Source organism: Dipodomys merriami, unplaced genomic scaffold, assembly GCF_024711535.1.
Source record: "Dipodomys merriami isolate MVZ:Mamm:240054 unplaced genomic scaffold, mDipMer1.0.p SCAF_62, whole genome shotgun sequence".
In the NCBI taxonomy this organism is placed as follows: Eukaryota; Metazoa; Chordata; class Mammalia; order Rodentia; family Heteromyidae; genus Dipodomys; species Dipodomys merriami.
Genome location: NW_027206202.1, coordinates 4,308,518 through 4,379,675, shown reverse-complemented (window position 1 = coordinate 4,379,675; position 71,158 = coordinate 4,308,518). Strand labels below are relative to the sequence as shown.

General features: G+C 42.4%; 1 protein-coding gene across 5 annotated transcripts; it reads left to right on the top strand.

Moving 5' to 3' along the window:
• Positions 1-21,837: 21,837 nt before the first annotated feature.
• Positions 21,838-58,808, top strand: Rbbp6 (RB binding protein 6, ubiquitin ligase). Of its 5 annotated transcripts, none has more exons than XM_070004313.1 (19): positions 21,838-23,281; positions 28,828-28,927; positions 32,656-32,692; positions 37,825-37,869; positions 39,840-39,928; positions 40,044-40,140; positions 40,700-40,839; positions 43,539-43,711; positions 45,760-45,863; positions 45,974-46,308; positions 47,959-48,055; positions 48,151-48,229; positions 48,600-48,654; positions 49,922-49,969; positions 51,279-51,347; positions 53,078-53,440; positions 53,733-53,834; positions 54,633-56,393; positions 56,776-58,808. In XM_070004313.1, the coding sequence occupies exons 1-19, from the start codon at positions 23,116-23,118 to the stop codon at positions 58,391-58,393; spliced, it is 5,478 nt and encodes a 1,825-aa protein (XP_069860414.1). In that variant the 5' UTR covers positions 21,838-23,115; the 3' UTR covers positions 58,394-58,808. The 5 variants fall into 5 exon arrangements, with proteins under 5 accessions (XP_069860414.1, XP_069860418.1, XP_069860415.1 ...); XM_070004317.1 differs by lacking the exon at positions 49,922-49,969 and adding an exon at positions 42,589-42,702; XM_070004314.1 differs by lacking the exon at positions 49,922-49,969 and having other exon boundaries at positions 22,311-23,281.
• Positions 58,809-71,158: the final 12,350 nt, after the last annotated feature.

Sequence of the window (71,158 nt, the reverse complement as noted above, 5' to 3'; positions counted from 1 at the left end):
AAGTCCTGGGTTCGATTCCTCAGTACCACATGAACAGAAAAAGCCAGAAGTGGCGCTGTGGCTCAAATGATAAAGTGATATCCTTGAGCAAAAGAAACTCAGGGACAGTGCCCAGGCCCTGATTTCAAGCCCCAGGACTGGAAAACAACAAAAGAACAATGCATTTCGTGCACCCAGCCTGCTGAAACCTCAGCTCAGCCACAGAGCATGCGCAGCAGAGTTTGCTGTTTATCCTGAAATGGGCAGCTGAGGGGACCCAGAGCTTCCTTCTTGGAAGGAGAGAGTGTTGTATCCCCTACCGGGTCAGCCTGGGGTAACATACAAATCCATAATCTCAAGTAGTTTTCCAGGGAGTGTGTATGGTTTTTGCAGCATCCGTCAAGTTGAGAGATTGCAAGCTGAAGTGTTACAGGATGAGTCACCAGAGATGCTGCGGGGAGAAGACCCCAAAAGGAAGGAGAGAGCCAGGTCAGTAGCTCCCGCCTGTAAACCTAGCTGCTCAGGAGACTGAGATCTGAGGGTCCGTAGTTCAAAGCCAGTTCAGATAGGAAAACAGAAAATGGAGCTGTGGCTCAAAGAGGCGGAGCATTAGCCATGAGCAGAAAAGTTCAAGGGCAACGCCCAGGGCTTGAGTTCAAGCCCCACAACTGACCCCTCCCCCCAGAGGGGGGAGAGAGAGAGAGAGAGACAGACAGACAGAGAGACAGAGAGACAGAGAGACAGAGAGAGACAGAGAGAGAGAGAGAGAGAGAGACAGAGAGAGAAACAAAAGGTACTATAAAGGGTTCACAATTTACAATTTTACCTGTTCATCTAAGTGTCTAGTGCTTGTTAATCACCCCTTCTTTCATTCTCTCCAATCCTATCTGTTTCCTGTCCTCAAACTCATTTCATATTGCTCACTTTCTTTATCACTTATACATAGTGAGTATTCTTTTTTTTTTAATTTTTCTTGTGTCAGTATATACTCAAGGTCTGGATTCTTTTTTTTTGCTCAAGGCTGGTGCTCTACCACTTGAGCCACAATTCCATTTCCAACTTTTTGCTAGTTAATTGGAAATCAGAATCTCAAGGACTTTCTTTTTCTTTTCTTTTTTTTTTCCTTTGGTCAGTGTTGGGGCTTGAACTCTGGGCCTGAGCTCTTCAGTTGAAGGCTAGTGTTCTACCACTTGAGCCACAGTGCCACTTCAGGCTTTTTCTACTTATGTGGTGCTGAGGAATCCAACCCAGGGCCTCAAGCATGCAAGGCAAGCATTCTACCACTGAGCCATCTTCCCAGCCCCTCAAGGACTTTCTTTACTGGCTTTGACTTGTGATCCTCAGACCTCAGTCTCTTGAGTAGCTAAGATTACAGGCATGAACCACCAGCACTTGGCTTACTGAGTAGTCGTGCTGTATTTGTCTGTTGTTCCCTTTGTTACTTGATCATTCATTTACCCCTTCCTCTAAGTAGCCCCCCTTAAAATCTCATTTCAGCCAGGCACCAGTGGTGGCTGTAATCCCAACTACTTAGGATGCTGAGATGTGAGGATCACAGTTCAAAGCCAGCCCAGGCAGGAAAATCCGTGAGACTCTTATCTCCAATTAATCACAGGAAAAGCTGGAATGTGGCTCAAGCAGTAGAGCACTAGCCTTGAGCAAAAGTAGCTCAGGGACAGTGCCCAGGCCAAGAGTTCTAGCCCCGGGACTGATCAAAAACAAAGTCTAATTTCAGCTTTCTGATATTCATTTCGTTAAACTGTCTGTTGATTGTTCAGGGTTTGCACTAAGGGGTGGTGACATGGCTCAGTTGGTAGAGCGCCAGCCAGCCAATGAGCAAAAGCATCATATATGGAGTTCAAGTGCAGGTCTCAGATTAAAAAAAAAAAAAAAAAAGTTTGCTGAATTCAGATTCACTTATTTATATAGCATACTTTAGTCAATAAATTGTATATATAAGCTTATGCTGGGGCTAGGTTACAGGTGTGAGCCACTAGCACCCGGCTTTTTCCTGACTATTTCGATAATATCATTGGTTGAATCCCTGAAGTCAAAGAAGAGATAGGGTAGACAGTGTAGCTTTGACAAACTGCTCTCCAAGAGGAAAGAGGCCGAGGGGCCCAAGAGAGGTTCTTAAAAGCCAGGAGAGCAGTCTCAAGAGAGGCCACTAGAGGGCAGCCATCAACTGTTTTAATTTGGTTTTTAGCCAAATTAAAACAAAGGAAGACCTACTGTATGTCAGCTTGCTCTGTCAGCTTGCTCTCATGAGAAGTAGAAAGAAGCTGGGGGAAGAGAGGCACATGGGTTAAAATTCCTACGTTTTGAGCTGAGAATGTGGCTTGGTGGTAGAGTGCTTTCCTAGCATGCATGAAGCCCAAGGTTTGATTCCTCAGTGCCACATAAACAGAAAAGGCTGGAAGTGGCGCTGTGACTCAAGTGGTAGAGCATTAGCCTTGAGCAAAAGAAACTCAGGGAAAGTCCCTAGGCCCTGAGTTCAAACTCCAGGACAGGCACAAAAAAGAAATTCTTGGGTTTTTACTCACCCAGATTTGCTACACAGGTGCACAGAGAGAAAATAGACAGGTAGATGTCAACGTATTTGTATGACAGGTTATGTTTATTTGCCACTCACTTATTTGGGTTGCTCATTGTTGTTACTGAGTTTGGGGTTTTATTGATGTTGAACTCCGAACCTTATGCTTGCTGGACAAGTGTTCCGCCATTTGAGCTGCACACACCCACTCCTGACTCTCATCTTTGTGTTTTGTTTTGTTATTTGTGCCAGTCCTGGGGCTTGAATGCAGGGCTTAGGTACTGTCCCTGAGCATTTTTGCTCAAGTCTAGTACTCTATCACTTGACCCACAGCTCTACTTCTGGCTTTTTTGGTGGTCAATTAGAGATAAGAGATTCATAGACTTTCCTGCTTAGGCTGGCATTCAACCATGATCTTCAGATCTCAGCCTCCTGAGTAGCTAGGTTTACAGACATGAGCCATTGGTGCCCGGCTTCAACTTTGTTTGGTCCGTGAACTTCCTTACAGTTTTAAACTATTTAGTACTCCAAAGAACATTGGTTTGTGTGAGTTACAGCTCTGTATTCTTAATGTATGGGAAATTTAAAAGGAGAAAACTTTGATGCATTTATCATCTAAAAAAGCAAGACATCTATAACATGTTAACAAATACCATTACTATGAAAAAAATCACTTCATTTTCCAAAATAAAAGTCATGAGAAAAATGGCACCTGTAATCCTAGCTACTCAGGAGGCTGAGATCTGAGGATTTCAGTTCAAAGCCAGCCTGGGCAAGAAAGTCCATGAGACTCTTATCTCCAATTAACCACAGAAAACCAGAAGTGGTACTATGGCTCAAGTAGTAGAGTGCTAGTCTTGAGCTGAAGAGCTCAGGGACAGTGCCCAAGCCCAGAGTTCAAGCCCTACAACCAACAACAACAACAAACAAAGAGAAACTGGTGCTGTGGCTCAAGTGGTAGAGCACTAGCCTTGAGCTGAAGAGCTGAGGGACAGTGCCCAGGCCCAGAGTTCAAGCCCCACAACTGACAAAAAAAAAAAGAGGAAAAGAAAGAAAGAAAGAAAGAAAGAAAGAAAGAAAGAAAGAAAGAAAGAAAGAAAGAAAGAAAGGAGAAAGAAACAAAGAAAGGAAGGAAGGAAGGAAGGAAGGAAGGAAGGATGGCATTAGTGTACAATTTTGAAACTATTTAATCTCTGCTTTCCTAATGACAGGTGCATTCTTGTAGAGGTTTCAGGATTCACTTGGTGGGCTATCATATGGCCCATGGTTTCTGGAAAGTTTCAGAGAACACACATAGATAATAAAGATCAAGTGGCCAAAACCAGGCTGGAGGCATGGCTCAGCAGTAGAGCCCTGCCTTTACAAGCACTAGGCCCTGAACTCAAACCCCAATACCACAAAAATAAATTAATTAAATTAAAATATTAGCCCTTCTTAGTATTTCTACTGTGTCTAGATATTCAGTTCTATGAAAATAATTTTAACTGTCAAAGAAAGTATTGATGTTTTGAAGACACTGTTAAAGAAATTAAAAAGAGGGGCTGGGAAGGTGGCTCTGTGGTAGAGTGCTTGCCTTGCATGCATGAGGCCCTGGGTTCGATTCCTCAGCACCACATAAGCAGAAAAGGCCAGAAGTGGTGCTGTGGCTCAAGTGGTAGAGTGCTAGCCTTGAGCTAAAGAGCTGAGGGACAGCACCAGGCCCAGAGTTCAGGCCCCACGACCGACAAAAAAAAAGAAAAAGAAAAAAAGAGAAATTAAAAAGACGACCAAACACTGGTGGCTCATGTCTAGAATCCAGCTACTCAGGAGATTGAGCTCTGAGGATCCCAAGGTTCAAAGCTATCTCAGATAGAAAAGTCTATGAGACTCTTATCTCTAATTAACCAATTAACCAACAAAAGCCAGATATGGAGCTGTGGTTCAAGTGGTAGAGTAGTAGTAGCCTTGAACATAAAGCTTAGAGACAGGGTTGGAAATGTGGCTTAGTGATAAAGTGTTTGCCTAGCATGCATGAAGCCCTGGGTTCCGTTCCTCAGTACCACATACCACATAAACAGGAAAAGCTGGAAGTGGCGCTATGGCTCAAGGGGTATATTGCTAGCCTTGTGCAAAAGATGCTCAGGGACAGCAGCCAGGACCTGAATTCAAGCCCAGGACTGGCAAAAAAAAAAAAAAGCTGAGGGACAGCACCCAGGCCTTGAGTCCAAGCCTCAGGGCTGGCACATAAATACATAAAAGTAAATAAATAAATATAAAAGGAGGAAGAGGTATAGCAAGAAGAGGAGGAAGAGGCAACCTAACTAAATGAGAAGGCATTCCACGCTTATGGGTCAGCATAATTAATGCCATTACAATAGCAACATTCCTCTCTCTCTCTCTCTCTCTCTCTCTCTCTCTCTCTCTCTCTCTCTCTCTCTCTCTCAGTTGTGGGACCTGAACTCTGGGCCTGGGCACTGTCCCTCAGCTCTTCAGCTCAAGGCTAGTGTTCACAACACCACTTCCAGCTTTTTCTGCTCATGTGGTGCTGAGGAATCGAACCCAAGACCTCATGCATGCAAGGCAAGCACCCTACCACAGAGCCACCTTCCCAGCCCTGCAATCTCTTTTCAAACTTCCATCTGGCTCCTTGGGCAAAAATTGACAAGCAGATCTTAAAATTCACCTTGAAAATATGGTGACGTTAAGTCAGGCCCAGTGAGACAAAGAATCCTTGTTTTCCCTTCTACGTAGAAGCTAGATTTGGCTTACAAACTCACAAGTAAATACCTTGGGTAGAATGTAAATATATACTAGTGTTATTCACTGAAATAGAGGTAGATTGGAGGGAGATCTCAAATAGTGTCATTCCTTAGAAAGCTAAAAATCAAAGTTCAGCTAAATAAAACACCAGGAAGCGGGTACTTGAAATAGGTGAGGTGAGGTCAACCAACAGGAAAGGGATGGATAAATGAAGAGAAGAGGGGGAAATGCAGACAAGAACTCATGGGCTGGGAAGGTGGCTCAGTGGTAGAGCACTTGCCTTGCATGCCAGAGGCCCTGGGTTCGATTCCTCAGCACCACATAAGCAAAAAGAAAAAAGCCGGGAGAGGCGCTGTGGCTTGAGCTAGCCTTGAGCTGAAGAGCTGAGGGACAGCACCCAGGCCCAGAGTTCAGGCCCCACGACCGGACCCCCCCCCCCAAAAAAAAGAACTCAATGTATAACCTACAAAATTAGGAAGATTGTGGGAAGGGGTGGGTAGGGGAGGGATATGTAAGAATGTTAAGGGGTGACACTGATCAAGATGTCCTAGATTCAAAAACTGCCTTGTTAAATGGCAACACCTTTGTACAACTTCTTCTTTTTCTTTTTTTTCGGTCAGTCGTGGGGCTCTGGGCCTGAGCGCTTCCCTCAGCTCTTTAGCTCAAGTCTAGTGTTCTACCACTTGAGCCACAGTGCCACTTCCGGTTTTCTGAGTGGTTTATTGAAGATAAGAGTCTCACAGACTTTCCTGCCTGGGCTGGCTTTGAACTGAGATCCTCAGATCTCAGCCTCCTGAGTAGCTAGGATTATAGGCCTGGGCCACTGGTGCCTAGCTGGACAACTTCTTAAAGGATCATTTTGAAAGATTAAAAAAGAAAAGAAAAAGAAAAAGAAAATACAGAGCTCTAAGCAGCCAAAGCCACCTTGGAGATACCAAAAACAAAAAACAAAAAACCCAAAAACTGATTTTAAAACTTATACCTGCAATCCTAGCTACTCAGGAAGCTGAGATGTAAGGATTAAGAGTTTGAAGCCAAGCTGGGCACGGGTGCTCTTGTCCATAATCCTAGCTACTCAGGAGGCTGAGATCTGAAGATCACTGTTCAAGGCAGCCTGGGCAGGAAAGTCCATGAGACTCTTATCTCCAATTAACCACAGAAAACCAGAAGTGGTGCTATGGCTTAAGTGGTAGATTGTTAGTCTTGAGCTGAAGAGCTCATGGACAGCACCCAGGCCCAAATTTGAAGAGTTTAAAGACAGCCTGGATGGGAAAGTCCATGAGACTCATTTCCCATTAACCAACCAAAACAAAAGCTCGATGTAGAGCTGTAGCTCCAGTGATAGAGCAGCAGCCTTGAGAGAAAAAAGCCAAGAGAGATTGAGCTCCAGCTGCAGCACAGCTATGGCCAGAGTGTTCAGGCTCCCACTGCAATGATGGCTGTCCAGATTCTCTTCCTCCCACACCTGATGAGTAGGTGATGTTATCTGCTCGGGTTGACCTGAGGCCATCATGGGTTTGTGCAGTTTTGCTCAGTGGCCTTCTCGGGGCTACTGTGAAGTTTTCAACCCAGCTTTCTGATGCCTGCCTGAATCTACTGTGTACATTCTACAGTGTGGTGTTTGGGGAAAGGAGTTGGGGGGATTTTTTTTTTTTTTGCCAGTCATGGGGCTTGAGCTCAGGCCCTAGCGCTGACCCTGAGCTCTTCAGCTCAAAGCTAGTGTTCTACCTCCTTGAGCTACAGCACCACTTCCAGTATTTCTGGGGGCTAATTGGAGATAAGACTTTACTGCCTGGGCTGGCTTCAAACCATGATCCTCAGATATCAGCCTCCTGAGTAGCTAGGATTACAAGTATGAGTCACCAGTGCCTGGGTCTTTCTTTCTTTCTTCCTTTCTTTCTTTCTTTTCTTTCTTTCTTTCTTTCTTTCTTTCTTTCTTTCTTTCTTTCTTTCTTTTTCTTTCTTTCTCTCCCTCCCTCCTTCCCTTATTCCTATCTTCCTCCTTCCCTCCCTCCCTTCCTTCCTCTCTCTCTTTCTTTCTTATTCTTTTTCTTTTGGTGCTGGTACTGGGGCTTGAACTCAGGCCTGGACACTGTCCCTGAGCTTCTTTTGCTCAAGGCTAGTGATCTACCACTTGAGCCATAGCACCACTTCTGGTTTTCTGGTGGTTCATTGGAGATAATCTCACAGACTTTTCTGCCCAGGCTGGCTTTGAACCTTGAGCCTCAGATCTCAGCCTCCTGAGTTCTAGGATTACAGATGTGAGCCACTGGCACCTGGCCTTTTTTTTTTTTTAATACTGGTTATTTGGAGATAAGAGTATCATAGATTTGCCTTATGGGACTAGCTTTGAACCTTGATCTTCAGATCTCCACCTCAGGGATAGCTAGGATTATAGGCATGAGCCACTGGTGCCAGGCTTGGAGTTGACGTTTGAATACAAAGATTTAGCATGTGAAGTTCTAGGAAGAACATTTTAGATAGGTTGAATGGCATGATCACAGAAATGCAAACAGGCCTGTGTGACTCAAGTGTGGTTAATTCAGGAAGTGACAGAGAACTTAGACTTGAGAAATAAGCAGGAATCAGATCTATAGGTCCATGAAAGCCACACAAACCATTTAGATGTGAAAGTCTTGGAAGGCCTTCAATCATAGCTACTGAAAAGACTGAGATCTGATGATTGCAGTTCAAAGCAAGCCCCGGTAAGAAAGTATGTGAGACTTTCCTTTTTTTTGTTTTTTGGTCAATCATGGGGCTTGAAGTTGGCCTGGGCACTGTCCTGAGCTCTTCAGCTCAAGGCTAGTGCTCTACCTCCTGAGCCACAGCACCACTTCCGGTTTTCTGAGTGCTTTATTGGAGATAGGAATCTCACGGACTTTCCTGCCCAGGCTGACTTTGAACCCTGATCCTCAGATCTCAGCCTCTTGAGTAGCTGGGATTATAGGCTTGAGCCACCAGTGCCCAGCTAGGTGAAACTCTTCTCTCCAATGAACCACCAAAAAGCCGGAAGTGCAGCTATGGCTCAAGTGGTAGCCCAGATCTTGACTTCAAGCCTCAGGCCTGGTACAACAACAACAATAAACCCCAAAGCAAAACAAAACATGTTAGGAACATCCCTGTTTTAATATCCAGGGGCTTGTAGGTTTGGCTGGGTCTGTGGGATCCCCATACTTTCCAGGGGGTGCTCCAGGAACTCTCAGGAGCCTAGAGAGCACAGATGGCCAGGTGGGGTGGTTTACGAGGCAGAGAGGAGGGGAGGCGCGGGCCAGGGCTCCCGGTGTCTTGACAACAGGCACATGATGGAGGAATGGCTTCAGCTGGAGAGTGAGGATGAGCCAAAGGACTGCACAGCTGTGGCTTCCTGCAGCCCCTAGAGCCGGCTCCACCTGTTCTACAGGCTGGTGACACCGCTCTATCAGGAATGGGTCAGAGGCAACCTTACTAAATCTCAGCCTGGGACTTGGCCCGGGGCCCAGGGGACTGGAAAGAAGCAAGCCTTCCCGGTGAGTCAGGATAAGGGACATTGGGAGGGGAGAGGAAGACTCCTGTTTCAGCCCTGACTCTTGCCTGATTCAAACACAGAGCTTTCCCCCTCTGAACAGGTCTTTGTGGGATACCCAGGGATTCTGATGCACAGCCAGGATGGAAAACCCTCATGTCAGCAAGCATGATAGCGCAGGCCTGTAATCCCAGCTCCTTTGGAAGCAGAGGCCGGAGAATGAGGAGTTTGATGACAGGCTAGAGTTACAGAGTGAGACTCTGACTCACAAATCCCAAACCAACCAATCCATCAAGCAAGCAAAATTCCGCCCTCCCCCAAGGAGGGCACTGGCGGCTTGTGCCTCTAATCCTAGCTACTCAGGAGGCTGAGATATAAGATATGATTATACTTCAAAGCCAGCCTGAACAGGAAAGTCTGTGAGACTCTTATCTCCAATGAACCACCGGAAAACCAGAAGTGGCATTGTGGCTCAAGTGGTAGAGCGTTGGCCTTGAGCTGAAGAACTCAGGGACAGTGCCCAGACCCAGAGTTTCCCACCCATGACCGACAAAAGGAAAGAAAGGAAAAAAGAAAGAGAGAGAGAGAGAGAGAGAGAGACAGAGACAGAGACAGAGACAGAGACAGAGACAGAGGAAGGGAGGGAGGGAGGGAGGGAGGGAGGGAGGGAGGGAGGGAGGGAGGTGGATAAGAAAGAAGGAAGGGAAAGAAAAGGAAGCACAGAACTGATGAGGCAGCCCCAGGTCCACAGGCCCAGCAATCTGGGATCTGGGTTGGGGAGGTGTGTGGCATTATGGGAGCATCACGTCATGCCCAAAGCCTGAGCTGGCTCAGGTCAGCACAGCTTCCTGGGGGCCCAGCCTTCAGGGAGGCTCCAGGCCACGCTTGGCTTTAATTTCCCAAGCTTGTCTTCGTGCTGGAGAAGCTAAACCAGAACCACTTATCAAAGAGTCATTTGGGGAATCCACAATTACTCAACTCCTGTCCAGTGCCTAGAGGGGAAAACATAGCTGAGAAAAACATCTGTGTCCTCTGAGAACTTCATGTGGAAGCAGAGAGGTTTAGTTTTTGCTTTTTGCTTTTGATCAGTCATGGGGCTTGAACTCAGGGCCTGGGTGCTGTGAACTCTTTTGCTCAAGACTAACACTCTACCACTTTGAGCCACAGCTCCACTTCCCATTTTCTGGTGGTTCATTGGAGATAAGAGTTTCACAGACTTTCCTGTCTGCCCTGGCTTTGAACCACGATCCTCAGATCTCAGCCTCCTGAGTAGCTAGGATCCTAGGCGTGAACTACTGGTGCCCATTTAAATATTTATTTTCACTTTTTACTTTATTTGTGCCAGTATTAGGACTTGAACTCAAGGCTTAGGCGCCGTCCCTGAGCATTTTTGCTCAAGGCTAGTGCTCTACCACTTGAGCTACAGCCTCCCTTATAGGAATTTTTTTTTTTTTAAGAAAAAAAGAAGTGAAGCGCTTCACCACTAGACAATAGTGGCTCACACCTATAATCCTAACTACACAACAGACTGAAATCTGAGGATTGAAGTTCAAAGCCAGCCCAGGCAGAAAAGTCCATGAGACTCTTATCTTCAACTAACCATCATTGAGCTGTGTCTCAAGTGGCAGAGCACCAGCCTTGAGTGAAAAAGCTCAGGGATAGGGCTGGGATATAGCTTAGTGGCAAAGTGCTTGCCTAGCAAGTGCAGCGTCCTGGGTTCGATCCCCAGTACCAGAAAAGAAAAGAAGAGGAAAAAAAAAAAAAAAAGGATCAGGGACAGTGCCCATGCCCTGAGTTCAAGCTCCACACACACCACACACCAGAACAAAAGTAACCAAGGATGGGCTGGCAAGACTGATCTTTTGTGGTGCAGGACCAGCCTGCTGCTGATTAAATTCCCAGGCATGGGGCATTCCTTCCCAGGGCCTCTCCACAGGATGCCTCTGATGCTGGAGAGATTGCCCTTCCCAGTATCACGCAGCCTGTTTAAAATTGTGGCTGCTGTGTGACCTCACCTCTCTGAACTTTATTGTCTCGTGATGATGTTGGGAACAACCAACAGGGTTGTTGAGACAATTTAAGGAGCAAATTTTTTGGTATACTAGGGGTGAACTCAGGACATTGCTCATGGAAGACAATGCCCTCTACTCTTCCTCTACACTCAAGTTACACCACCAGCTCTTTTCGGATTGGATGTTATTTTTCTTTTTGTCGATTGTGGGGCTTGAACTCAGGGCCTGGACACTTTCCCTGAGTTTCTTTTGCTCAAGGCCATCATTCTACCAGTTGAGCCACAGTGCCACTTCCAGCTTTTTCTGTTTATGTGGTACTGAGGAATCGAACATAGGGCTTCATGCATGCTAGGCAAGCCATTCTACCATTAAGCCACATTCCCAGCTCAATATTTCTGGGGTTTTTTTTTCGGTGGTTAATTGGAGATAAGAGTCTCACAGGGACTTTTCTGCCCTGGCTGGCTTTGAACCAAGATCCTCAGAGTGCAGCCTCCTGAGTAGCTAGAATTATAGACATGAACCACAGGCATCCAGCTCTGTATGTTATCTTTCTGATAGAGTCTCCAATTTTTGCTCCCTCTGGCCTCAGACCTCAATCTTCCTACCTCTGCCTCCCACAGAATTGGGATTACAGATGTACATTGCCAGGCCTGGCCCAAAGGAGCAAATCTGATTGGAGCGCTTGTTATAAGATGTGAGTAATACAGTGTTCAGGGCAAAGAAAAAGAACTGAGGCTGCTTTCATATTTTATCCAGGTTGGAACCACTTAAAAAAAAAAACACCTGTAAGCTGGTCACCAGTAGCTCACACCTGTAATCCTAGGTACTCAGGAGGCTGAGACCTGAGGATCATGGTTCAAAGCCAACCTGGGCAGGAAAGTCCAGGAGACTCTTATCTCCAATTAACCACAGAAAACCAAAAGTGGAGCTGTGGCTCAAGTGGTAGAGCACTAGCCTTGAGCTAAAGAACTCAGAGACAGCATCCAGGCCCAGAGTTCAAGCCCCACAGCTGACAAAACAAAAACAAAACAAAACACCTGTAGCATTGGCAACTTGAATTTCCTAAACAATAAATATTTACATGATTCTGTATATAACTATTACAACCCACTGAATAGTGGTACAGGTTCATTTGTTTGTTTGTTTGGGGGGGGGGACTTATCAATTGGTTGTTGTTTATTCATCCCCCTAAGCCCCCTTTCTGGTAGTGGTGGTTGAACTCAGGGCCTTGACTTGACTCAGCTTGCTCAGCTGGCACTCTACCACTTGAGCCACACTTCCAGCCCAGTTTTTTTTTTTACCAGTCCTGAAGCTTGAGCACTGTTCTTTGAGCCTCTCTGTGCTCACGCCAAGCACTCTACCACTTGAGCCACAGCACCACTTGCAGCTTTTTCTGTTTTTGTGGTACTGAAGAAGCAAACCCAGGGTTTCATGCATGTAAGGCAAGCACTCTACCACTAAGCCATATTCCCAGCCCCCAGTGCTTGCTTGCTTGTTTTTTTTTTTTTTTTGTTTTTTTTGTTTTTTTGCTAATTGTTTTGGAGATAAGAGTCTTAAGGACTTTTCTGCCCAGGATGGCTTTGAATCACAGTCCTCCAAACCTCAGCCTCTTGAAGTAAGGATTGTAGGCATAAACCACCAGTTCCCAGCTTTTGTTGTTATGGTGCGTGGATGTTTTATTTTGCAATACAGGAGAGAATCAATACTTGGGACTTATGTCTGCCAGGCAAGTGCTCTACCTCTCAGCTAGAGCCCCAACCCTGTCTTTTGTTGTAAACACATTTATTTATTTAGTTAGTTAGTGCTAGTCCTGGAGCTTAAACTCAAGGTATGGGCGCTGACCTTGAGCTTTTTTTGCTTAAGACTTCTCAAGGCTAGGACTCTACAACTTGAGCCACAGCACCACTTCTGGCTTTTTCTGATTATGTGGTACTGAAGCCCCTGGGTTCACTCCAAGGAAGAAAGAAAGAGAAAGTAAGAAAGCAAGAAAGCAAGGAAGGAAGGAAGGAAGGAAGGAAGGAAGGAAGGACAGACAGAAAGAAAGAAAGAAAGAAAGAAAGAAAGAAAGAAAGAAAGAAAGAGAGAAAGAAAGAAAGAAAGAGACAAAGAAAGAAAGAAAGAAAGAAAGAGAGAAAGAAAGAAAGAAAAGAGAGAAAGAAAGAGAGAAAGAAAGAAAGAGAGAAAGAAAGAAAGAGAGAAAGAAAGAAAGAGCCAGTGCTGGTTGCTCACGCCTGTAATCGTAGCTACTCAGGATGCTGAGATCTGAGGAGCACAGTTCAAAGCCAGCCTGGGAAGGAAAGGCCATGAGACTTTTATCTCCAATAAACCACTCAGAAAACCGGAAGTGGTGCTGTGGCTCAAGTGGTAGAGTACTTGCCGTGAGCTGAAGAGCTGAGGGACAGCGCCCAGGCCCAGACAACAAAAAATTAAAAACTAAAAATTATAAACTCTCTGCATTCATGAGATCTGATTTGATCACCACAAATTGCCCAGCACATACCAGCACTCATCAGTTTTTTTCTGTATCAAGGGAATGGCTAAGTCGCTCCTGTCACTTACAAACTTCTTGTTGGTGGTGGTGGTTGTGGGGCTTGAACTCTGGGCCCAGGCTCTGTCCCTGAGCTTCTCTCCCCCCACCCCCAAGCTAGCACTCTACCACTTAGAGCCTCAGCACCACCGCCGGTTCCCTGGTGGTTTATTGGAGATGGAGCTAAGAATCTCACAGACTTTCCTGCCTGGCAAGCAGGCTTTGAACTACAATCCTCAGGTCTCAGCCTCCTGAGTAGCTCGGATTACAGGTGTGAGTTACCAGAAGCCTTGCTAAGAAAACAAACTCTTACACAAAGGCACAATGCCCATATGTCTCTGATCTAATAAAATAATATTTACCTAAATGAATTCCAGGAAATGTAAACAAGAAGTTTTTTTTCTTGTTTTTGTTTTCTTTTTGTCTTATTTTGTTCATTTATCTGCCTTTGACAGAAATGGAGGAACAAAGAGTAAACAAATGCAGCAGTCCTCACAAGAAACTATGTTGGTAATGAACTACACAACTTGTAGGTGGGAAATGAGGGGGAAAACTGGGAGAGAGCGAGGGAAGGAGAGACATTGTCCAAAAAGAAATGTCCTCTTAACCTACCTGACATGTAATTATAACCCCTCTGTGTATCACCTTTATTATATTTCTAATATATCACCTTTATTTATTTCTAAAAAATAGAAATAAAAAGATATGAAACTAACAAACAACCACAAAAAACAAACTGAGGGCTGAGCATGTGGCTCAGTAGTAGAGTGCTTGCCTTAGCATGCATGAAGCCCTGGGTTCGATTCCTCAGAAAAAGCCAGAAGTGGCTCTGTGGCTCAAGTGGTAGAGTGAGCAAAAGAGGCTCAGGGACAGTGCCCAGGCCCTGAGTTCAAGCCCCAAGACTGGCCAAAAAAAAAAGGAAGAAAACCAACTCCTTCAAGGTGCATGGCTTATGGGCTTCGATGTAGCTCAGTGGCAAAGCATTTGCCTAGCAAGTACAATGTCCTGGGTTTGATCCGAGTAGCAAAAAATACCAAATATCAATAATAATAATAATAATAATAATACATGTATGATATATATATGGTTTAAAAAAATTTAAGCTACATGGCTTGGCCTCAGCCCTCTATAAATAGCATTGTAATTTTTTGTTTTTCATTCCTGTTTACCTGGAGTTCTTGAATCTCCAGGGAAGGCAGGTAAGCAGGAAGTATGGAATGTGGCATGGCTCTGTCTACCCATACCTCCCACAGACCTGGAACTTTCTTCCCTGAGGCCTTCCCAGGATCATCCCTGTGCTCTGAGCCTCACTTATTCCAGCTGCGGGGGGGGGGGGGGGGGGGGGGGGAGATAAAAACACGGCACAGCCTGAAGCCACAGGTGGCCCCTTTTCCGTCTGGGTCCCCAGGGTCTCCAAACTAGGAGGGCCAGTTGTCCCCTCTCTATATTGACACAAGACAGACAGAATCACTTTACAAAAGGTGAATTATGCGAGTCACTGGTGACTCACTATAATCCTAGCAACTCAAGGAGACCGAGATCTGAGGATCACAGTTCAAAGCCAGCCAGGACAGGAAAGTCCCTGAGACTTCTTTTCTTTCTTTCTTTCTTTCTTTCTTTCTTTCTTTCTTTCTTTCTTTCTTTCTTTCTTCTTCCTTCCTTCCTTCCTTCCTTCCTTTCTTTCTTTCTTCCTTTCTTTCTTTCTTTCTTTCTTTCTTTCTTTCTTTCTTTCTTTCTTTCTTTCTTTCTTTCTTTCTTTCTTTCTTTCTTTCTTTTTTTGGTTGGTCATAGGACTTGTACTCTGGGATTGGGCACTGTCCCTCAGCTCTTCAGCTCAAGGCAAGCGCTCTACCACTTGAGCCACAGCACCACTTCCAGTTTTCTGGTGATTTATTGGAGATAAAAGTCTCATAGACTTTCCTGCCCAGGCTGGCTTTGAACCTCAATCCTCAATCTCTGTAGCTAAGATTACAGGCAATGTGCCACTAGCACCTGGTGCTGAGACTCTAGTCTCTAATAAACTACTCAGAAAAAAAGCCAGAAATGGCTCTGTGACTCAAAAGTGATATAACACTAGCCCTGAGCAAAGAAGCTCAGGAACAATACCCAGGCCCAGAGTTCAAGCCCCAGGACAGGCAAAAAAAAAAAAATAGGATTATGACATTAATGCAAAATCAATGTCTAACGACATTCATTTCAATTAGGCCAATCTAATTAGACTAACCTAATCTTAATTAGATTGAGAAACTGGCTTGATTCCTCTGTGTGTGTATGTGTGCATATGCACCCATGAGCCTGAGGTCTTCTGGGGCTTAAACACAGGGCCTTGTGCTCTTTGGCTTCTTCTTCTTCTTCTTTCTTCCTCTTCTTTCTTCTTCTTCTTCTTCTTCTTCTTCTTCTTCTTCTTCTTCTTCTTCTTCTTCTTCTTCTTCCTTCTTCTTCCTTCTTCTTCTTCTTCCTTCTTCTTCTTCTTCTTCTTCTCCCTTCTCCCTTCTCCCTTCTCCCTTCTCCCTCCTCCTCCTCCTCCTCCTCCTCCTCCTCTTCCTCCTCCTCCCCCTCCTCCTCCTCCTCCCCCTCCTCCTCCTCCCCCCCCCCCTCCTCCTCCTCCTCCTCCTCCTTTGCCAGTCCTGGGGCTTAAACTCAAGACCTGGGCACTGTCCCTAAGCTCTTTTGCTCAAAGCTAGCACTCTACCACTTGAGCCACAGCACCACTTCCGGCTTTTTCTGTGTATGTGGTACTGAGGAATGGAACCCAGAGCTTCATGAATGCTAGGCAGGCACTCTACCACTAAGCCACATTCCCAGTCCCCACATTTATTTTTTGAGACAGGATCTCACTGTGTAACCTAGGCTGACTTCCAACTGGAGATACTCCTGAAGTGGTCACCAAATGCCAGGATTCCTGGAGTGTGGTACCATGCCGAGCACAATATGGATAAACCAGAAGAGATTTGTTCACTCTTCTAGTAATGGGTATTGGAGTTATTTCAGAATTTTCCTAACAAAAAGAGAGCTTCTGGGAAATTCTCAAGCAAGAAGTCTAGTTCAATTTCACCTTGACTGTGCCACCAAGAATAGAATGACTGAATTATAGGGTTTAATGATGCTCACACTTGCTAAAAAGAAATCACTCCAAAGCAAACCTCACCAGCAACGTGTAGGCAATTCTGCCAAGCTCCTTTGCTGATACATGGCATTGTCAAACTCTATAACTTTTTTTTTGCTAATGAGTGTTGAATTAATAAATGAATGGTGAGGAAAGTGGATGGTTTCCATCAATTTCTAGAAAAAAATCTGTTCATATGACGATTTAGTATGATAGCTTTCAACAAATTGAACATTCTTTCACATGCTTCTAAGAAGGCAAAACAAAAGGCAGTCTAGTATCATTGTGAAAATATTCTGCAAGCTAAATTTATCTTATGTGATATAAATTACCAAAACAAAAGATAAATATATGCAAGTGCTGGTGGCGCATGCCTGTAATCCTAGCTAGCTCAGAAGGCTGAGCCAGGATACTAGTTTGAAGCCAGACTGGGCACAAAAGTCTATGAGACTCTTATCTCCAATGAACCACCACAAAGCCAGTGGAGTGATGTTTCAAGTGGTAAAGCATCAGCCTTTAGAGAAAAAGCTAAGGAACAGTGTCCATGCCCTGAGTTCAAATCTCAGTACCAGCACACTACACACACACACACACACACACACACACACACACACACACACACACACACAGCCCTACTTGAAAAAAAAAGAACTAAAGCAGAAAAGGTTTAAGAGTATGGATCAATAGCCGGGCGCTGGTGGCTCATGCTTGTAATCCTAGCAACTCAGGAGGCTGAGATAGTTCAAAGCCAGCAGGAAAATCCATGAAATTCTTATCTCCAATAAACCACTCAGAAAACTGGAAATGGCTCTTGTAGCAAAAGTGGTAGAGTGCTAGCCTTGAGCTGAAGAGCTGAGGGACAGCGCCCAGGCCCAGAGTTCGAGCCTCACCACACACACACACACACACACACACAGAGTATGGCTTAAGTCATGAAATATTTGCCTAGCAAATGCAAGCCCTGGTTGCAAATCTCTATACCATCAAAGAATAAAAACTAAAAAATAGTAAAAGCTGGATATTGAAGGATACCGGAAACTCATACCTGTAATCTTAGCTACTTAGGAGGCTGAGATCTGAGGGTCAAGGTTCAAAGCCAGCCCCAGCAGACAACCAAAGAAACTCTTACATCCAACTAGCCATCAAAAAGCCAGAGATGGAGGTGTGGCTCAAGTAGTAAAGCTCTAGCTCTTGAACAAAAAAAGCTCTGAGACAGCACCCAGGTCCTGAGTTCAAGCCCCAGCACTGGCACAGAAAAACCAATAAAAAAAAAACAGCAAAAAAAACCAGCAAAAATTTAAAAAATAAGTAAAATAAAAAAAAATTAGGGCTGGGAATGTGGCTTAGTGGTAGAGTGCTTGCCTTGCATGCATGAAGCCCTGGGTTCAATTCTTCAGTACCACATAAATAAAAAAAGCTGGAACTGGTGCTATGACTCTAGTGGTAGAGTGCTAGTCTTGAGCAAAAGAAGCTCAGGGACAGTGACCAGGCTCAAAGTTCAAGCCCCAGGACTGGCAAAAAAATAAATAAATAAATAAAGGCTTTCTGAGTGCTTATAAAATTTTGATAGGAATGAAAGTGGCCAGATAAACAATTCTGTACTGCTGAATGAAAACTACAAAACTGAGATTAGAACAGGAATGTAAAGAAATGGACCAAGTGTAGAATTGCATCGATTATCTGGAAGAGATTGGGGATATAGCTCAGTGCTTGCCTGCTTATTTAGCATGTGTAAGTTTCCATCCCTAGCAGAAAAAAATTTACCCAATCTATTCAATGTATTTACTGTGCTTGTGAGTGCATTTTATCATGATTCATAAGATAGTGGTGTCTACATAAGAGTAGCAGGGTAGCTGGACCTAGTGGCCCATGCCTGTGATCCCAGAGGAACATGACAGGGACCAGGACAGGCTGGACTATACCAAAAACTTGAGGCCAACCTGAGTTATATTATGAGACCCTGTCTTTAAAAAAGAATGAGAGAAGAGTATGCAGGTGGGAACCACTATCTTACCCCTGGAACCCTGGCTACCTGTAAGTCTGAGAACTGGAGAATCAAGGTTCAAAGCTAATCCAGGCAGAAAAGTCCAAGACACTCCATCTCCAATGAACCAGTAAAGAGCCAGATGGGCAACACGGCTGGAATGGCAGAGTGCCAGCTGTGAGGCCAGCAAGCCAGCATGAAGCCCTGACTTGAAGCCCAGATATCGCCCCTCACCACCACCACCTCCCCAAAACAGTGTAGTCATGATGAGCAAGGTTTAGGAAAGGCTTTGACTGAGAAAAAGTAGGCCAAAGTATGCTGTTGATTTCATTCTGCCCAAGGGTACACATCCATCCAAATGGATCCTAGCTGATTGGTTTAGGCCTTTCCTGAATAAAGGAGTTAGCTAAAGACAATGGAGTGTGGGCTGAGAATGTGGCTTACTGGTTGAGTGCTTGCCTTGCATGTATGAAGCCCTGGGTTTGATTCCTCAGTACCACATAAACAGAAAAACTTGGAAGTGGCATTGTGGCTTGAGTGATAGAGTGCTAGCCTTGAGCAAAGCAGCTCAAGAGCAGTGCCCAAGCCCAGAGTTCAAGCCCTAGGACTGGCACAAACAAACAAAAACTATGGAGTAAAAGGATTTAGACTCTCCAGCTGTCTATCCTCGGGTCTCTGCCTCCTGAGTATTGGAGTTACCAGTATGTAACACAATACCAACTCATTTACCTTTTATTCACACTGATTATTTTCTTCTGGTTGGGGGGCTTGAACTCAGGGCCTGGACACTGTCCTTGAGTTCCTTTTGCTCAAGGCTAGCACTCATCACTTGAGCCACAACTTCACTTCTGATTTTTTTTTGTAATTTATTGGAGGGAAGAGTCACAGACCTTCCTGCCCAGGCTGGCTTAGAACCATGATCCTCAGCTCTCTAGGGTTACAAGTGTGAGCCACTGGTGTTTGGATTCACATAGATTTTTATTAATTTGTATTTTTTTGTCGGTTGTGGTGCTTGAAGTTGGAGCTGTCCCTGAGCCTCTTTGTGCCCAAGTCTAGGGCTCTACTACTTGAGCCACAGTGCCATTTCTGTTCAGATTTTTAAAGAAAAGTAATTGCTGGTAAAGTAGACCAGACAGCAAGAAAACTTCAGAGAACCACCAATGTGGAAGAAAATCATTATATATGAAAATTACATACAGGATTCAATGAAGGCATTTTAAAATCTTGGAATGGGTGGAATGTGGCTTAGTGGTAGAATGCTTGCTTAGCATGCATGAAGCCCTGGGTTCAACCCCTCTGTACCACATAAAAAAAAAACAACCCAGGGCTGGGGAGGTGGCTCAGTGGTAGAGCACTTGGCTTGCATGCCTGAGGCCCTGGGTTCGATTCCTCAGCACCACATAAGCAAAAAGAAAAAAGCCGGAAGTGGCGCTGTGGCTCAAGTGGTAGAGCGCTAGCCTTGAGCTGAAGAGCTGAGGGACAGCGCCCAGGCCCAGAGTTCAGGCCCCATGACCGGACCCAAAAAACAAAACAAAACAAAACAAAAAAACCCAGAAGTGGTTCTGTGGCTCAAGGGGTTGAGTGCTAGCTCAGGAACAGTGCCTAGGCCTTGAGTTCAAGCCCCAGTACTGGCAATAAAATAAAATAAATACATACATACATAAAATAAATACATAAATTCTTGGAAGATGTCTCTAATAAAGAGCCATAGTTAAGGGCAGAGAAAAGGAGATTTCTCCTGTGCCACAGGCAGCTACAGGAAGACAGTACTTCAGTTCATCTCCAGCTATTTGCAGGGTACCCACATGAGCTATGGGTTTAAATAGACAAAGAATTCGGGGCAGGGAGCAAATATGTATTGTGAAGCAGTTGAAGACACAAGCAGTGTACAGAGTGGGTGAGAGGTGGTGAGACAGGCCGTGTTTCAGGATTGGTCAGCTGGGGCTCCATCTTGCCTGGCTGTAAAGTGACTGCAGGATGGAATAGTTCAGGCAAGGAATGCATATAGAAAATGGAGGCCAGGAGGATCAGCTTTTTTTTTTTTTTCTTCTTCTAGTTTTTAATTAATTCATAGGCTTAAGTAGTAAGTGCTTTTCAGCTTTTCATCAGCGGTGAGAGACACACAATTAAAAAGTAAACCTATGCCATGTCCTTTATTGAAGTGTTAAGAAATAACGCTAAAGGGGTAAAAATGATAGCCATCAGTTGGAGGTCTGTGGCTCATGCCTGTATGCTAGCTACTCAGGGAGGCTGAGATCTGAGGATTGGCGGTTCAAACCCAGCTTAGGCAGCAAAGTCCATGAGACACATCTCTATTTAATCACCAAAATGCTGGAAGTAGAACTCAAGTGGCTCAAGGAGTGGAGCCAAAAAGCTTAGAGAGAGAGGGTCCGGGCTCTGAGTTCAAGCCCCAATATGGGCAAGGAAAAAAAAAAAAAAAGACCTCCTATTTAAATCGTGATCAGAGGATGGCTTTTCTGAGGTGGTGACTGATTCCATCTCAATCCAGTTAGAATTCACGGTCTGCGACCTCTTGGTTGCATGATCCTTTTCCTCAGCTGACCCACTTCTGTGAGCTCCCTCTGGAGAAGCTGGAGAGGATGAGGAGCTTGTTCTTCTTGTTTTTAAATGATCACGATCAGTAATGAGCCTTGACTTCAAAAACTCTACCACTTGAGCCGCGGCTCCTATTCTGACTTTTTGTGGGTTTAACTGGAGATCATCAACAGCAGGTTCCTGTCCAGCGCTGGCTTCGAACCGCGATCCTCCAATCTCAGCCTCCTCAAGGATTTCAGGTGTGAGCCACGAGCACCTGGACTTACTGTTATTTTGGGAGTCTGAGGACTGAGCTCAGGGCAAGCCTGATTGTTCACGGCAGTTGACAGTCACGGACATTCAGCAACAGGGGGAGTGAATATCCGGGGTCCAGGACTAGGGTGGGTTCCCAGCCGGCCTAGAGCGACAGATGGGGCAATGGCTATCAATTCTCAGCAGCCGCAGCTCCAGAATTTCCACGTAAAGGAGAGTTTTCGGGCTGCAGCCAGTTCGTTGCAACGTGAAGCGCTTCTTGCCTAGCAACCGCAGTTTTCAGCGCCATCGCCGCCGTGCGGATCACTGAACCTGAAGGTGGTTTAGGGCCGGCGAAGCCCGACGGTGGGAAAAGGGGAGTTACCCGGCCCACCCTCGGCCACGCCCCTTCGCCGCGGAAACTGCCACGTGAACTCCCCTCCCGGCATCGCCCAGTGAGCCGGCTCCCCTCGGAGCCTCCCCCTCTCTCTCTGTAAGCAAATGGTATCTCCCGGTTCGTTCGGGTTCCGCCCTCCAAGTCACAAAGCTGGGAGGGGGCGGGGGCGGTCACGTGGGCCGGCCGGTGCGCTTTGTGACGTCGAGGCCCCGCCCCTCGGCCCGCCTCTCCGCGCACGCCCGGCCCCGCCTGGTGCGCGCGCTGCCCGTGCAGTTCCTGCTTAAGAGACCCCGGAGTGGGGCGCTCGCTCGGAGCCAGGCCGCGGCCGCCATAGTGGCTGGCTTGAAGGTGTCGCCGTCGCTCGGTGAGGGCCCGGAGAGCGGCCAAGGAGAGCGGGGAGGGGGTGGAAAACCAAACAAACAAACAAAAAACCCGGCAGCCGAGCGGAAGCCCCTCACCACCGGCCCGCGGCGTGCGGGTTTCCCGAGTCCGCGGTTCAAAGGAAGTGAAGGGAAGGAAGGCACAGGCGAGAGGAGCGCGGAGGACCCAGCGAGCAGGAAGAGCGTCCGGGAGTCTCGGCGGTGTCGGCTGAAGCCACCCGGCCGCGCGGGCTTGGGGCCCGGGGTGGTGAGGAAGGGCGGCGAGGCCTAGTCGCGGCCCGGCGGCGGCTTTGTGTCGGCGGCGTGGGGAGGGAGAGGCGGGAAGGCCGGAGAGGCGACAGGAAGGCCTCGCCGCGCGCCGCCCGCCCGCCCGCTCCGTCCGCCCGCCCGCCCGCCCGCTCCGTCCGCCCGCCGCGCGGCCCGGCCTAGGCCGCGGGCGCCCGCTGCCTCCCCCCCCCCCGGGGGGAGCAGGCGGCCGGGGTGCGTGCGTGTGTGTGGCGGGGGCCGGGGGGCCGCCGACGCCGGTCGTCCGGAAGCCGGGAGGAGGCGAGAAGGCCGCTCGTGGACTCGGGGGGCCTAGTGCCCTCTCCCTGCGGCCTTCTCCGGGGCCCGGGTCACTCCCCCCCCCCCCAATCCACGGAAAAGAGAGAGAGAGAGAGAAAGCGATCCGCCGGGAGGTGCGGCCGCGCTATGGACCCCTGACCCCCGCGGGGGTCATTCGGACTCTTTTAACGTGTGGACTGGCCGCTACTGACTGCACCGCCTTGCCCCCCCAGCCTCCCCCACCCGTCTCCTGCGGCTTTTAGCATGAGCGAGCGGGATCCAGCCGGGTGACATTGTGCCGGTTGGCGGATTCTCGATTTCTTCTTCCACACTCCCTTCTCTTTCCCTGTTCCCACTCCCGACCCCCCCCCCCGTACCCCAAACCCTCTTCCAACCCCTCTATGAAGCGCTTCTGAGTCTCCGAGGGCGGGGGTTGTCCTGGATTATTGTTCTTACGAACCCCCTGCTTGTGGTTGGGGAGGGGTATTTAATCTGGAGGCCTTAGGGTCCTTCGGTGTCTGTTTTTTTTTCGTGTGTGTACATATTTTGCTCTGAAAGTTGATAAATATACGTATATTGAGAGTGTCCACGTCTCCTCGCTGAACCGTAGGAGTCCTTTTGGCACAATGTCTTGTGTACATTATAAATTCTCCTCTAAACTCAACTATGATACCGTCACTTTTGATGGACTCCACATCTCCCTCTGCGACTTAAAGAAGCAGATTATGGGGAGAGAGAAGCTGAAAGCTGCCGATTGCGACCTGCAGATCACCAACGCGCAGACGAAAGAAGGTAAGCCCACCCCCACCCCGGGCTCCTGCCAAGGCTGGGGTGGTGGAGGGTGATTGCTAAGTTAGAAGAAGGTGCCTGACTCTTAACCGCCGTTCTGGTTCGTTCTAACACTGTGGATACAACTTTTCATTGATAGCCGACCTTGGAGTTGAAACTGACATGTTTGATTTCTGGAGCCAGGGTAATCGGAAAACGTGGTAGTCTGACCTCGAGTTTTTTTTTTTTTAAAGTGTGGGTGGGGGTGGTGAATAAAAGGGGGTTGATAGTCGAGTTCTTTGAGGCGTTTGCCTTGTGGCGTTTTTCTGATTTGTTTTTCATCAGAACATGCAAGGATTGGTCTGTGTTAATGCAGTGATAGACATAACTTCTAATGTTGTAACCTAACCATGCTGTGGAAGTTAATAGCAAGTTGTTTGTCCTCTTTCCTCCCCCTCCCCCCAGGTATTTACTTATTTGGAGCTGCCTGCGTTGTGGAGAAAAGAGCCCCTAGTTTTCGTATTCTTTGAGGATTTAATGTGGAAATTGTTTTTTGGAACTTGAAATATTCTTGGCTCGTGTAAATTGCACAGTTAACAGTAATTCGGTCGTTGGACTCTTTAAGGTTCATCACATTACTCTTAAATTTAGCAGTTCAGGAAAGTTTAAAAGCCTGATACTTGTTTCTTAAAGTAGTGATTGCTAGACTGTCCCTCACAATACCAAGAAACTTAAAATTTTGCTAGGCTACTGCCATGTGAGTGTTAGTAAACCAGGATTAGAATCTTTTTAAGTTCTTTTTCCCGTGTTTAAAATATTTTATAATGGGAATTCAAAAGTAGATGTGATGTGGCAGTCTTTTCCAACACTGATTTTTGTTTGTTTCTTTTTCTCAGAATAGCAGTGTTGATGTGTTTACTAGATTGGTTTAATGAGATTTATTGTTGGGATGTGAAGAAATAGTGAAGTTCTGACTTTTAAGATGGATTGAAATTTATCGCTAAATGTGGCATAAAATTTGGCCTGGTGGTTGTTGAAAAGGGTGGCCCCCTGCCTTTAATCTGTAGTTTTAAGACTTATTGTTCGGGTGTGAAGAAATGGTGATCGTTTTAGGGTAATTTTATACTAATTGCTAACTGGCATAATACGTGATGGAGTGGTTGTTGAAAAGGATGATCCCCTGCCTTTAATCTGTAGTTTAAATTCTGTCATGGCTGCTGTCGTTTACAGTGCAGACATAAGTATAATTGTATTAGGCTGAGGACCAGCATTATTGGCATGTGGGGACTTCAAAGTATTAATTAAGCCAGAATTTATATGACAATAGATTTGAAATAATATTGTTTGCTTCCTCTTACTAAAAATAAATGTGTGCCAGTTCCTTTGGTAACTGGAATCATCTGTATGTCTCCCTCTACTTAGGGAGAGGAAGATTGTTGGTGGTCAAGGACAGTTCAGGAAGAGCTTTAAGTATACTGAAAGCCTCTCGATATTTATTGTAGACACTGTTCATAAAGACAGATTTTAAAGAATTGTAAGCCATCTTGCTATATTGAGTATTTATGAATGAGAGGAAAGATAAATGAAACTAGAGGATATTAGGCAATTTTAAACACTATGCGGGATTCATTTTCACTGAAATAGTAACACAATTGAATCATTTGGGGCTAAGCTTTGTTCATCTTATCTACCTAGTGATCAAATAAAACTTTGAGATGAGTAAATTGTGGTTGAAGGAATCTTGTACTTAAAATTGAAGAGATTTCTTTCTGACCGTATGTTTTTCCTAGACTAGTAAATATTAATACATGATCCAGACCCTGAAATCCAGGGAGGAGCTTTATATAGTGTATGAGCTTTTTTTATGGAAGAAGAGCTGTGGGAGACAACTGCTTTTTATTTCATCAAAATAGGGGAAAAAGTAGTACACAGAAGATAGTACCCCACTTACCAAGGCAGTTAAATGAGAATGCCACTTGGCTTTATTTAGCATTATTAGGTGAATTAATATAAATGTAAATTAGTGTTGCAAAGAAAATGCTAAAAGCCTGAGGGGAGTTTACAAGGAGAGAATGTTGAACTGGATTTTTGGTTTGAATTAATGTTGAAATTATCTAATATTAATGTTGCTACAAAGCTTTTCTTATAATATGAAGATCTATGTTTAGGGCCTAGTTTTGAAAAGACTAAAATGCTTTGATCAGAATTCTGTGTTTTTGGACTTAATACTGCTTATCTCTAGGCTATATTTCACAGTGATCCCGTTAACTTTATTATTTCCGAAAAACTTTGTACTAACCCCCCTCTTCCCACCCCAAGCCACACAACAGCCTTCCTTCTGAACTTAGTGTGAGTTGGAAGTCCAGTGTGAAGTATTTTTTAAAGACTTGATGTCTTGCTGCAAATTCAGCTTGTCCTCCAACCAGGCCTTTCATATTTTAAGACTGCCATGTCTTAGAAATAAACTGACTACTCATTAAGGATTGTGTTAAATGTAAGACACTTTTTGGGCTTGGAAATCATTGTAAATTCAGGTAGTTAACCTGATCAGAACTTCTGAAGGGTGTTGGAATATTGACTTTAGTGTTGCTTTAGTTAACTGTAGTATGCTGATCAAGTTAATATTTCTTTGAGAGCTAGTGTGAATTCCCTTGACATTGTTAAAAATAAGAAACTTCCTTGCTGGGTGTAGTGGTGCATGCCTGTAATCCCAGCAGTGGTCAGCCTGGCTACGTAGCATAACGCTGCCTCAGAAAAGGAAAGAAACTTCTTGTCTGATGTTTGACACTTAAGTTTTAGCTGTAGAATTAACTTTTAAGCTGATTAAAAATCTTGCTCTTTCCTGTGACTCAGCTACTCAGGAGATTTAAGATCAAGGACCAAGGTTGGGAAGCCAGCCCAGGGAGGAAAGTATAAGAGATACTTACCTGTAGGTAGAGTGCTAGCCTGCTCAGGGACAGCATCCAGGCCCTGAGTTCAAGCCCCAGGACCAGCAAAAAACAACAAATATCTTCTATCCTGACAGACATTATTGGCTTATACCTATAATTCCTAGCTTCTACTCAGAAGGCTGAGATCTGAGGGTTGCAGTTCAAAGTGAGCCCAGGCAGGAGTCCCCTATGAGACTTATCACCAATTAATCTCCACCCCCCCCCAAAAAAAAAAGTGGGAAATGGAGGTGGGCTGAAGTGGTAGAGTGCCAGCCTTGAGCAAAAAACTCAGGGACAGTGCTCAGGTCCTGAGTTAATAAGCACACAACAACAAAAAGTCTTCCATCCTCCCTTCTGATTTTTTTCTCTTTAGTTTGCTTGGAAGTTGAGAAAGTTGAGACTGTTGTGAATTGTACACGAAAATGATAATAGTCTTTCATTAGCATGCCTAAATCTAGGAAACTGCATCACTTTATTGGATGTAGCCAGCCATGTAGAACATATTAAAAACAACCCTGCATGAGCAATTTAGTGGGCTTTTTTTTTTTTTTTTTGGATGGTCATGGGGCTTGAGCTCTGGGGCCTGGGCACTGGCCCTCAGCTCAAGGCTCAAGGCTAGTGCTCTACCACTTGAGCCACAGCGCCACTTCTGGTTTTCTGGTGGTTTATTGGAGATGAGTTTCACAGATTTTCCTGCCTGGGCTAACTTTGAACTGTGATCCTCAGATCTCAGCCTTCTGAGTAGCTAGGATTACAGGCGTGAGCCACTGGCACCCAGCCCAATTTAGTTTTAATAGGGAATGCTAATAGCATTTTGAGTAAACAAAATAATAAAGTTGATATACAGTTTCAGCATTTTGGGAATATTAGGATTTGAACTCAGGGCTTTCTGCTTGAGAGTCAGGTATACTTCCACTGAGCCATACCTTCAGCTCTGAAGACATTAAAAGCCCAAAATTTCTAGATTTGTAGTAAACTTGAAATAATACAAGGAGCAAATAAAGTCAGATGCTTTGTGCTAATAAGTGAAGCAAAAGTGGACCCACTATCTGGTTTGTGATTAAAGAAGATGATACATCTTCCTTCCTTTAGTAAAGCCCAATTTCCTTTTAGGTTTTCTTCTTACGGAAGTATTATAGAAAGGCCATCTAATAGAAAATAACGTCCACTCATCTTTCTTGTTGGTCTTCTTAAAAAAGTGATGTCACTGTTTATACATTTGCTAAAGCTGAGAACTCATAAATTGATGCTGATTCTTTCTTCATATTCTCAATATCCAGTGCAAGAACAAGACTTTACACTCTAACCCCATAACATTTGACTCCATTTCTCTGCCTGCCACATCCTACCATGAGCCATAATTTCTACAGTCTCAGCCATGCCTCCAACCCCCCGCCCCCACCCCCACACCATCACTTCTGTCTGGATTAGATAGTGTTAAGTAGTCACCTTATTGGGGGGGGGGGGATTCTTGAACTCTGGGCCTGGGTGTTGTCCCTGAGTTCTTTAGCTCAAGGCAAGTGCTCTACCACTTGAGCCACAATGCACTTCCGGTTTTCTGGTGGTTAATTGGAGATGAGTCTCACAGATGTTCCTGCCTGGGCTGGCTATGAACCCCGATCTTCAGATCTCAGCCTACTAAATAGCTAGGATTACAGGCACGAGCCACCAGCACCCAGCATGGTATGGTTTATTCTTAACATAGATGCCAGAACAATCCTTTTATCACAGTTGTCAACATTTCATGAAGATCAACCAATGAGTTCCTATTGTTTAGAAATGAAACAATATTTGCTTTGTATAACCTTTGTACCTGTATTTTGTGTTACTCTTTTTCAATCTCTTTATCCCTGTAGTTCTTTCTGTCTCATTTTTTTTCCTCTGCCTAAAATACACTTGAGCTTTTTCGTGTATCTGGCTGACTTCTGAGTTTTAAGTTGCTAGTGTAGGTTCTTCAGAGGGGCTTTCTTTGAATTATCATTCTATTCAAAGTGACATTCGCTATTTAGTCCTTATTAGAAAACCCTTTTCTGAGCCAGTTGCCAGTGGCTCAAGCCTATAATCCTAGCTACTCAGGAAGCTAAGGTCTGAGGATTGTGGTTCAAAGCTATCCTGGCAGGAAAATTCATGAGACTCTTAAGTTCTAATTAAGCACCAGAAAACCGGAAGTGGAGCTGTGGCTCAAAGTGGTAGAACCCAAGCGTTGAGCAAAAAAAAGCTCAAGGACAATGCCCAGACCCTGAGTACAAGAAGCGCCAGACCTTCATGCACATACACAAAAACTCCTGTCATAACATAATGCAGTCTGTCTGCTCTAGTAATAAATTCTGTGAGAGTGAGGAACATAATAGTCAACTCCTGTTTAAGGCAGAGGGAAGACAGACTAAGACTGTCTCCATTCTAATATTTCCATAGTTTGCATATTGAACATTTCTGCTGAATAAACTAGAGATTTGGAATTTGAGAAGTAGAGTTACTAGAGTTCAGTAACCTAGCCGAAAATTACTAGTAATTTAGGTGAAAGGACTAGGTAGTTATTCTCTTCTGTGTCTTAGGTTCATCTCCTATAAAAATTTGTATTCCCATTCAGGTCTTATTCTGCAGAATTTAAATCCCTGACTTTATTGTTTTTATTTACAGAATATACTGATGATAATGCTCTGATTCCTAAGAACTCATCTGTAATTGTTAGAAGAATTCCTATTGGAGGTGTTAAATCCACAAGCAAGACATATGTTATGTAAGTACAAAAATCTAATAAGTTTATGTTCTCAATTCTTGAAACTATGAGGGAAAGGGGTTTGTTTTTCCTGATTTCTTCTCTGCTTAAATAGTCTTGGCCTATAGTTCTTTTAAGAACTATTATTAGGACACAAGTTTACTCAGTATGGCCTGTTAACAAAAATGTATATGTCACTGGGGACAGGTGACTCTTGCCTGTAATCCTAGCTTACTCAGGGGGCTGAGATCTGAGGGTCAAGGTTCAAAGCCAGCCTGGGCAGGAAAGGCTGTGAAACTCTTTCCAATAAACCACTCAGAAAACCAGAAGTGGCCCTGTGGCTTAAGTGGTAGAACACTAGCCTTGAGCTGAAGAGCTGAAGGACACTGCCCAAGCGAAAGAGTTCAAGCCCCATAACTGACCAAAAAATGTATATGTTGTAAAGATCTATCTTGCATATATGCCAGCATCTAGTAATGCTACTAAGATGTGCTTCTTCCCAGTAAGGGTTTTGGTTAAGAGGTCATATACTGTATTATGAGTATAACTCTGGAATTGGGCTTAGATTTGACTCCGTTTACTGTTTTTTTGTTTTACCAATTATGTGACTAAATAAGTAACCTAAAGTCTCTGGCTCAGATTTCCCTAAGGTGAGGATCTAGATGCAGTTGGCATGCCCATATCCTTGGTTTCTGGGTCTGCAGTAACTGCAGATTGGAAAGATTATGGAGGTTGTTGCTGATATTTACTCTGTATAGCTTAGCCTGTGGTGATTGAGTCTATACTGAACATAAATAAACTTCCTTGTTATTGTCTCCTAAGCAAAATATAATGTGACTATTTAGATAGCATTTAGATTGTACTCTAGGTATAAATAGGAAAATTGCACAAGTTTCATGAAAACATATGCCATTTGATATAAGGAATTGGAGCATTGCATATTGCAATATCTACAGTGTTGTCAGTGAGAGTCCCATAGGTACCTGCTCAGGTGCTTGGCAGAGGGTCATTATTGGAACAAGAACAATCTCTGTAAAGTAGAATAGAACTTATATACACTAAAAAAGCATAATTATAAATTATTTGTAAACTTTCCACTTTGAAATTTTATTTTATTTACTTTTTTGTTTTTGTTTTTTTTGGGGGGGGGGGTGGTCCGGTCGTGGGCCTGAACTCTAGGCCTGGGCGCTGTCCCTCAGCTCTTCAGCTCAAGGCTAGCACTCTACCACTTGAGCCACAATGCCACTTCCGGCTTTTTTTTCTGCTTATGTAGTGCTGAGGAATCGAGCCCAGGGCCTCATGCATGTAAGGCAAGCGCTCTACCACTGAGCCACCTTCCCAGCCCCTCCACTTTGAAATTTTAATAGTGACAACAGAGTTGAATATGTGACTAGGGTATCAACTTGGACTATTTTAAAGGGTAGTGATTTCTACCAAGAAATTAGATGGTTTTGTTTGAAATTTTGACATTTTTTGAGTCAGTGAAAACTTCTAGAGTATGCCAGACCTATTAAATGGAATGTATTTTAGAATTAAGGTTAAATTAGACATTTCTTGGAACTTTGCCTCTTGTAGGCCATGTATTGTAACTTTTTTTGTTTGTTTTTAGTTTGTACTAAGGTTGTATTGTATATCTTAACATTAAGAGAGTCTTGTATAATACCATTTCGATCCTAACCTAAAATGCTGAATATTTTATTCATTATTGTAGCTACCGAGTGATTGATCTCAGTGGTCTGTGCTTTTAGCTTTAAGTGATTTTAAGAATCAAAATATCAAATACTATGCCATGTGCCTTTTAAAAAAGATTAAATATTAGCCAGGCATAGTGTCACATTCCCATAATTCCAGCACTTAGGAGGCAGAGCCAAGGGGTGGTTCATGATTTTTCCAGCCAGCCTGGGCTCTCTAGTGAGACTCTGTCCATAGAACAAAACAAATTATATAATATACATACATAATAGTATTTCTGGGGACGTTTGGATATTCCAAAGTAAGTGTGTGTGTGTGTGTGTGTGTGTGTGTGTGTGTGTGTGTGTGTGTGTGTGTGTGTGTGTGTCGTGGGGCTTGAACTCTGGGCCTGAAAGTGTGTGTGTGTGTGTGAACTCTGGGCCTGAAAGTAAAAGAGAGAGAGAGAGAGAGAGAGTGTGTGTGTGTGTGTTGTGTGTGTGTCTCGTGGGGCTTGAACTCTGGGCCTGAAAGTGTGTGTGTGAGAACCCTGGGCCTGAAAGTAAGTGTGTGTGTGTGTGTGTGTGTGTGTGTGTGTGTGTGTGTGTGTGTGTGTGTGTGTGTGTGTCGTGGGGCTTGAACTCTGGGCCTGAAAGTGTGTGTGTGTGTGTGTGAACTCTGGGCCTGAAAGTAAGAGAGAGAGAGAGAGAGAGAGAGAGAGTGTGTGTGTGTGTGTGTGTGTGTGTGTGTGTGTGTGTGTCTCGTGGGGCTTGAACTCTGGGCCTGAAAGTGTGTGTGTGAGAACTCTGGGCCTGAAAGTAAGTGTGTGTGTGTGTGTGTGTGTGTGTGTGTGTGTGTGTGTGTGTGTGTGTGTGTGTGTGTGTGTGTGTGTGTGTGTGTGTGTGTGTGTGTGTGTCGTGGGGCTTGAACTCTGGGCCTGAAAGTGTGTGTGTGTGTCAGTCGTGGGGCTTGAACTCTGGGCCTGAGCGCTGCTCTTCAGCTCAAGGCGAGCACTCTACCACTTGATCCACAGCGCCACTTGATCCACAGCGTCACTTCCAGTTTTCTGGTGGTTAATTGGAGATAAGAGTCTCATGGCCTTTCCTGCCCTGGCTGGCTTTGAACCGTGATCCTCAGATCTCAGCAGCTGGGATTACAGGCGTGAGCCACCAGCGCCCAGCTCCAAAATTCTTGAGAATGGAATTACTTGAAGTACCTGGCAAAATTAATTGCTTCCTGTACAAAGTTATGTTAATTCAAACATAATTTATTTCCTAAAATGTCTCAAGAATTTGTTGAGCAAATTCATGAAAATAAAAATCACAAAGCATTTGAAGGCTATTTAGGTCTCATTTCTTGTGTAAAAAAATTCTTTTTGGGTTATTTGTATATTCTTTTAAACATCAGATTGTCCATTTCTATTATAAACATTTTTAATTCAAATACAGTCCATTTCTACCTTTCAGAAAACGTTCACTGCCCCTGAATTTTTTGCTCAAGGCTAGTATTAAAGCACTTGAGGAGGAATGGCTCCATTTTAGAGTCTGAGAAGAAGTCAGATTGGATCTTTAAACATGGAACACAAATACCTAACTATAATGCCTTGTTTCATAAATGAGTACCAACTATTGTATATCCTTTAAAAGTAGGAACTTGAACGATCATTCTAGACATTATGCAAGTCTTGTTTCTACCTTCTCTGCATTGCTGAACAATGCTTTTTTTACATGATGGGACAGCCAGGAAGAAAATTCTTCAACTTTCCTGCCCTTTGAACCACAATCAGATCTTAACCACCTTCGTAGCTAGGATCTCAGGAATGAGCCAGTTGTACCCCATTGGCAGTGTGATTTTTTTTTTTTTAACCACAAATGTGTACCATAAGGTAATAAAAATCCAAGTTGTTTATTATTTCTGAAATGACTTATTTAAAGCTTTGTACTACAGGAAAGTTAAATTCCTAAGATGTGTACTACAGGAAAGTTAAATTCCTAAGATGTGTGATTAAAGATAACAATATTGAGATTTCTCGTACAAAAATTTATAAATTACTAATGTTAGTTTCTGTTCTATTTTTTTAGAAGTCGAACTGAGCCAGTGATGGGAACTACAAAAGCAGTATGTAAAAACACAATCTCCCACTTTTTTCTACACAATGCTTTAACCTTTATAATGTTTTTCAGTGAAGTAAATCATTTTAGAACTTAATAACCAACTGATTTATAGTACATATTGTAAATAAAATGTATTTTGGTGACAGTTCAGTTGAACATGAATATATGTGGCATAATTTGCAGTTATTTTGTAGAAGTGGGTAATTTGTGCCCATTGCACTGTTTCATATTAAAGATGAGAGCATTCTCCCTGTATGACACTGTGTTGTACAGTACTGTATGATTCTTCTTAGATCATGTAGGTTCTACACTGATGAACATGATAACATGTTCTACATCTGTCTGTCTATAGTTAGTATTTTGTATGTATGTACAGGCTGTTGTGTGCTTTTTGTTTCTTGCAATAAAAAATGTTTGGAGTGTATATTTTGCCATTTTCACGTTGTATCACTTAGTTTGTTAGCTCTTTTCCCCCTTCCCCCCAGCCTTAATGATGGCTTGTAAAAATGCAGTAGCAAGCCGGGCGCTGGTGGCTCACGCCTGTAATCCTAGCTAATCAGGAGGCTGAGATCTGAGGATCACGGTTGAAAGCCAGCCCGGGCAGGATAGTCCGAGAGACTCTCATCTCCAGTTATCTTGTCTACCTAAAAAGCCAGAAGTGGAACCAGTGACTCAAGTGGTAGAGCGCTAGCCCTAAGCAAAAAAGCTCAAGGACAGCGCCCAGGCCCTGAGTTCAAGCCCCAGGACCAGCACACACAAAAAAACCATTAGCAACATGCAGAGCTTATGTTAGAATTTGATGCTTTCACCAAGTTGCAACACATCTGACCATTTGAAACACCAGCTGACCACTGGTACAGCTTTATTAATCTTGCTTTATTTGGCAGTTTGACCTTCTACCCTCTTTATACCTGCACTATAAAGTGAAAACAAAATTGTTCCCTTCAGCAAGTCCCTCAGTGTCTCATTGATTTTGATAATTTGTACAGTTGGGTGTCTTGGTTTCAAAACAATGCAAGATCACTTCTACCCAATCTGTTCAGATGTCCAAATTAAACATTTTTTCTTCTTGTATTAAAATATACTAAATTATAGGCTACTGAAAGCTGAAACTTACCAAAAGTAACTTATTCCTTTTAACCAGGAAGGAACCAGTATAACATCTTATTTTTTAATTATAACACTATTTTCACTGTGAGTTTCAAAATTGTGAGGTACAATGTGTTTCAGAACACACAGGTCTATCTAATTGGGTTCTGCAAACTTGATGGTTCTCTAAACATTTTACTGCTCAGGCTTGCTATTGTATACAATGTAAGATATCTGAAATTTTCCTTTAGAATTCAAGGGTATTGGCTATACTTTTTAAGCTGAGCTTTGTGTATGAGGCATTTCACTAACCCTGGATCATTGGATTTAAACATGAAAACGTAGACTATCTCAACTCTGAAATGGTTCTTTAAAGTATATGGCCTTAGTTCTGGTGGAACTAAACAGTGATTCAAAGATGAAAAGCCTTTAGTGTTTTGGGATTTCCACCCCCCCCCCCCTTTTTGGGTATATAAGGTTTTTGGTTTTTTTTTTTTTTTCCTTTTTTTTTTTTTTTAAAGCATAATGCTGTAAAAACTGTCCAAGTTTCTGTTTTGCTGGTCATTGGTTTAAAGCTTATTTTTATGTATCCAAATGCTAGCACAAATTTAGATCAACAATCCTGGTGAATGTGGTAGTGACTGTAACACATTTTGTATAAAGTACATTTTTATATAGTATTTGAAGTATGCAGATGCAGTTTTATTTCTTGAAAGCAATTATTTCCCTTTTGTTTATTAGCATGTGTATAAACACAAATCACATGTTCATAAATAAAGTTAACATTCTTTTAGCCTTGTGTGTTCCCTGGCATGTCTGTATTACATTTATAAGAAGCAGTTTTATTTTAAGCTTGCTTAGGTTTCTCTTTTCTTTCTTCTCCTTTTTTTTTTTTTTAATGCTTTCAAAAAGTAGCCTTATTTTTTATGTAGAATTAAGGGAAATGGAGCTGTTAGAAACTGGTGATGTTAGATAACTTGTTATCCCCTTTTATTTGTATGGGGTACATTTGCTGACATTTAGGGTGAGAATAATTAGTATACCTCTTAAACAAAAAAGTGATGTGGTTGTACACATTCACAAAACATGAAATAGAGCCTTTGAACCAAATTTTTAATTCTGATTAGTAAGAGTATGAATATTTTTGGTGAGGCCAAATCCAATCAAAGATGGCTATTTCTATATTCCCCAGCCTTGTTTGGTTTATGTCATCTTCCCATGCCTGGTTGTTATACTAAAGCTGAAAGCTGTATTTGCTGACTAAGGGTCTGAAATTTCGTAGATTTTTTTTTTTTTTATTCCACTCAGCTATAAGCATAAAAGGTTTGAGGTCCTTACTTCCAGAAACAAGACCTCCTATTTAGATATAGGGAGGTGTGTTATTTTTTGAAAACAGTATTTTACTGTTTCACTAAGAAATTTTTATGTTTTGGTATATATAAATATTTTATTTTTAAACCTTTGTGAACATTTTCCATCATTTTTCACATCTTGTTATATGTAGGAAACAAGTTGATGCCTTTCTAAACTAATTTGACTTACCAGATGGGGTGCACTATAGTGGTGATTTGGTAAGGGAACATAATTAGATTCAGTTACATATCTGAAGTCACTTTGAATTCATTGAGTAAATGATACAATGGGAGTAAAAACCTAAAATGAGAGGATAAGAAAGTTCAGCACAAAGACAAGGACAATAATATTAGGAGTAGGAAGATTTTTGTGTTGCTTTTCTAGTTCCAGTGTTAAGAAAATTAATACAATGGGTTTGTTTTTTTCTTTTTCTCTTTTGGTCGGTTGTAGGGCTTGAGCTCTAGGCCTGGGCTCTGCCCCTGAGCTCTTTAGCGCAAGAAGAGCACTCTACCACTTGAGCCACAGTGCCACTTCCAGTTTTTTGGTGGTTAATTGGAGAGAGGAGTCTCACAGACTTTTCCTGCCTGGGCTGGCTTTGAACCTCAATCCTCAGATCTCAGCCTCCTGATTAGCTAGGATTACAGGCGTGAACAACTGGCACCTGGCCTGGATTTCTTTTTTCTAAGAACACATTTAAAGCTATTATTTTGTTGGTTAGGATCCTACCATACGTGATTGAATTGATGGTCTATTAAATTCAGGCTATTTCTGGCCCGTATAAAATAAAATAGGTTACAATATATTTTAGATAAAAGTTGAATATGTATTTTTTTTATTTCTTAATATTTGTTCTTAGATGAAAAACTACTTCAAGAACGATTGGTAGATTTTGCTGGATGAGTGCATATGAACTTTTTTTTTTTTTTTTTTTTTGCCAGTGCCAGAGTTTGAACTCAGGACCTCATGCTCCCATTGCTTTCTTGTTCATAGCTGGCACTTTACTACTGCATTTTACTGGTAATTTTGGGGAGGAAGTCTCTTGAGGACTTCTGAACATGCTGGCCTCAAACAGCCATCATCCTCCAAATCTTACACTCCTGAGTGGGATTGCAGACATGAGCCATTGGTACCCTGCTCTCATGAATTGTTTATAGTCCTTCAATGTGGAATAAAAAACCTTTTGTCTAAGCATCCCAGTAATAATTTCAGTCCAATTAACTTGAAAACCCTATTTGTAAGACTTTTGTTTGTTTGGGGGGAGTTTTTTGTTTTGTTTTGTTTTTTGAGAAGTCTGGCTGGCTTCAACTTGCCAACCCATGTTAGTCCAGGATGCTTCAAACTCCGTACCTCCTGCCTCGACCTCTGAGTGCTGGGATTGGAGAAGTGTGTCACCATGCCCAGCCAAGATATGTCTTAAATTTAGCTAACACAGTTTATATTTATTGAATCATTTCTGGACTGGATAATGGCTATGGACTTCATATTAAAACTGATTCCATTTCTCTTTAAGGTCTAAATTCATACTACTTTTACTATTCAGCTGTTTTTCTTTGATCCAGTTATCTTGTTAATATTTTCTCCATTATAAACAAGAATTAAGAAACTTATGGCATAAGAATAAACAACCTACTTATGAAGTAGGAAGTTATATGTCTTCAAAGTTATTTCCTAAAGTTATGTATATATGATACACGGAGGTAGACTTTTTTTTTGGGGGGGGGTCCAGTCATGGGGCCTGAACTCTGGACCTGGGCACTGTCCTTCAGCTCAAGGCTAGCGCTCTACCACTTGAGCCGCAGCGCCACTCCCGGCTTTTTTCTTTTTGCTTATGTGGTGCTGAGGAATCGAACCCAGGGCCTCAGGCATGCAAGGCAAGCGCTCTACCACTGAGCCACCTTCCCAGCCCCGGAGGTAGACTTTTTTAAAAACATTGTTATAGAGGACGAAATTTATTTTTTATTTTTTTAATGGATTTTTTGTTTTAAAGCTCTCTCTTCCATATATCCTTGCTGTGTTTGGTTATATTAACTTCCTTTTTTCGCAAGTATTAGAATCCATCATCACATATGGTAACTCAATCCTTTCCCCTAGGCACCTTTATCTACCCCTCATTTTTTGTTCTTTAGGGTTTATTTTTGGCTAAACATCTTTGCCTTGATAAAGCTGTTGTTTCTTAAACAAGAAGCTATTGTTATTTATTCTTTGTGTAGGAGGATACACAATTCTCAAAAAATAATGTAGCAATTATGTGGGTGCTCTTGTTTATTAAAATAATTATGAGCCATTACAAAGCTGCTCTTTTTTACAGTGTTGATGGGGAAAATTAGAAAGATCGCTTATTCTCTCGACCAGGGTAATTGTCTTGAGCAATATCAGATTTCGAGACCATTGAGAGACAGAGTTCTTACTGAGTTTCTAGCCACCAATTTCCTGTGTGGTACACTTTCTTTACCCTGTTTTTGAATTGCAATTATGCAGTCTCCCAGAACTGACAACCTTTATAACTGGGTGTCAAGTAGTATAAGGAAGATAAAGTAGGTTGAGCTACATTTCAGACTTAAAACAAAATGCTATTCTCTAGAAAACTAAGAAAATGCCCAATATTTGAGCATTAAATGACATTAGGGCTAAAATGATCATTATCAGCTGTTTTCAGTGTGGAACTTGAATGTGTGTTTAATTTTTTATGAACAGATTGATGACTCTTCTGCATCTATTACTCTGGCCCAGCTTACAAAGGTATATATATATATATTCTTGAAAATATAAGTGTTTTTCTAACATTCTTTTCATATCAACCAACTTTTTTTTAAGCTGGGTTGGGGGAGGATGGGTCTTGCAAGAGCATTGTACATATTATTACTCTATAAAGGGTAGTTGCTGTTTTGAGAAGATAGGGGAATACTTGGTCAGCCTCAGCATAATGTTGGCGTATTATCATCTTCAAGACAGAAGAAACATGAAGCTACACTTAATCATTTTCCCCCCTCATACTTTTTTTTATTACACATTGGAAACTAACAAAGTTCTGGAGGAATTCCTGGTTTTGGCTGTAAATTATGTGGACTTTAAGCGGCCAAAACTGAAGATTTCCTTCACCCGGACGATTGCTTGGCTATTTCTTGAATATTTGAATTGAGCCCCATGAAGGTCAATATACTAAATGTGATACAGTTGTTTCTTATGCTATATCTATAGACTTGTAGTCTGTCTGCCTTAGAAAAAGTTTTTAAACAACCTAATTTGTTTGAACACAGACTACAGGAATTGTGTAAGTGTATAAAGCTGTTTACAGAAGTATACCAATTTGTATGTTTGGCAGAGAGGCAAGTTGTTAACCTCCTGAAACCATTGTATGTGCCATGTTCTGCGATAAGATTGCGTGCATTTTCTACTCTACAATGTGTATTGTTTGTTTGGGAAAGCACTAGTGATGGATTGCTTTTTAAAATAATACATTTAGCTTATAAATTGTGCCTTATAATAAAAGAACAGGCAGACTTTTTGAGAGACAAGAAGGAAACTGTCCATTATTCCAGAAACCCTTTTTTCTCCCCACTGTCAGATACATAAAGGATGGTTTTCCGTTAAGGTTGTCCCTCCCTGTCTTGTCCTTGCTCTATTATACATAGGCTGTGTCCTTTTCTCCTATACCATAACCCCAAAGTGCCCTAGAAGATAGTTCTTCAGCTCTTGTACTAGGAAAACTGAACATTAAAACTGAGACAAGTATACTAAAATCATCCTATTTTATGGTTTTTCTAAAGCAGAGTGGTTTAGCAAGAGTTAACCTAACATCTTTACCAGTTTATATATAGTATACTGTTTTTATGTACTGTTAAGGACCATATTTGAGTCTATTCCTACCATTGTTTCTTTGCTGGGAAGAATTGGGGAGTTTTGGAGGTTTGGGGGATTCTTTTTATTATTTTTAAAAGCTTATTTGTAAAATAATTTTTGGGTTCAAACAAATTAGTTGTTAAACATCTGTAATCCAGTTTTCTGTAAACGTTGCTGTTCTAAGCTCTGTTAATGTTAAGCATTCTTTTGTATATGAAATTACAATAAAATGTTAAAACTGGTTGCTTGTTTTGTGGATGAATGCAAAGATAAAACCCAGTGAGTGGATGATGTGAGTGCTAGATGCTTGAGGATTCAAGTTATTAGAAGTCACTCTCTTAGACTCTGCTTATATCTACATTGTGTTTTATATTTTATAGATGAAGTTCATAAAATTTAGAGAATAGAATCTGATGAATGCTTAATGCACATCCCTTATACTTAGCCTGAAATTGACCCTACAACTTAGAGACTTCTGACTGCATAATATGCTCAGTTGTTTGCCCCTTTCCTTGCCCTCAAGGTTGTAAGTGTAAATGAACAATCTCCATGTTGTGACACTTGAAATATTTTTTAAGATTTAAGAACATCAAGTGTTTCCCTCTGAACTTAGTGTTTAAATCTTAGAGCAAGTGTGCAAATTCTAATGTATAAGCAGGGTCTAAGGCTAGAGTGCCCTCAGAATGGTTCTTCAGCCTCCCACATTCCCCCCAGACATCATGTAACCACCTAAAGAATTCCCAGTGCCTCTTCCAAGTTTACAAGGCTAGTCTAGAAACTGCTCTTTGCAGGATGAGTGGTGTTGTCTTTCACTGTGTGGTCTTAAATGTGTTTCTAATGTGTGTGTCAAATAATTACCTGTTAAACAGACCGCCAATCTGGCTGAAGCCAATGCTTCTGAAGAAGATAAAATTAAAGCAATGATGTCGCAATCTGGCCATGAATACGACCCAATCAAGTAAGTTCAGAAATAGTTTATACTTACAGGAATTTTAGGGGTGGATTCCCTCCCCCCCCCAATCAAAAGCATTGTTTTAAGTTTTTGTTTACATGTAATTTTTTTCTTCTTCCAGTTACATGAAGAAACCTCTAGGTCCACCACCTCCATCTTATACCTGTTTTCGTTGTGGTAAACCTGGCCATTATATTAAGAATTGCCCGACAAATGGGGTAAGTCCAAAGGAAAAATTATGCTGTAATTTCTTAGGAATATTTTTATTTTTATTTTTGTGCTTGTCCTGAGGCAGTTGAACTTAGGCTTGGGCACTGTCCCTGGGCACTGTGCTTAAAGGACTAGTGATCTACCACTTGAACCACAGCTCCACTTTCTGCTTTTTTTGTGGGAAGAGGAGGTTAGTTGAAGAGGGAGAGTCTCATAGACTTTCCTGCTGGGGTTAGCTTTGAACCTTAATCCTCAGATCTCAGCCTCTTGAGTAGTTAGGAATACAGGCATGAGCCACCAAAGCCCAGCTAGGATTATTTAAAAACAGCATAACCTCTGGAGCCAAATTTTTGCCAGGTTTCATGTCTGGGTTTTTCATTTACTAGAGTAACTTAGGCGAGGTATTTCGTCTCTCCAAATTTGCTTTTTTTTTTTTCTTTTTTGAACTGGAGATGTAAGGATTAAGTGAGGGCATATATAGTAAACATTATAACTAAGTAGTAAATGCTATACAAAATTAATAATAAATGAAGCTAATTGCTTTTCTGTATTTTTCCATCCACACAGGATAAGAACTTTGAATCTGGTCCTCGGATTAAAAAGAGCACTGGTATTCCTAGAAGTTTTATGATGGAGGTGAAAGATCCTAACATGAAAGGTGCAATGCTTACCAACACTGGAAAATATGCAATACCAACAATAGATGCGTAAGTATACAAATTAGTTATCACTTGTGCAGACCACCATCAGTGCCAGGATGTAGTGATTTATCTTGGGCTTACAACTTGGCTCTGTGGATTCCTTGGGAACTTTGTACACCAGAATGAGTCTGCCCATGCTGCATTTCTTATCAAGATTAGAGGCTACAGTCAGCTACATTTAAGCAGATTCCTAAATGGATTTGGGGGTTTGTCATCACTGAGTGCCACTTCCCTTGTAGTCTTCTAAACTCTTCTTTTCTGTCATTTTCTGCTTTCTTTCTCATTCACATACATGCTCCCACATTATCTTATATGTTATTTCCATTTCCCAAGTGGACAAAACAGACAAATAATTTTTAAGAATAAAAGCTCTGCAAACTGGGCATGGTTGTACATACCTATAATTACAAATTACTCAGGAAGCAAAGACAATGATTTAAGTTCAAATTAGCTCTAGTGCAAAAATAGCTAGGAGACCTTTCTCAAAAAAACTCTAGATAAGCAAATTTACATACAAAACATAAATGAAATACTAATTAGTATTGAGACTTTTTTTTTTTTTTGTACCAGTACTGGGGCTTTGAACTACTCCAAGGCCTTCTGCTCACATTTTCACTCAGGGCTGACACTGTGAGCCACCAGTGCCCTGTTCCCATGGAGTCTTAATATTTTGAAGTTGACTTTATTTTTCATGCAGGCTATAGAGCTATAAAACACTTTAGTGCATATCTTTAATATGTTCTCAATTTCTGTGAGCCATTGTTTTATCAAAGGATTAAGACATACATGAAAGTCGAGTGGCATGGTTCAACATAACTTCCCACTTTTATCTTCTCTTACTAATTATTATGATTAATTATCTTTTTGACTGCCTTCAAGTCTGAATTCACAGTATAGATATAAATGTTATTAAATGTTTCTTCAGTCTGTGCTTCTAAGTTCTTAGCCATGAGCTCCTAGTTTTTTTTATTTAGAGGTGTACAATCCTGATTCTGCATTTTAAAGAAGCCTTCTAGGAAATTGTGAAGTTGAGACCTTCAGGATGTACTTTGAGAAACATCCAGTTGGAGAATAGGTATCCGTGTTTTTAATGATGAGAAAAAAGAAAACTGTAAGACCATAGTTTCCTTCAGCTTCAGGCATAATTGTTGGCCTAGTAACTAGGTGAGGGTGGTAAATATTGGCTATGCTATGGAGTGATACTGAAAAAAATACCCTGTATTTGGAAGTGTACATTTCTGTATGTAGTGTTCAAGTCCATAAATGAGACTTTTCCTGAACTTCTAGTCCTCACCTCCGCTTCACCCCATCTGTTTACTATCAGTCACTTTCCTGTCTCTGTGAATCATCTTAGAGGAGTCTGTTAATGCTGTTTGTAACTCACACATTTCGTAGACCCTTCCAAACATTGTCAGGTTGAAATTGATGACTTTTGCAGTGAGTAAGAGCAGACCATCTTATCTATACTATGTAAATTTTTTAATAATAGAAGTTTGTATTGGAAAAGTTAACATCACCCATGAACCCTAACAATAATTAACTTCATTGCTTTAGAGTGATGAAATACAGAAAGCCCATTTGTGTCAACCATACAAATGGCAAGTACTGGGGAGAGATGGGAGCCCAGATATTTTAAATGAAACTCACCCTCTCCACTAACACCACTGATAAGCAACTTAGACTCTTCTGTTTCTTTTTCTATCCTGTTCTCCTTTTTTTTTTCCCCCCTTCTTTTCTTTTCTCTCTTTTGGGCAGTGGGAGACTCCTCTTTCACAAATTGGGAACAGTGGGGCATAAGCAAATTGATACTTATTTCTGGAATCGTGGTGATGTCTATGGAGCAACTGCAACACAAATAACACACCTAAGGTACCCTACTCTGTATAGCTGAGATTCTTTCATTTTCAGCATTGAGATAAACACATGAAATAGAAAGGATTTCTCTAGAAATTCTTTGGCTTACAAATTTGAGTACAGAGAAGTTGGAAATATGTAAGCAGGGTTGACAAGTCTGAGATAGTTTTTTTTTATTTTTAATATATTCTCAACATTTTTGCAAAAATCCTAATGAGGTGTTACTCCATACTTTGCTAACACGTATTCAATCACTTTTTGTAATATGTATTCAACTATTAAATCACATTTCTTAGCCGAATAGTAATTACAGGTAGATAGAGGTTTTTAGAGTCTCATTCTATTGCATGTAGCAATGGTTTCCTTTGAGCTAGTTCTTAATTACATAATGTCAATCATATTTTTCACCTTGCAACATTTAGTCTAATACCTTTACTGGTTTTAGAAACTATGGCAATATGGAGGAGGAATTTTTTTGTTAGTTGCTTTTCAAGAAATATGGTGTAGGGTAGGTAAAAATTGTGATTAGCATATTCTCTAAGTTAAACTCCATGCCAACTAAGTAGAACATGATGGCATTGAGTGTTGCTTTACCTCTCTGGCCTCAGTTCTTAGAGTTAGGATTCCAAGAACCTTTTAACTACTTTTATAGTATTTCTTTTGGTTATATTTGTTTAGAGTTATGTTCTGTGTCTCATTTGTGTAGGAGGTTGTATACAGCTGCCCCCTTTGGGGAATTATGTTTATTTACACTAATTGTACTGAATTGTGTTCTTATGATATAGTAGAACACGGAGTATGAATGCTTTGCCACTGTAGCTGTCTTACAACACTGAAACCTTCTTTTACAGAGAGGCGTATGCAATCGGGAAGAAAGAGAAACCACCCTTCCTACCAGAGGAGCCATCCTCTTCGTCAGAAGAGGATGATCCCATCCCAGATGAATTGCTGTGCCTCATCTGCAAAGACATCATGACTGATGCCGTTGTCATTCCCTGCTGTGGAAACAGTTACTGTGATGAGTGTAAGAGAGGCTGAACCCTTGAAGACACTATTAGGAGCATTTATATTTGCTTGGAAAGGCTCTGAACCAACACTGTGTATTTTAATAATAAAATACAAAATGTTGATAATAAGTGTTGATCTATGAGCGTTAATAGTGAGAGGGTTGGGATTTTCTTTCTCTTTCTGTCTTTTTAAATAGATAATGTTTTCTACATGTTTTACAAAGTATATAAAATTCTAACCTTTTGTGGGGCTTAGTTCCTCACTGGAATTCTTTTTAAATCCCTTTTCTGCATTGTGAACAGTAGCTTATTCTGAACTTCATAAGGATATGATAATTTCCTGTAAACAGACTAGATCACTTACATTAGCTTTTAGTTCTTTTCTGCCATTTACTTTAGATGTTTCTTCTTACTCAGAAGAAAAAAATGCTCTTACCCGAAAACTTCACTGTTCTAACCTGCTTGGTTTTTGTTTTACTTCTGAAGGTAGTTTTGGGACCGTTGTATAGAGACCTCTTCAAGGATAAGAGTTTTTTAAGCTATGGTTTGAAAGTATGGCTTAGATTTATTCATTGGAGCATGAACAGTGACTCTTAGCTTAGTATTTCTCTTAACTGTGTTATGGGCAATTCACTTCCCTGATTCATGCTTTCATGCTTTCCCCACCCCCTTCTTTTTTTCCTCCCTTCTTCCCCCTCCCCTCCCCCACCCCAGTATTGGGGTGTTAACTCAGGGTTTTGTGCTTGAAATGTGTGTGAGCTACCATTTGAGCCACACCTCTGGCCCTCTTTAGCTCTGGATTTTTTGTTGTTGTTGTTTGTTTTTTTGTTTTTTGTCAGTCATGGGGCTTGAACTCTGGGCCTGAGCGCTCTCAACTCTTGAGCTCATGGCCTAGCACTTTACCACTTGAGCCACAGTGCCACTTGTGGTTTTGTGGTGGTTTATTGGAGATTACTGTCTCATGGACTTTCCTGCCTAGGCTGGCTTTGAACAGCAATCCTCAGATCTAAGCCTCCTGAGTAGCTAGGATTACAGGCATGTGCCACCAGTGCCCAGTGTTGCTCTGGTTATTTTTGCAAGAGTGTCCAGCTGGTCTGGACCTTGTTCTTTACTGTTAATGTTCCCCTTCTCCCCATCTCCTGTTAGAATGACAGGTTCATTCCATTGTACGCAGTTATTTTTGTGTTCAGATGGGGTTTTTGCCCCATCCAGCTCCTGATCTCAGCCTCCTACTAGCATTACAGGCATGAGCCACCATATCTGGCTTAACACTTTTCACACTTGGCTTTAACACTTTATTTTTTATACCCTATTCTTTATGCTTTTTCAAAAACTGCTCCATGTAAAGTTTTTGTCACTCTTTGTACACTACCTCTTGTTTTTTTCTGCAGTATCTTACTACACAAAGACTAACACTTCAGAGAGAGAGTTTTTGTTTCAGTGTGTCTGAAGAATACCAGGGATTGAACTCAGGTCTTCAATACTTGCTTGGCTCGCCTTGGGTGGTGTCTATCACTGATCATGCCTGTAGCCAAACTGACTTTTTGCTGCTAATATTTTGGGAATGGAGTCTTGAGATTAGTTTCAAACCACCATCCACTGCATCACAGCTTCCTGAGCTATAATTACAGACAGGAACCACCAGCACCTAGCCAGTATTTCTCTTTGATTTAATAGCTTGGATCATAGAGAAAAATTAAAGCTGGGTTTGGGGAGAACAACAAGGGGACTATCTTATGTGTGTTAAGTTTCTCTTTTTAAGTTTTAAGGGCTTATTTTAGTGTAACATTAAAATAAGGAGAAATAGAAAAAAGGAAACATTTCCACTTCTCGTGCAGGAAGTGAATGTTAAAGGCTCAAAATGGCAGTTTCTGTCCATAGTTGGGGGAATACATACAGTCATGTCATATATTGAGTCCTAATCCTTAGATGGATATATCTTAAGTTCCTTAATCTAAGGAGTACTTTATGTACTTGGGAAACTGAATAGGTATAGGGTGTCCTTTTCACTCATTCTATAAACACTGAGTTCCTATTATTAATATTTAAAAATCTTATTACCTAGGTATAAGAACAGCACTCTTGGAATCAGATGAACATACATGTCCAACATGTCATCAAAATGATGTATCTCCTGATGCTTTAATTGCCAATAAATTTTTACGACAGGTAGCTATGTTTGTATTCCTATTATGAAAAAAAAAGCCTCTTCACCAATTTAACTGTTATTTAAGTGAATACTGCATTACACATTTTGCATTTCTGTTTGGTACTTGTAGGCTGTTAATAACTTCAAAAATGAAACTGGTTATACAAAAAGACTACGAAAACAATTACCTCCACCACCACCCCCAATACCACCTCCAAGACCTCTCATTCAGCGGAACCTGCAGCCTCTCATGAGGTCTCCAATATCACGACAACAAGATCCTCTGATGATTCCAGTGACGTCTTCATCGGCTCACCCCGCTCCCTCAATATCTTCATTAACTTCCAACCAATCCTTGGCCCCTCCTGTACCTGGAAGTGCATCTAATGCCCCAGCTCCTGTACCCGATATAACCGCAACAGTGTCCATATCAGTCCATTCAGAAAAGTCAGATGGACCTTTCCGGTAAGTCTACCTGGGTGTTCCTCCTTGGTAGAAAACAAATGAGGCCAGTGATACTAGTTTTTGATTGTGTACTGCCAAATGCTTTTTTTTTTTTAATTGCTATTAGATGATTACATAAATTTCACAGTATTGTGGAATAGTGATACTTAAAGTTAAAAACCCATTTTAACCTTCACAAGGCAAATTGCCATTATCATGGTCTATAAAGTCTCTGAATTCTATGAGCTCTGACAATACAATTATTTCCTCCACATCAGGTGATATTTACATTTCTTTCCTTTTGCTTAGTATAAGCTGTTCCTTCTTTCCCCCTCATTCCTCGCTTCCCATCACTCTCTTTGGGTTGCTTAGTTCATTTTCATCTATGCCCACTCCAGCAGATGGTGCCAAATGCTTTTTGGTGGACTGTTGTACTCAGTAGGTTAGAATGGCTTGTAAGAAAGTTTATTCTTGGTGAAGCATGCTGGCAGTTCCAGCATTCAAGGAAGAGACAAGGGGAATCAAGAGATTTGTCTCAAAAACCCTAAAAGACCTTAGTCTTAGAGAAGAAGAGGCAATAACAGTAATTCTTCTGGTATGTGATGATTAAGCAAGTTGCCAGTAAGTAAAATTCACTCTTAGATGTTGAGTTTTGTAACAGAACTGCACTTCAGAGGTACAAGATTTTATAATGACCATAAAGATGGAAAGTAAATTTGAGCAGGAGTGAAAACAGGTAAAGAAGATTGATAGAATTGATACAAAGGTCAGGGATAATTGTTCTAGACTAGAATTGTAGAATAGTGAAAACAGACTGAAATCCTATTCAGAAATGAAAGAGTCCATTGACATGTAAATCTGATGCATCATACATTTTTTTTAAAAGAAAAGTCAACCAGCTTTTTAAAAATAGACATTAGAGCCTGTTTCTGACATTGAAACGAAGTCTTTAGAAAGAGACTTACATAATTATATTTAAGAAATCCCACTGGTCTAATATAACTTTGTATTTGGTTGATAAGTAGTAGTGTCTATAGACACAGTATAGATAATGAATTGTTTCTTGTATGTGTATGTGCTAGTGCTGGAGCTTGAACTTGGGGCCTTGCCCTCCTGAACCTCAGCCCCCAGCTCTCAGCTCTCTGAGTAGCTAGGATTACACATGTGTGCTGCTAGTGCCAAAATATTATGTCTCTTATCTAAGATTACCCATTAGTTTAGCGGTGGTGTGAAAGCAAAAATTTACCTTTTTTTTCTTTCTTTTTCTGTAAGACAAAGGTTTGCTGATAGAGCCAGGGTCTTGATACCTAAGCTTCCTAAGTGCTTGGATGATAGGGTGATAGGCATGCCACCACCATGCACTGTTCTTTAACTTACTCTTAATCTCATTCTTTTTGTCTTCATGTAGTCCACAATGATACTTGTTTTACTGTTTTTGCAGTATCTATCATATCTATCATGTAGTTCTTGATAGGGCAATTTCTTCTCATTTCTCTGCTTGTGCATAAGGAGCTCTCTCAAGGTGTGCACTCTTCTCTTTTTACCATCTTTCATGTAGCTCATCTCAATGCAAAGGCTAATGCAATAATGGATAGTGCTTGCTCTTACTTGTACTCTTTATCTCCCACATCTGATGACATTTTAACATATTACAAATTTCGCTGTTTCTAGGGACTCTGATACTAAATTACTGCCAGCTGCAGCCCTTGCTTCAGAACATTCAAAGGGAACCTCCTCAATTGCACTTACTGCTCTTATGGAAGAGAAGGTACATTTTACTTCTCTAAAAATTGTTTTTAAGGATTTCATGGTTTAACTATCATTCCCCTGGCTGTTTTTTTAACCCTCTTTGTGGTTATTCAGGGTTACCAGGTGCCTGTCCTTGGAACTCCATCTTTGCTGGGACAGTCATTATTACACGGACAGTTGATCCCTACGACTGGTAAGTAAAATTGTTTGGATTTGAACCGTTTTTCCCCTTTAGAAAATAATTCTAGAGTCAGGTGCCAGTCGCTCCTGCCTGTAATCCTAGCTACTCAGGAGGCTGAGATCTGAGGATCATGGTTCAGAGCCATCCCAGGCAGAAAGTCTATGACTCTTATCTCTAATAAATGACTCAGAAAAAGCCAGAAGTGGGGCTGTGGCTCAAGTGGTAGAGCGCTAACCTTGAGGAAAAGAAGCTTAAAACTTGGAGGCAGTGTCCAGGCCCTGAGTTGAAGCCCCAAGACTGGCAAAAAAAAAAGTAATGTTTAGTTTTTTTTTTTGAACGTGCAAGTTTATATTTACAGTTTTTGTTTTTATTTGTTTTTAAGGCCCAGTAAGGATAAATGCTGCTCGGCCAGGTGGGGGTCGACCAGGTTGGGAACAGTAAGTATATTTAAAATAAACCTCACATAATTAATTACTTTTGAACTAGATAGTGAAAACTACAAACTAAGGATGTTTCTGAATCTTTTTTTTTTTTTTTTTTTTTTGCCAGTCCTAGGGCTTGAACTGGCTTAGGCACTGTCCCTCAGGTGCTTTTGCTCAGGGTTAGCTCTCTACCACTTGAGCCACAGTGCCACTTCCAGCTTTTTCTAAGTAGTTTATTGGAGATAAGAGTCGCAAGGACTTCTGCCCTGGCTGGCTTCCAACCTGTGATTCTCAGATCTCAGCCTCCTGAGTAGCCAGGATTATGGTTGTGAGCCACAGGCAACAAGCGGCTGTTTTTTGTTTTTTGATTTTTTTAAAATGTCTTTACATGCCATAATAATACTATTTATGTAAAATACTAGTTATATGAGGAATTATTTTGTGAAAAAAAATGAGTGTAGATGACCCTCGAGTGACTTGGTGATTATGGGCACTGACCTCTACACATAATTGTTTTTTGTTTTCTGTAGTTTGGAGGGTTTTGTTTTGCTTTTTGTCGTGAGGGGTCAGTCCCAGGGATTTGCACATACTAGCCTTAATGCTCCGCTGCTTTATCAGTTTGCTGCTGACCTTACCTTAGTAATGTATATAGTTGCTTGACATACATTTTGTATGTGATATGAGCTATCTATATAGTGGAAAAATATGCTTACATGGAAGTTATTACCTCGTGTGTGTGTGTGTGTGTGTGTGTGTGTGCATGTGTGTGCGCGCGCGTGTGCGCGTGTGCGTGTTTCAATTTGTTTTTATGTATTGGGGTGTTTGGGGAAGGACAATACTGGAGTTTGAACCCAGGGCCTTGTGCTTTACTAAGCAAGTGTGGTACCATGTGATCTACAATCCCCAACTTTTTTTGGCTAGTCCTGGGGCTTGAACTCAGGGCCTGGGCACTGTCCCTGAGCTTCTTTTGTTCAAGGCTAGCACTCTATACTTGACCCACAGTGCCACTTCTGGCTTTTTCTGTTTATGTGGTGCTGAGTAATCAAACCCAGGGCTTCATGCATGCAAGGCAAGTGCTGTACCACTAAGCCACATTCCCAGCCCAACACCAGGTCCACTCTTGGACAATGATCAATCGTCTTCTTACTTAAATTTCCCACATAGCTGGGATTATAGACACCTGCCACCTGGTCCAGCTTGTTTGTTGAGATATAGGAATCTTGATAACTTTTTCCTTGGCTGGTCTGAAACCATAATCCTCCCAATCTCTGATTTCTGGTAGCTGGATTACAGGTTTGCACCACCATGGCAGCCTTACCCGGTGTTTAAGGTGGGTACTTTGCAACATTTGAGGTCACTGTAGTAACAGGTACCATCAGAATAATAATAACACAAAATGTACTACAGTTAGTTTTTACCATTAGTATGTAATACTACATTTGTAGTAATATAGTGATGTAGTAATTCTACATGTAATTCTATATTTGTCTATATTTCTCTTGACTGCATGGAATTATGTATAGTTAGTAAATTTTGATAAATTTAACTTCTAATAAGATTTTTGTATATTTTGAGGTAATAAATGAAAAAATAGACTGTTACCTACATACTTCTGTATTCATTATGTACCGTAAGTTTTTAGTATTTTTAGGCTATGCAGTTTGCCCTTAAGTTTTTCAGATTGTTCCAAATCTCCAAATGAATCCATAAAGCGGACCCATATAAGAATCATATTGTTTAAGGTTCACTTATAATTATTTTCCAACATAGTAAAAATAATTATAAAACTTCTTTCTGCTTTGATCTTAATAAATGGGGGTCTTGACGGATCTGCGTAGGTGAATGATAGTTTTCAAGCAATTCTTGTGTTCCTAAAACAGTTTCTTAGTCTTAGTTTGGATGGTCAAAATTTTACCACACACAGGAATGGCAAATGAAGAAAGTGTTGTCTTGTTGCGTGTAAAAATCTACACTGTATGATTTTCTGCCTTGAAATACCAAAAACTTTATCAATGGAATATTTCATGGCATTAAAAATCAATTTACTCATGTAGTGCCTTTCTCCTTTATACAGCAATGTCTGTGAGACTAAAATGCTGAAACTTTGATCACTTTGTTTGAAAAATAAAGCATACGCTAATTGTCAATGGGAAGAACATAGGTCTTAGAGACTGGTAGACCTGGCTCCTCCATTTACCAGCTCCTTGACTGTGAGCAGAGCATGTGGTTTTTCCCTCAACCTCCATTTCCTTCACTGTAGAACTGAAATGGTGATTCCTACTTAACATATAAATATCTGTGTTTGCTGCCTTTAAAAGGCCCCTTCTCCTTTAACTATAAAAAAGCTCACAGAGAAACTCATAGAATACTAATTAGCATTACAGAAACTGTTTTGTATTGAGATTTAGTCATTCTTACCAAGTTAATAAGAAAAAAGGAGGTAATTTTAAGGAAATGTTTAATTTTAAGCCAATGTATACTTTCTCAGATCTCCTGTCTGGAAAAAGTTTAAAGAATCATGGAATAGGAACAGGTTTTCAGAATAATTAAATACCTTAAATTCTGTCCCTGAAAGTCTGTGTATGTTCTATACTTATGGAGAAATCTTCAAGCCTGTTATCTGTTTTTCCCCTGCATAGTTCGAACAAGCTTGGATATCTGGTTTCTCCACCACAGCAAATTAGAAGAGGGGAGAGGAGCTGCTACAGGTAGGCTTAAATCTCAGAAAATGGTAATCTATTTTATAACACATTAAAATATATACAGAGGAATTTAAAGCACAGTCTGGAGGGGAGGGGAGGTTGTTTGGTTTATTTGTCTCAAGTCTTCAGTAGTTAGCTGCCCTTACAATGCCTAGAAAAGAGTAAATCACATTTAGGATTTTTTTTTTTTTCCCGGTCGTGGGGCCTGAACTATGGGCTAGGGCACTGTCACTGAGCTCTGATTCAGCTCAAGGTGAACACTACTGCTTGAGCCACACAGCACCACTTCCAGTTTTCTGGCAGTTTATTGGAGATAGGAGTCCACAGACTTTCCTGCCTGGGCTGACTTTGAACCGCATTCCTTAGATGTCAACCTCCTGAGTAGCTAGGATTACAGGCATGAGTCTCCAGCATCCAGCTCCTCCAGTTTTTTATAACCTAAATTTAATAGATGTCTCCTATTGCTCCATTGAGCCTTGTAAGCTTGAAAGTTAACAACTGGGGCTGGGAAGGTGGCTCAGTGGTAGAGTGCTTGCCTAACATGCATGAGGCCCTAGGTTCAATTCCTCAGCACCACATAAGCAGAAAAAAGCCAGAAGTGGCCCTACAGTTCAAGTGGTAGGGCACTCGTCTTAAGCTGAAGAGCTGAGGGACAGCGCCTAGGTTCAGAGTTCAGCCCCCATGACCAACCAAGAAAAAAAGAAAAAAGAAAGTTAACAACTGCTTCATTAGGGCTGGGAAGGTGGCTCAGTGGTAAAGCGCTTGCCTTGCATGCCTGAGGCCCTGGGTTCGATTCCTCAGCACCACATAAGCAAAAAGAAAAAAGCCGGAAGTGGCGCTGTGGCTCAAGTGGTAGAGTGCTACCCTTGAGCTGAAGAGCTGAGGGACAGCACCCAGGCCCAGAGTTCAGGCCCCACAACCGGACCCAAAAAAAAAAAAAAACTGCTTTATTACTAGATTGCATATTAAAAGAGGGTAGTAGTTACCATTCATGGCTTTCAAAATCAAAATCCCTTCTGCTCTTTTGCCCATAATTGAAAGAACTTGAATGTAACAGAAAGAAGCTTGCTTGGCTTCTTCATGAGGCACAATTCAGACATATCAACCAGCACTGTTGATTTTACTTAGCCCTTTGAGAGACAACATTAAGATTTTCAGTTGATTATAATACTAAAACTAGTCATCTTTGCTTTTAAGTTTTGGGTCTTTTTGTTTGTTTTCTTTTTTGCTTTTGAGGTAGGACTTCTATGTGAGCTTAGGCTGATATGGAACTGCGGTCCACTGGTCCTTCCCACCCACTTAGGCCTACCAAGTTGCTGGACTACAGGTGTGGGCCACCAAGTCCAACTTTTTTTTGGTTGGCCTTAGGACTTGAATTCAGGGCCTAGGCACTGTTCCTGAGCTCTTTCGCTCAAGGCTAGCACTCTACCATGTTGAGCCACAGCTCCGCTTCTGATTTTCTGGTTGTTAATTAGACTTTCTGCCAGGATTGGCTTTGAACTCCAGTTCTCAGATCTCAGCCTCCTTAGTAGCTAGGATTACAGGTGTGAGCCCCCAGTGCTCAGTCCAGCTTTTTTGGTTGGTGGTTGTTAAATAGGGTTCCATTTCCAAATGTGTGAGATCCATACCTCAATATTCACTCTATTGTGTTTATGTTTGAAAATAGTGATCACTAGACAAGCTTGCTTGTTTTTGGTGAACTTAAAGGAATAATATCTTGAAATTTATTTCTCCAGAAGTATAAATCGTGGGCGACACCACAGCGAAAGATCCCAGAGGACTCAAGGCCCATCACTACCAGCAACTCCAGTCTTCGTACCTGTTCCTCCACCACCTCTGTATCCACCTCCCCCCCACACGCTTCCTCTACCTCCAGGTGTTCCTCCCCCACAGTTTTCTCCTCAGTTTCCGCCTGGCCAGCCGCCTCCTGCTGGGTATAGCGTCCCTCCTCCAGGGTTTCCACCGGCACCTGCCAACTTATCCACACCCTGGGTATCATCAGGAGTGCAGACAGCTCATTCAAATACCATCCCAACAACACAAGCACCACCTTTGTCCAGGGAAGAATTCTATAGAGAACAGCGGCGACTAAAAGAAGAGTAAGCATTTCGGTTTCAAATTCTTATACGCTTTTTCCATTTTCTGATATAACATGAATATAGGTGTCTTTGGAAACATTTTCCAGTGTTTCCAGTTAGTACAAGAAAATTCACCTAAATTTAAACCTATGCCATACACGCAACTTCCTCAGGGATGCCTAGTTATTTACAGTTTTAAAGTGAAAAACTAATGGCAATTTCATTCATTTCATTCATTATCTAATTACATTTGTCTTGTTAGTTTTCTTAAATGGTTTTTGTTAACTTTCACTCTTTAACTTTATTTTACTAGGGAAAAGAAAAAGTCCAAGCTAGATGAGTTTACAAATGATTTTGCTAAGGAATTGATGGAATACAAAAAGATTCAAAAGGAGCGTAGGCGCTCATTTTCCAGGTTAGTGTTTTGCAAGCCTTCACAACAGAATTACAAATGGGACTTTGAATATCCAGGGATTAGCTATGGATATAAATAACACTGCACTTATGAACATTTTCCGATTCGGTCTAGTTTATAGAAGTGGACATGTACTTATTTCCCAATGTCTGTTTATTGAAATAATGTCTCAGTGTACATTCTATTGTGTAGCACTAGCAGTTATGGGTATTTCCCTTGTCCCTTAGCACATTACCTATCGTATGAAGTAACTGGGAAATGTTTGTAGGAGAGACATAGGGGATTAGCAGCAAACATTTCTGAGGACCCTTTTCCATAAGGCTACAGCTTCTTGCTGGAACATTAACCTGTATGATTGCAAAGTAGTGGTAGACTAAAAAATTGCTTTCGTAGAAAGAAACTGAATTATAAAGATTCCCTGGAGGTTTGTTTAAAAGTTGTTTCTAGAGTTAGACTTGACCAGCATAGGATATAATATGAACTCCCCCTGTTTAAGTAATCAGATAGGAAGTGAAATTAAAATTTAATTGGCATTTTGTTGAATGAAATAAGCTCATATGACTCACAGTACATTAATGCACTCCACTCGGATTGCAAGGACTTCACTTTTGCTTTGTAACAAGTAATTGCCCTGATTCCTGACCTTTATTCCATCCCCATAGAGGTCACTGTGCCTCTTTAGTCATTCAAAACTAAACTTGGTGTAAAGATAAAAGCGTGAGAGGACAATGTTAGAACCTAAGAGCCTGTATTTTGTTTTGTATGTATTTCTCAACTATCAATTGTTTTTGTTTTTAGGTCTAAATCTCCCTATAGTGGTTCATCATATTCAAGAAGTTCATACACTTACTCTAAGTCAAGATCTGGTTCAACACGTTCACGTTCTTATTCTCGATCCTTCAGCCGCTCACATTCTCGTTCCTATTCAAGATCACCTCCATACCCCAGAAGAGGCAGAGGCAAGAGTCGAAATTACCGTTCTCGGTCTAGATCGCATGGATATCATCGGTCTAGGTCCAGGTCACCCCCATATAGACGATACCATTCACGATCGAGATCTCCTCAAGCATTCAGGGGCCAGTCTCCCAACAAGCGTAATGTACCTCAAGGAGAAACAGAGCGTGAATATTTTAATAGATACAGAGAAGTTCCACCACCTTATGACATGAAAGCGTATTATGGGAGGAGTGTTGACTTTAGAGACTCATTTGAGAAAGACCGTTACCGAGAATGGGAGAGAAAATACAGAGAGTGGTATGAAAAGTACTACAAAGGGTATGCTGCTGGAGCACAACCTAGACCCTCAGCAAACAGAGAGAACTTTTCTCCAGAGAGACTTCTACCTCTCAACATCAGGAACTCACCCTTCACAAGAGGCCGCAGAGAAGACTATGTTGGTGGACAAGGTCATAGGAGTCGAAATATAGGTGGCAGTTACCCAGAAAAGCTTTCAGCCAGAGACAGTCACAATCAGAAGGATAACACAAAATCAAAAGAGAAGGAGAGTGAAAATGTTCCCGGAGATGGCAAAGGAAATAAACACAAGAAGCACAGAAAAAGAAGAAAGGGAGAAGAAAGCGAAGGCTTTCTGAACCCAGAGTTACTAGAGACGTCTAGAAAATCCAGAGAACCTTCAGGTGTTGAAGAAACTAAGACAGATACATTATTTGTTCTCCCAAGTAGAGACGATGCTACACCTGTTAGGGATGAGCCAATGGACGCAGAATCCATCACTTTTAAATCCATGTCTGAAAAAGACAAGCGAGAAAAAGATAAGCCAAAAGCAAAAGGTGACAAGACCAAACGGAAAAGTGATGGGTCTGCTACATCCAAAAAAGAAAATGCTGTCAAACCCACTAAAGGACCCCAAGAAAAGCTAGATGGGGAACGTGAAAAATCTCCTCGGGCTGAACCTCCACTTAAAAAGGCCAAAGAGGAGGCTCCAAAGACTGATGCTGCTAAACCGTCATCATCATCGTCCTCTCAGAAGGACGAAAAGGTCCCTGGGACCCCCAGGAAAGCCCACTCAAAGTCAGCAAAGGAACACCAGGAGACAAAGCCCGTCAAAGAGGAGAAGGTGAAGAAGGATTACTCCAAAGACGTGAAACCAGAAAAGCTAACCAATAAGGAAGAAAAGGCCAAGAAGCCTGAGAAGAGTAAAGCACTTGAGAGCAAGGGAGAAAAAAGAAAGAGAAAAACAGAAGAAAAAGGTGTGGATAAAGATTTTGAATCTTCTTCACTGAAGATCTCTAAACTAGAAGGAACAGAAATAGTGAAACCATCTCCTAAACGCAAAATGGAACCTGACGTTGAAAAGATGGACAGGAGCCCCGAAAAGGACAAGGCTGCGTCATCAACGGCCCCAGCCAAGAAAATCAAGCTCAACAGAGAAACGGGGAAGAAAATTGGAAGCACAGAAAATGTACCAAGTGCAAAAGAACCATCTGAAAAATCAGAGTCAACATCTGGGAAAATTAAGCAGGAAAAGGTCAAAGGGAAGGCTAAGCGGAAAGTAACTGGAACAGAAGGCTCCAGCTCTACTCTTGTGGATTATACCAGGTATCTGATGAGGGCTGTGGAAGGGGTGCTGGGGGATTGTTATACTAGTATAGATAGGTGATAGTGGATAATGGGTGTAAGTGTCTGTCTGGGGAGATAGTTTCCCCTTCATCCCAACATATTCATTCATTCTTAGTGTATTGATGGTAGGGAAAAATTTTGTTAAAGACAAAGTTGTAGGATTTGGGTTGTTTTGTTGTTGGTGGTTTTTATGTGTGGGTTTTTTGTTTTGTTTTTTTAGGCCCTGTGTCACTGTATAATCTTTATTAGGGCAGAATTATGTGGACTTTGAAAGTTGCATGCACACTTATTGCATTTCAGTTAGTGTGTTTGCATTTATCAGTGTTTCTTCATTAATTGAAAATCTCCTAATTGTTTCTAGCACAAGCTCAACTGGAGGCAGTCCTGTGCGGAAATGTGAAGAAAAAACAGATACAAAGCGAACTGTGATTAAAACTATGGAAGAATACAATAATGACAACACCGCTCCTGCTGAAGATGTTATTATTATGATCCAGGTTCCTCAGTCCAAGTGGGACAAAGATGACTTTGAATCTGAGGAAGAAGAGATGAAATCCACACAGCCTATGCCAACTGTAGCAAAACCGTCCAGTGTTATAAAAACTGTGAGCACCAAGCCATCAACTGCAGTCAAGTATACCGAGAAAGACAGTGAGCCATCAGAGAAAATTCAGAAGCTCACCAAGGAGGTGAGCCACGAACTTGTGCAGCATGAAGTCAAAAGCTCAAAAAACTCTGCATCTAGTGAGAAGGGCAAGACCAAAGATCGAGATCATTCAGTGTTAGAAAAGGAAAACCCTGAAAAGAGGAAGAATAGCACTCAACCAGAGAAAGATAATAATTTGGACCGTCTGAGTGAACAAGGAACATTTAAAAGTCTATCTCAATCTTCCAAAGAGTCCAGACCTTCCGATAATAAGCACGATTCTGTGCGTGGTTCCTCAAATAAAGACTTTACTCCCAACAGAGACAAAAAAACTGACTTTGACAACCGAGAGCATTCTAGTTCCAAGCGGAGAGATGAAAGAAGTGAGTTAACAAGAAGAAAAGACTCTCCTCCTCGCAGTAAAGACTCTTCTGGGCAGAAAAGTAGGCCGAGGGAGGAGAGAGATTTGCCTAAAAAAGGAGCAGGAGACTCCAAAAAAAGTAATTCTAGTCCGTCAAGGGACAAAAAGCCTCATGATTATAAAGCCCCTTATGATACTAAACGCTCAAATGAAGAGACAAAATCTGTAGACAAAAATCCCTGCAAGGATCGTGAGAAGCATGTGTCAGAGGCATGGAACAATAAGGAATCGAGTGGCGCCAAGTTGCCTAGTGTGCCCAGCGTGCCCAGCGTGCCCAGTGTGCCCAGTGTGCCCATCCCACCCATCCCAACAGAGCCACAGGTAGAAAAGGAGCCGGTGACAGCACACCTCGACAAGAATGCTGTTAAGACTAAACCCCAGCTAAGCCATTCCTCTAGACTTTCCTCTGACTTAACTCGAGAGACTGACGAAGCTGCTTTTGAACCAGACTATAATGAGAGCGACAGTGAAAGTAATGTATCGGTGAAAGAAGAGGAAACGTCCACGAACATTTCCAAGGACCTAAAAGATAAAATAACTGTAGAGAAAGCAAAAGAGAGCGTGGACCCAGCAGCCCTGAGCCAAGCAGGAGTGAGCAGGACCCAGAGTCAGAGCAGCCCCAGCGTGAGTCCTAGCCGAAGCCACAGCCCGTCCGGAAGCCAGACCCGCAGTCACAGCAGCAGTGCCAGCTCAGCAGAGAGTCAGGACAGCAAGAAGAAGAAGAAGAAGAAGGAAAAGAAGAAGCACAAGAAACATAAAAAACATAAGAAACATAAGAAGCACGCAGGCACTGAAGTAGAATTGGAAAAAAGCCAAAAACACAAACACAAGAAAAAGAAGTCGAAGAAGAGCAAAGATAAAGAAAAGGAGAAGGAGAAAGATGACCAAAAAGTGAAATCTGTCACCGTGTAGAAGGACAGATTTTTTTTTTAATTGACTTAATTACTAAGTCATCTGTATTAAATTTTGTTATAATGTAAAGAGATTCAAGCCTTGTAAATAATGACATGGAAGACCCTGTGCTGCACTTAAAATATTGCTGCTTGATTATTTGATTTTTACATCAGAGCTTTATAACACGAACTTTTGTACAGAATTGTGAGTTGTGACCATGGAACATGAGAGGTTTTGCTAGGGCCTATTATTTTTAACCACCATTAAATTAGTTGGGGTGGAGTTTACTGTACTGTGAAATTTTCACATTTGAATTTTTTTAATTGCCTGGCAAAAGCTGATATCAGTTCTAAAATATCAGCAGAATGATTTGCTGAATTCATTACAACCCCGTTATGTCACTTTTTGATTACAATAAAAGTTTTCAGTAAACTTTTCAAATGTTGAAGTTTTGCATTATTTAAAGGAAATAGTGTCTTCTTTCTTCCATTCCTCTATTTAAAACATCCTTTGAGCCAGGTGCCAGTGGCTCATACTGTAATCCTAGCTACTCAGGAGGCTGAGATCTGAGGATTGCGGTTCAAAGCCAGCCCGGGCAGGAAAGTCCGTGAGACTTGTGCCATTGTTGGGGCACGATTGTGAGCAATAAACATTCTTTTTTGAATGTGTGAATTTTAGTGCAACACATTTTAAATAATATTAAATAATTTAAGGGAAAAAAATTCTAAGACACAAGTCCTGAGAACATGATCGTTTTGGGATGCGGCTCTATTGGGAAATACCAACTTTCCACACTGACAGGCTGCTGAAGCACGTCTATTTACACACAGCCCTTCAGCTGTCCCCACACAACACCTGCCACCTCTGCAATAGGCCAGCTGGACTGTGTGTGTGGGTGCATGTAGAAAGCTGGCAGTGGAGCCGTGGTTCAATACTAGAGCACCAACCTTGAGCAAACAAAGCTCAGGGACAGTGCCAAGGCCAAGTTTAAGCCTCAGTATTGGCCTGCGCGCATGCTCAAGGTTGGTGCTCTACTACTTGAACCATAGCTCCACTGCCAGCTTTCTACTGGTTAATTGGAGATAATCTCACATACTTTTCTACCTTTCAGATCTCAGCCTCCTGAGTAGCTGGGATTACAGGTATGAGCCACCGCGCCCAGCTCAATGCTCTCATCTTTGAGCCAACTGCTGTTCTGTACATGTAGGGAAGAGATCTGGGTAATCCAAACTTGAGTTTTATCATAAAAATTTATCTGGGACCGGTAACATTACCCAGGCTCAGTCATCTGACCACCTTCACCTTAACTGAAGTCCCAGTCTTGAGACAGCTTTTGGAGTTGTCACCTGGAACCAGTCCATGTAGGCTGTACTGTTGCAACAGCTTGATCCTAAATTCTGTCTCTCACAGGTGTTCTGCCATTCGGCCCTCAATCACTGTCTAGTTGCAGCCATATGCTAATGTCCCCAAATCCTGTTGCTGTCACCCATCTTGTTTAGCCTAACTCCATCCTGCGCGAAGTATCTGACTGCTGCATGATGGAATTCAAGTTGAGAAAGAATTTAAGGCATAACTTTTGGCCAGCCACTGTGCCAGGTACTTCTTGTAAGTCTTAAAACACTTCCTGTGGCTCTTGGATTACATGCTGTTTTTGGTTTTTATTTTGTTTGTTCATTGTCAGTGTGGGGCTTGAACTCGGCCTGGGTGCTGTCTCTGAGCTCTTCTTTTTTTTTTTTTTTTTTTTTTTTTTAATTTTTGCTTATGTGGTGCTGGGGAATCAAACCCAGGGCCTCATGCATACAAGGCAAGCGCTCTACCACTGAGCTACCTTCCCAGCCCCTCTGAGCTCTTCTGCTTAAGGCTAGTGCTCCACCACCTGCAGCCACAGCTCCACTTCTGGTTTTCTTTTTTCTATTTTCTTTTTTCTTTTTTTTCTGTTGTTGGCTATGGGGCTTGAACTGTGGGCCCTAGGCACTGTCCCTGAGCTCTTCAGCTCAAGGCTAGCTCTCTACCACTTGAGCCACAGTGTCACTTCTGGTTTTCTGGTGGTCAATTGGACACAAGAGTCTCAAAGCCCAGGCTGGCTTTGGTTAGCGATCCTCAGATCTCAGCCTCCTGAGTAGTTTGGATTACAGGCATGAACCACCAGCACCCTGCCCATCTTGTTATTTTAAGCAAGAAAATCCACTGTGGACCAAGGGTCAAGCCACCTTGGATATTCAAGCTAGTGATCCAGGTCACCCCTACTCTGTTGGGGGGTCGCGTTTACCATCACCCATGTTTTCCTTCAACTACCATGTTTGGTTTCCTTCAACTACCAAGAATTTCCTTCTCCCACTTCCATGATTTTGTTCTCACTTGAGAGCTTGCTGTTTTGAATTACTCCTGCCCTAAACACGTGAGGTGTGAGAGTACCCGAGAGTACTGTCGAGTATTCATTCTAGGCTTCCCGTGGGCACTGTTGGGCTGTCCCCCTTCCTGGGTGGCTGAGCACAGTGGTTTATATTCCAGAGGCCAAGCCAGGCCTTGCACATAGCAAACATGCAAAGTAATATGCAAATTCTCATCTACACAGTGGTGGTAGAAATATATGATGCCAGTAAGCAAACCACGGGAGCTGGTGCTGTCACCGTAAAGGCTGTTAGGTTTTTTTATTTGTTTTGCTTTATTTTTGTGCATGTTGTGGGCTTGAACTTGGGGCTTAGGTGCTGTCCCTGAGCTGCTTTTGCTCAAGGCTAGCACTCTAACACTTGAGCCACAGAGCCACTCCCAACTTGTTCTGTTCAGGCGATACCGAGGAATCGAACCCAGGGCTTCATGCAGTGTACTCTTAACCTGACTTAGGGAATTGAAACCTCTTTGTACAACTATTTCATAATCGAGGGGGGAAATACCTTTATAATAGACTTGAAAAATGGTGTCCAGTAAATGAGGTGCTTCAGAATGCTGAAGAGATTCCCAAGTGTTCAAATCAGATGCTGAAAAATAATCTTGCCTTGAGCAAAAAAAGGGAGGACAGTGCCTAGGACCGGAGTTCAAGCCCCAGGACTGACACAAAAGATAATTAGGTAAATAAGATTCCTTTGTGGAAGCCAAGTGTGACTACTCACACCTGTAATCCCAGCTTTTCAGGAGGTGGAGAGCAGGAGGATCACAGTTTGAGACTAGCCTGGGCAAAAAGCAAGACCCCATAGTAGTATGCTACATAAGATAGGCATAGTAGTATGCTACATAAGATAGCACAAATAGGAGGATCCTAGACCAAGGTTCACTCCAGGCAAAAATGCAAGGCCTGTAACTAGAGCCACAAAAGGCTAAGGGTATGGTTCTTGTTGTAGAACAGCTACCTACCTTGCAAGTACAAAGTCCTGAGTTCAAACCCCAGGGCTGTCCAAACTCCTTTGCTAACTAGCTTCAGTGTGCCAAGTGAAAACCAGCAATACAGAGGTAGAAATCCACATGCGCATGCATCCCAGTTGTAATTACACACAGCCCTGGGCTGCCATGTGATGCTCCATCATACCTACATATTGTCTAATGTCCAAACTAGGATAAACATATATCATTTGTCCTTTCTCCACAAAATATCCAAAATCATTGCTTCTGGCTTTATAAAACCTACACAGTTATTCATGTGTGTGTGTATGTGTGTGTGTGTGAGATACACTAGTACCAGTGCTTGAACTCAGGGCCTGAGCACCGTCTCTTGGCTTTTTGCTCAAGGCTGGCATTCTACCTTTTGAGCCATAGCTCTTCTAGCTGCTCCGTGGTTAATTGAAAATAAGAGTCTCGTGGACTTCCCAGTCCAGCCTGGCTTTAAATCTCAATGCTCAGATCTCAGCCAGGATTCTGAGTAGCTAGGAACATGAGACTCCCTTATCTTCCCACAACACTTTCCAAGTCCTTTCCTTTACCTGCGCCCAGGTGACCCTCTTCCTGTCCTTTCTTTCCTGCCCTATCTATATTGCCTTCACTATAGATTCTTTATCGTTAAGATGAAATTAGTGTTCAGGGTATTTTTCTGAACCATGAAATAATTCTCCTGAGATGAATTATGCCATTAGAGGGCAGAAGGAGCTGCTGTTGGCCCTTTAAAATAGCAACTCTTTTCCTCTGTGTATATTATTTTTTGTGTGTGCGCCAGTCCTGAGGCTTGAACTCAGAGCCTGGGCACTATCCTGGACCTTTGCTGCTCATAGCTACTGCTCTATCACTTGAGCCACAGGTCCATTTCAGCTTTTTTTATGTGTATAATTGGAGATCAGAGTCTAAAGGACTTGCCTGCCTGGGCTAGCTTCAAACTGATGCTCAGAGAGTATCTAGGATTATAGGTATGAGCCCATCAGTGTTCAGCTTGTCTATAATTTTTTTAAAACAACACACAGTTATATACAGATATCAATGAATGTTTAATTTGTGAAAAATGTCACCAACACTAAAACAAGAATGCCAATAAACTAAAGTTCCATTGTATTAGGCTAGGTACAAGTAGCTCATGCCATCAATCCATGAGACTTTTTTTTTTTTTTTTTTTTTTTTGCCAGTCGTTGGGCTTGAACTCAGGGCCTGGACATTGTACCTGAGCTGCTTTTGCTCAAGGCTAGCACTCTGCCACTTCCGACTTTTTCTGTTTATGTGGCACTGAGCAATTGAATCCAGGGTTTCATGCATGCTAGGCAAGCACTCTACCATTATGCCACATTCCCAGCCCTCCATGAGATTCTTATCTCTAGTTAACAAGCAAAAAGTCAGAAGTGGAGCTGTAGCTCAAGTGGTAGAATGCCAGCCTTGAGCAAAAAAAGCTAAAGGACAGCAGCCAGGCTTTTGAGTACCAACATACATACACACACCAAAAAATTAAGCATGTGTCTTGATATGAGGTTTTTGTTTGTTCAGTTTTGGGCCTTGAACTCAGGGCTTGAGTGCTGTCCCTTAGCTTTTCTGCTGAAGGCTAGCTCTCTACCACTGAGCCACAGTTCCACTTCCATTTTTCTGGTGGTTAATTGGAGTTAGGAGTCTCACAGACTTCCTGTTCAGGCTAGCTTTGAACTTTGATCTCAGATAGTAGCTTCCTGAGTAGCTAGAATATTACCACCAGTGTGCAAGTTGAGGATTTTTTAAAACTTTATTTTGCTAAGTATCAAATCATGTCTTTCAGCTTTAAAAGCATTCTTTTGTTTTTCATTTTTTCTGTATTATTTCCTGGACTGTTACATTAATGCTTCTACTGCTTTTATTTTTCTTTTTTGGGGGGCTTGAACTTGGGGCCTGGGCACTATCCCTGAACTCTTTCACGCAAGGCTAATGCTCTATCACTTGGAGCCAGAGCTCCACTTCTGGCTTTTGGGTGATTAATAGAAGATAAAAGTCTCATGGATTTTCCAGCCCAGGGGCTGGCTTTGAACCGTGATCCTCAGATCTCAGCCTCATGGGTAAGCTAGGATTATAGGCATGCCACCAGCTCCCAGCTTGCCTTTTTTTCCCCCAAATGTGATTTTTTTTAGTTTGTTTTATTATTTCCTTTTGGATGGGAATGGTGAGGGGACTCTAGCTACTGGAATTCTTTGGAGCCAGGTAAGCTTTATTCCCTATATACACAGATTTGTACTTAATCACAGATTCAGTACAGCATACCCTACCCACTGCTTTCCTGATGTCCTCGAGGACAGATTCCTTCTGTTCAGTGATTCTAAAAGAAAGACACAAGCCAGGAGCTGGTGGCTCACGCCTGTAATCCTAGCTGCTCAGGAGGCAGAGATCTGAGGATCATGGTTTGAAGCCAGTGTGGGCAGAAAAGTCTATGAGACTCTTACCTCCCATTAAACCACCACAGTGCCAGAAGTGGCACTGTGGCTCAAGTAGTAGAGCACTAGCCTTGAGCACAAAAACTCAGGGACACCTCCCAAGTCCAGAGGTCAAATCCCAAAACCAGCAAAAAACAAAACAAAAAAGATACAACATACATACATACATACATACACACACACACACACACACACACACACACACACACACACACAACTGACCTAATAATATGACTGCATTCATTACCGAGATCTTAATTTATATGGACTGATAAGAATGTCTAATTAGTAGTAGTATTGCATTAGCATTATTAACATTATTATTTTCAATGAATGGTATTAAGGGGTTCATTTTAACATGTCCATTTATGATCAATGCATCTTGATCAGAGTCATTCCTTCCATTCTCCTTTCTCCTCCTCCTTCCTCCTCCTTCCTCTCTTCCCTTCCCACATCAGTCTCAGCAAGTTTCCTTGCTTGATCCTTACATGTATGCTCCCTACACCTATTTAAAAGCTATCCTGCTAGGCACCGGTGGTGCACGCCTGTAATCCTAGCTACTCAGGAGGCTGAGATTTGAGGGCAGGAAAGTCCGTGAGACTCTTATCTCCAATAAACCACCAGAAAAACCAAAAGTGACTCTGTGTGGCTCAAGTGGTAGAACGCTAACCTTGAGCTGAAGAGCTGGGAGACAGCGCCCAGGTCCAGAGTTCAAGCCCCACAACCAACACACACATACCAAAAATCTATCCTGAGCTGGGTGTTGGTGGCTCACATCTGTAATCCTGGCTACTCAGGAGGCTGAGATCTGAGGGTCGTGATTCAAAGCTAGCCCATGAGGTTCTTATCTCCAATTAACCACCAGAAAGCTGGAAGTGGTAGAGCTCAAAGTGGTAGAGCACTAGCCTTGAGCTGAAGACCTCAGGTACAGTGTCCAGGCCCAGAGTACAAGCCCCACGGCCGACAAAAATAAATAAATAAAATCTACCCTGAGCTGGTACTGGTAGCGCATGCCCATAATCCTAGCTATTCAGGAGGCTGAGAAGCTTAAAAGCTAACAAACTGCTCTGTCAACCTGCCAGGTGGAGTCACAGTTAATCACCTTGAGATAGTTCTGAAGGTAACCTAGCCACACAGGATGCTCTGGAGCTTGGATCACAGGTGATCATCTGACTAGCAGCGAGAGAGCTGCTCATTCTCTGCTTAGTGACATCTCAGGTGTCTGCTGTGATGTGTGTGTGCTTCAGACAGCTTTGGACAAATCCCAGAAGGTTCAAATATGGAGCAGATGGTATGAGTATGTCTATGAGTAAAGTTGGTATGTAATTAAGTTGGTTGTGATTTACATTGAAAACTAACATCTCATTCTTTATGTCCCATCTATGAAAGTAATTGTTTGTGTAAACCAAAGTTCACTTAAAGTGTTTATGTCAAGGTCCTTCAAATGAACACCTTTTAATTCAATTGCCATTTTCCCCTGTTTAATATGTAAGCTACCTTGGATACAGAGCTCAGAGGACACCAGCTCCTGCTTTCTTGTCTTAACCTCAATTAGTATCCTACAGTGTTATATGCAATTAAGAATAACTATACCCGGGCACTGGTGGCTCACGCTTACCTAGCTACTCAGGAGGCTAAGATCTGAGGATCGTGGTTCAAAGCCAGCCTGAGCAGGAAAGTCCATGAGATGCTTTATCTCCAATAAACCACCAGAAAACAGGAAGTGGCGCTGTGGCTTAAGTGGTAGAGTGTTAGCCTTGAGCTGAAGAGCTTAATGAAAGCATCCAGGCCCAAAGTTCAAGCCCCCAACCGACTAAAAAAAACCAAAAAACTATATATATATATATATATATTTCTATTTGATGTCCTTGTTGTTTAATTGGAAATAAAAAGGTTGGGGTGGGGGCAAAGACTCATCTGATCTGTGGATCAAGGTTCAAAGCCAGCTGGGCAGAAAAGTCCTTGAGACTCCATCTCCCAATTAACCAGCAAAGAGTCAGGCTGAAAGCATGGCTCAAGAAACTCTCATTGCTAAATAACCAGCAGAATTCTGGAAGTCATGCTATGGCAGAATTCTGGAAGTGGTGCTGTAGTTCAACGTGGTAGAGTATTAGACTTGAGCAGAAGTGCTTGGGGACAGTGCCCAGGCCTTGAGCTCAAACCCTGAACTGACAAAATAGATGCCAACTAGAAAAGCCATCCCAGCAACAAGCACCTAGACCCCTGGGACAAAAGGTAGTCCTGGGGGGCTGGGAAGGTGGCTCAGTGGCAGAGCGCTTGCCTCGCATGCATGAGGCCCTGGGTTCGATTCCTCAGCACCACATAAGCAAAAAAGAAAAAAGCTGGAAGTGGCGCTGTCGCTCAAGTGGTAGAGTGCTAGCCTTGAGCTGAAGAGCTGAGGGACAGCGCCCAGGCCCAGAGTTCAGGCCCCATGACCAGACCCCCCCCCCAAAAAAAAAAGGTAGTCCTGGAATAAGAGATGGTGTCACATCCAAAATGGAGTCACCCTTTTAAAATTCACCAGAGCCATGAAATCAAAAGAAAATAGTTAATGCCCATCTAACTAATTAATGCCCATTAATTAATATCCATTCCTATCTACATTATTATTATTATTATTATTATTATTATTATTATTATTATTATTATTATTATTATTTTATCTGTCATGGGGCTTGAACTCTGGGCCTGGGCACTGTCCCTGAGTTCTTCAGCTCAAGGTGAGCACTCTACCACTTGAGCCACAGCACTACTTCCAGTTTTCTATTTAATTGGAAATAAGAGTCTCATAGACTTTTCCTGCCTGAGCTGGCTTTGAACTGTGATCCTCAGATCTCAGTCTCCTGAGAAGCTAGGATTACAGGTGTGAGCCACCAATGCCTGGCTCCTTTCTACCTTCTAACTGGACAGGAACTTACATTCTTGCCTTTGCTACCTGCCTCTTCTATATCCCATCCATACTATACAATCTAGAAATCTACAGTCCAAGCCGGGCGCTGGTGGCTCACGCCTGTAATCCTAGCTACTCAGGAGGCTGAGATCTGAGGATCGCGGTTCAAAGCCAGCCCGGGCAGGAAAGACTGTGAGACTCCTATCTCCAATAAACCATCAGAAAACCGGAAGTGGCGCTGTAGCTCAAGTGGTAGAGCGCTCGCCTTGAGCTTAAGAGCTGAGGGACAGCGCCCAGGCCCAGAGTTCAAGCCCCACGACCAACAAAAAAAAAGAAATCTACAGTCCAGTTACATGGAAATTCCTCCTTCTCTGTAATGGAACACAGTTGGGCTTATGCGTCCAATGGAACTTTTCTGGTCAGAGTGTGTTTTCTCCTTTTGTTCATGTTAACGGGTCCCGCCACCATGTCAGCCTGCTGCCTGATCTCACCAGTTTCAAAGGTTTCTCTTTAATAGGAAAATAATAGCCCTCACTCAATACACCACCTGGGAACAAGTCAAGGCCATCCTATTACTGGAGTCTACTGGAGGCTTCCCTTATACCACCCTGCCCTGCCCAGCACGGACCTGCACCTTTGAAGACTCCAGCCCCAGTGATTCCTCCATGCTCCCATGTCAGCATGAAGTAGCCAGAAAAGACCACAACATTCCTGCCCTTTGTATACTCCTTCAGGGTTTCAAGTGTATGGGAAGTTGCTGTGTATGGGAATCTGCTTTGTTCTCCTAACTCCATGTTGCTCGCCTCTCAACCCAATCTTTTGTTTGTATGTATCCAAACCAAAGACCTAGATGAAGGACATGCCTTTCCCAATTCTTTTTATGTATCTAAAGATGGAATAGGAAGGATTGAGTCCTGTATTATACCCCAGGGTCAAGCAAAGCAACAGGTACATGCTCCCGTGCTTATCCACAGGCAGGTAATTCCGACCTTGGCTCTTAGGAGACAATAGCACCCCCCCACACACACACACATACATACCACAGGTAGAACAGGCCAAGATCGCCACCCTCGGCCTCCAAGAGACCATAGCCCATCTTTTTGGTATGTTTTTTTATTGTGAAAAATACTGTACAGAGGGGTTACAGTGACATTTTTTTTCTGTTTCCTTGTGAAATCCTAGATAAGCCCACCCAAAGATCCAGTCCCTTCTACAACCTCCAACCCCCTGGGAAAGTCTGTGTCCCTCGCTGCTCCTCAATAAATAGCCCTCACCTGTTGATGATCGAGTCTGGCCTATTCCTTTTTCCATTCTGCTCTTTTTTCCCAACAGGGACAATGCCCAGGCCCTGAGTTCAAGCCCCACTACTGACAACTAAATAAATAAATATCATGCTGTGGTATGTGGCGTTCTTTTCATGGCTAAGAGGAATTACTCATTTTTGTTCACCAGTTGCTAGATGTTTGGGTTGTTTCTAGTTTAAGGCTCTGACAAATACAGCTGTGATAAACATTCATGTACAATCTCTAGGAATAGATGCTTCATGTCTCATGAGTAAATGCCTTATGTAAAATGACTGGGTCCTGTGGTAGGTGTGTCTTAACTGTTTACAGAGCTGCCAAACTCTCCCCGGCAGCAGTTCTGTACCATGTCCAATTTCCACCCACAGTTTACAAGTGTTTCTGCCCTTCCATGAACCTCGCCACATCTTTGGCATGCCCATCGTTCTAATTCTAGTCATTCTAATAATAAATAGTATCTCCTGTTTTGTTTTGTTTTGTCAGTTGTGGGGCTTGAATTCACAGCCTGGTCATTGTCCCTGAGCTCTTTGCTCAAAGCAAACAGCTCCACTTCTGGTTTTCTGGTGGTTCACTGGAGATTAGAGTCTCCATGGACTTTCTTGCCTGGGCTGGCTCTGAACCATGATCCTCAGCTATCAGCCTCCTGAGTAGCTAGGATAACAGGTGTGAGCCACGGATACCACCCCCCCCCCCGCCTCAGGCCACATATTTGTTTACTCCTTTGGTACTCCAGTACTATCTAGGGAGGAAGATGACTTAAGATGAACTTCCACTTTGACTTTGAAAATCTGACACAGAGGAAAATCACCTGGATAACTGAGTTTACTTGGAGTTGCCAGATTACATTTTCTCTATTGAGCAGAAAGGGCAGAGGTGAAGTTTGTATCTGATGCTTCTTTTTGTGTACCTGTTGCCTCTCACAGATACCAGGTACCTCAGGACAAGAACCTTGCTTTGTGTATTTCTTTATTAAAATAATTAATTTTTTTGTGCATGTGTTGGTCCCAGAGTTTGAGCTCAGGATCTGGGTGCTGTCCCTTAGTTGTTTTGTTGTTTGTTGTTGTTTTTGCTGGTCCAGGGCCTTGAACTCAGGTTCAAAGTGCTGTCCGTGAGCTTTTTATGTTCAAAGCTAGCACTCTACCACTCTACTTCTGGCTTTTTGTGGTTAATTGGAGAGTCTCACAGACTTTCCTGCATGGGCTGGCTTCGAACCACTATTCTCAGATCTCAGCTTCTTGAGTAGCTAGGATTACAGGCATGAGCCACCAGTGCCCAGCACCATTAGTTTTTTTTTCCACTGAAGGCTGGTGCTCTAACACTTGAGCCATAGCTCTACTTCTGGCTTTTGGGAGGGTTTTGGAGATAAAGAGTCTCTCAGACTCTCCTGCCTGGGCTGGCTTTGAACCACAATCATTAGATCTCAGCCTTTCCAGTTGGTGGGGTTACAGGTGTGAGCCTCTGGTGCCCAGCTGCATTCTCTCTTTCTCTTTTTATTTCCTTTCTCTTTTTTCGTTCTTTCCTCCCTCACCTCTCCTTCCTTCCTTTCTTCCTTTCTTTCTTCCTTCCTTTCTTTCTTCATTCATTCCTTCCTTACTTCTTTTCCTTCCCTTCCCTTCCTTTCCCTTCCCTTCCCTTCCCTTATTCTTTCTTTCTTTCTTTCTTTCTTTCTTTTTCTTCCTTCCTTCCTTCCTTCCTTCCTTCCTTCCTTCCTTCCTTCCTTCCTTCCTTCCTTCCTTTCTTCCTTCCTTCATTGCTTCCTTGTACTGGGGCTTGAACTTAGGATATCATGTTCACATTTGGCTTTTTGTTCAAGGCTGGCACTCTACCTCTTGAGACACAGCTCTACTTCCAGCTTTTTGATAGTTACTTGGAGATAACATTCATACACTTTCCTCCCAGGCTGACCTTAAACCATGATCCTCAGATCTCAGCCTACTGAGTAGCTAGGATGGCAGGCGTGAGCCACTGGCGCCAGCTGCTTTGTGTATTTCTGAAGAGTCTCTTCTACCCTATTGCTTTCTCAGAGCATCACCTAAAACCTTCAGCATGACAGGGGTTCTGCTGGAGTGCTTGATAAAGAAAGGAAATGGTCAGAAGAACCAGACACCAGTGGTTCCCGCCTGTCATCCTAGCTACACCGAAGAATGAAATGGAGGTTTGAAGTCAGCCTAAGCAAGTAAGTCCATAAGACTCCCATCTCCAATTAATCACTAAAAAGCCAGAAGTGGAGCTGTGGCTCAAGGGGTAGAGTGCAAGCCTTGAGCAAAATCACCCAGGGACAGCGCCCAAGGCCTGAGTTCTTGTGTTAGGAGCAGTGGCACAAACATGAATGAATGAAGGAACAGGCAAAGGAGCGTACCACAATGATGCAAGCAGATTTTAAAACCTACTCTATTTAATTGGATCCTGATAAAGGGACAACAAAGGGGTGTGTGTGTGTGTGTGTGTGCATGTACACGTGTGACAGAGAGAGAGAGAGAGAAAATATCTGCAGGAAAGGAGACAGTATAATCAGAAAGCTGGATGGGGCCCACCTGACTTCTAGCAGCTGATGCCGACGGCTTGGGGAGGGGGGGGGGATCTCTCCTTGTCCTCACCATCTACCCCCCACTGCCAGGCAGCTGTGGGGAGGGGGAGGTGGTCTGCCAGTTTCTCCAGGATGAGCCAGGATGGTGTGATAGCTCCTGTGCCCCGACATGGCTGGGCACCCCGTGGGTGGCAGAGGGCAGTGACAAAGGCAGAATTCCAATGAGGCTGGAGGGTAGAGGCTTGGGAGGAGCCAGCACGC

What these genes read in the sequence shown, in the direction of transcription:
- Rbbp6 (XM_070004317.1), top strand. Translation starts at nt 23,116, where the DNA reads ATGTCTTGTGTACATTATAAATTCTCCTCTAAACTCAACTATGATACC. An exon ending in ACAAGCAAGACATATGTTAT is followed by an intron (nt 28,928 to 32,655) that starts GTAAGTACAAAA and finishes CTATTTTTTTAG; the next exon opens with AAGTCGAACTGAGCCAGTGA. An exon ending in AAACAGTTACTGTGATGAGT is followed by an intron (nt 43,712 to 45,759) that starts GTAAGAGAGGCT and finishes CTTATTACCTAG; the next exon opens with GTATAAGAACAGCACTCTTG.